This window comes from Tachyglossus aculeatus, chromosome 12, assembly GCF_015852505.1.
Source record: "Tachyglossus aculeatus isolate mTacAcu1 chromosome 12, mTacAcu1.pri, whole genome shotgun sequence".
NCBI lineage: Eukaryota > Metazoa > Chordata > Mammalia > Monotremata > Tachyglossidae > Tachyglossus > Tachyglossus aculeatus.
In genome coordinates, this window is record NC_052077.1 from 2,348,635 (window position 1) to 2,420,384 (window position 71,750).

The 71,750-nt window shown below is 47.6% G+C and overlaps 1 protein-coding gene across 1 annotated transcript; it reads left to right on the plus strand.

Moving 5' to 3' along the window:
• Positions 1-15,388: 15,388 nt before the first annotated feature.
• Positions 15,389-54,652, plus strand: TET2 (tet methylcytosine dioxygenase 2). Its single transcript, XM_038755368.1, has 9 exons — positions 15,389-18,818; positions 20,564-20,654; positions 22,160-22,253; positions 22,945-23,153; positions 31,897-32,047; positions 34,049-34,138; positions 39,887-40,024; positions 44,613-44,973; positions 53,154-54,652. Exons 1-9 carry the CDS (start codon positions 15,428-15,430, stop codon positions 54,590-54,592), a joined length of 5,964 nt encoding a protein of 1,987 aa, XP_038611296.1. The 5' UTR covers positions 15,389-15,427; the 3' UTR covers positions 54,593-54,652.
• Positions 54,653-71,750: the final 17,098 nt, after the last annotated feature.

Genomic DNA, 71,750 nt, shown 5'->3' on the forward strand with positions numbered 1-71,750 from the left:
GAGAGATAGAATACAACTGGGCCCTTTACAGTGGTGTTCTGAAGAAGCCCTCAGAGGAAATTTTCCAATCAGACCATCAGCTAGTTTATCTGTTGGCAGTGAATTGATGTTGAGTAGCCTCTGGCAACCCGACACAATATTTGAGTGTGAGTGGAGGTGTCATCTGACCATCATATGTATGATAATATGTATTCCCTTCATCCTCCGATTCTGGAAAAACGCGGCACCAACATGTCTTTGGACCCAGGAAATAGTATTGGCTCTCAGATCTATTCACGTGGGGAATGGAAGGAATCGAAGCCACGAGCTTGAAGGCAGCACACTGTGTGTTTTGTTTTGTTTTGTTTTTTTTAATGGCATTTGTTAAGTGCTTATTAGATGCCAGGCACTGTTCTAAGCACTGGGGTAGATACAAGGTGATCAGGTTGGACAAAGTCCATGCCCCTCATGGGGCTCACAGTCGTAATCCCCATTTTACAGAAGAGGTAACTGAGGCGCAGAAAAGTGAGGTGACTTTCCCAAAGTCACACAGCCGACAGGTCACGGAGCCGGGATTAGAACCCAGGTCCTTCTGGCTCCCAGGCCTGTGCTCATTCTGTCCATTAGGCCATGCTGCTTCTCTAAAAATAATAATAATGATGGCATTTATTAAGCGCTTACTATGTGCCAAGCACTGTTCTAAGCGCTGGGGAGGTTACGAGGTGATCAGGTGTCCCACGTGGGGCTCACAGTCTTCATCCCCATTTTACAAATGAGGGAACTGAGGCCCAGAGAAGTGAAGTGACTTGCCCAAAGTCACACAGCTGACAGTTGGCGGAGCCGGGATTTGAACCCATGACCTCTGACTCCAAAGCCCGGGCTCTTTTACACTGAGCCACTCTGCTTCTCTATTTTTATGGCCTGGGGTGATTTAAAGCCTAAGTCTTACAGACACACACACATACACCACACCACAACCCCTATCCTCATTCACTATTGTGTGTGTGCCACTATTGTGCCACTCCAGCAGCGGCTACAGGAGGAAGTCGGAGTGTGGGAGAGGCAGGAACTTATCCACAGGGGCGATGGGAAACTTCGGGAAGCACTGTTTGAGTTCCTGGAGTTGGAGGAGGAGGAGAAAAGGGTCCAGACACTTAGAACAAAGTTCTGGCACACCCTTCCCATGCTTTGTCTAAAAATCAGTCACACAACAAAAGAAACTTATATTCCCAGTTATTAATGATGATGATGATAATAATAGTGGTATTTGCTAATGACAATAATGATGGCATTTGCTAAGCGCTTACTATGTGCAAAGCGCTGTTCTTAGCACCGGGGAGGTTACAAGGTGATCAGGTTGACCCACGGGGGGCTCACAGTCTTCAGCCCATTTTCCAGATGAGGCAACTGAGGCCCAGAGAAGTTAAGTGACTTACCCAAAGTCACAGAGCTGACAGTTGGTGGAGCTGAGATTTGAACCCATGACCTCTGACTCCAAATAATAATAATAATGATGATGGCATTTGTTAAGCACTTACTATGTGCAAAGCACTGTTCTAAGCGCTGAGGGGGATACAAGGTGATCAGCTTGTCCCATGTGGGGCTCACCGTCATAATCCCCATTTTACAGAGATAATAATAATGGTATTTGCTAATAACAATAATGATGGCATTTATTAAGCGCTTACTATGTACAAAGCGCTGTTCTAAGTGCTGGGGACTTTACAAGGTGATCAGGTTGCCCCATGTGGGGCTCACAGTCTTAATCCCCGTTTTACAGATGAGGTAACTGAGGCACAGAGAAGCGAAGTGACTTGCCCAAAGTCACACAGCTGACAAGTGGTGAAGCCGGGATTTGAACCAATGACCTCTGACTCCAAAGCCCGGGCTATTTCCACTGAGGTAGGAAGGGGCAAGGTGGTGGAGTGCTTTAAAGCCAATAGTGAGGAGTTTTTGTTTGTTGCGGAGGTGGGTAATAATAATAATAATGGCATTTATTAAGCACTTTCTATGTGCAAAGCACTGTTCTAAGTGCTGAGGGAGGATACCAGGTGATCAGGTTGTCCCATGTGGGGCTCGCAATCTTCATCCCCATTTTACAGATGAGGAAACTGAGGCCCAGAGAAGTGAAGTGACTTCCCCAGAGTCACACAGCTGACAAGTGGTGGAGCCAGGATTTGAACCCATGACCTCTGACTCCAAAGCCCGGGCTCTTTCCACTGAGGTCAGAAGGGGCAAGGTGGTGGAATGCTTTAAAGCCAATAGTGAGGAGTTTTTGTTTGTTGCGGAGGTGGATAATAATAGTAATGCTTTAACTCAATCAATCAATCGTATTTATTGAGCGCTTACTGTGTGCAGAGCACTGTACTAAGCGCTTGGGAAGTCCAAGTTGGCAATATATAGAGACGGTCCCTACCCAACTGGGCTCACAGTCTAGAAGACTTTAAAGCCAATAGTGAGGAGTTTTTCTTTGTTGTGGAGGTGGATGGGCAACCGCTAGAATTTTTTGAGGAGCGGGGTGACAGGTCCGGAAAGTTTTTGTAGAAAAATGATCCGGGCAGCAAGTGTGAAGTATGGACTGGTGTGGAGAGAGACAGGAGGCTGGGAGGTTAGCGAGGAGGCCGATGTGGTAATCCAGGCGGGATCTATTCTATTCTATTCTATTTATTTTATTTTGTTAGTATGTTTGGTTTTGTTCTCTGTCTCCCCCTTTTAGACTGTGAGCCCACTGTTGGGTAGGGACTGTCTCTATATGTTGCCAATTTGTACTTCCCAAGCGCTTAGTACAGTGCTCTGCACATAGTAAGCGCTCAATAAATACAATTGATGATGATGATGATGATGATGATAGGATGAAGATTCAGCATTTATAGACATCAGCAGTAAAATCATCAAAGTCCACAGAAGGGGTGGTCCCTGAATACTTTACTGTTCCCAGTGAACTGAAACTTGGAGGAGATGGGAAGAGCTTTTAGACTGTGAGCCCACTGTTGGGTAGGGACTGTCTCTATATGTTGCCAATTTGTACTTCCCAAGCGCTTAGTACAGTGCTCTGCACACAGTAAGCGCTCAATAAATACGATTGATGATGATGATGAAGAGCGGGGACGTAAGCCATCACAATCGTTCCAACAGCCTGGGCCCGGTGAGAAGAGGGAGGCCACTCCAGCCGTGACCTGGCCTCAACACCCTGTGACAGCGCGACTCTATCCACCTGGCAGCCCTCCACTCCTGTCGGGCCGGGGATTGGCTCCTGTGGGGTTGGATAGGGCAGAATCATGTCTATTGCAAAAAAAGATTCGGTTTGAAGTCAAATTATCAGGAGTCCTCTGGACTTATGGGCAGGGCACGTGTGTAGTAGTAACTCTGTTGTGTTCTCTCCCAAATGCAGAGTACAGTGCTCTGTGGGTGGAAAGCACCCAATACATGCCGCTTATAAAATGATTTAATCTACCCTTCTTTCCTTGCACAAATTGAAAATGTGCTCAGGTGTGTGGGGCGTCTTCTTGCCGATTCAGATTGGTCCCTGAAAGGAAGGAAAGGAAAGCAACTTCCTGTGCCCCTGGTTGTGGAAATTGAAGAACACCTGCGGAGCTCTGAATGTGAAAATTAAAAACTCCTATCGGGGAAAAGGGAGAGTTGCCCTCAAAATATCCACCTACACCCATGGGGCACGTGTTCCACGGAATCTAAAATGCAGGCTGTTTTGTGGGGGTGAGGAAGAGGGTTGGAGAATTGGGCGGTGCGAACCGTCACCACTGATTTGGGTTTTGTGTCGGGGACTTTGCAGCCTGAATGTTGAAAAAGGAATAGCCTCTCACCACTCAGGGTGGACATGGTTTCCGGGAAGCAGCATGGCCCAGAGGAAAGAGCCAGGGCTGGGATCTCAGGACCTGGGTTCTAATTCCGGCACTGCCGTATATCTGCTTGCTGTGTGACCTGGGGCAAGTCATTGGATCCCAGGCCTCGATTCCCTCATCTGTGAAATGGGGATTCAGCCCTTGTTGAGCCCCACATGGGACAGAGATGGTGTCCAACTGGATTATCTTGCCTCTACCGCAGGGTTTGTATGGTAACAAGCACTTAGCAAATTCCACTTTTATTCTAGCACAGTTATAGGACAGTAGCCAGTGTTACCCAGCACTTTTATCTTATGGAGTGGTTTCACAACTATCTTGTGAAGCAGTGTGACTTAGTGGAAAGAGCAGAGGCTTGCGAGTCAGAGGATGTGGTTTCTAATCCACTTCTCTGCTGTGTGACCTTGGGCAAGTCACTTAACTTCTCTGTGCCTCAGTTCCCTCATCTGTAAAATGGGGATTAAAACTGTGACATCGCTGATTACCTTGTATCTACCCCATCGCTTAGAACAGTGCTTGGCACATAGTAAGTGCTTAACAAATATTATTATTATGTTATTATTAATAATAATAATGAAGTGGGTCGTCTTTAGGACTGGCACTTCCCTAAAACAATGTGGATGGCAACGTATCTTAGAGCTCCACAACCCTGGGGTGGTTCTACAGTAGCTCATGGTAGGATGCCCTCTGTGTCTCTTTCTCCCTTTCCCCCCGGGCCCCAACCAGGGCATTCTGCAAACCACAGAGTTGCCTCTGGTTTCTCCTACTCAGTAGTAACCTGCCAAGTGTGAGTCTAGGCAGGATCCTTCACCAGGCAGAGTGGAAATATGGGCATAAAGAGAAATGCTTTTTGCCGTGCGAAGCCACCCCCCCTTCAGCCGAAGCACTCGAAAGAAGTTACAAGGGATTCTAAAGACAATCTGAACGACTTTGAAAGTTGTCTTCCCCGTCTCCTACTCAGTAGTAACCTGCCAAGCGTGAGTCTAGGCAGGATCTTTCACCAGGCAGAGTGGAAATATGGGCATAAAGAGAAACGCTTTTTGCCGTGCAAAACTCCCCTCTCTTCAGCCGAAGCACTCGAAAGAAGTTACAAGTGATTCTAAAGACAATCCGAACAACTTTGAAAGTTGTCTTCCCCATTTTTGAGAGAGAGAGAGAGAGAGGAGCAGGGAGGACATTAGAAGTTTGGGATTATGTCGGGGGCTTTTTAATTTTTCTGGTTTTACACAAAACACTGAAGGTCATTGTTGTAGAAAAAAGGCCTGAGCCTTATTGTTTAGTAACTCTGAAATTCATTCATTCAGTTGTATTTAGTGAGTGCTTACTGTGTGCAGAGCACTGTACTAAGCACTTGGATTGGAACCTAAGTCCTTGTTTCCCCATGAACAATGAAGATTTGACCATCAAGTGCTTAGTACAGTGCTCTGCACACAGTAAGCACTCAATAAATACGATTGAATGAATTTAACAATAATGTTTACGGGTCTTTTGTGAAACACAGAGCTGAACACATGGATTTAAAAAAACCCTGCACATATATATTTTTTTAAAGCACCATCTCCAATTTTATGCCCTTTAAGTGGTGAGAGATTCATTTACCATTTCTGGGTGTTTCGGAAGAAGTTCAGCGGTGTCGAGTTGAATTACAGCCCTCAGTGCATATTGGTGGAATGAAACCCTGATCCATTTATACGGTAAATGCGCTATTTTTAAGTCATGCATCATGGCATCTTCAAAGAGGCCAGTCATAATTATGATGGATTAGACTGCAGAGTCAGTCCTAGATGCAGTAATTGTTTCACAGATGCTGCTGATGCGACGTGAATTTATAATAAATTATTGCTGGAGGAAAAAGATACCCAATTACCAGCGGCTGGAGCTGAAGCCCCATTGGCCCCCGGAAGCCGAAGTGCTCTCCGTTAACAGAAAGTCCACCATGGTGGCTGTGAGCTAAAAAGAAAATGGTGAGAATTGTGAGACGGAAAGTTTTGTTTTTAAAAAAAACAGGATTCAAAATCTGCCCTTCCCGGCTATTTAGTAGCGGTCTCTTTGACAATAACCTGTGGTGGCGGGGCTGGAGCGGTCAGCTGAGTCAAGTGCTAGAGGGAGAGAGCCCTTTTCTTGTTATAAAGGACACCGCACGATAATTACGATGATTTGTAGTTCCCAAATAATTTGCAGCTTGTAGGAGCACGCTTTATGGTGGTACTAGAGATCAGACTGTAGATAGCTCTGAGAACTCACTGTTTCTCAAAATCGTCTCTCCCGCGGTCGACCCGACCCCCTTATTCCCTATCCCCGGCCAGGATCCCCGTCCCCTCCATAGCGGACAAACCGTTTCTCTCCCCCTTCTTCAGTCCCAACTCAAATTGCATCTCATCCATGAAGCCTTCTCTTACTAACCTCTCATTTCCCCACTTTCTTTTTCCTCCCTTCCGTGCCTCCTAGGCCATTGGGTCCATATCCTGAAGCCCTTTATTAGTCAGCCCACCCCTACAACACTCACATATCTGTCCAAATAATAATAATAATAGCATTTATTAAGCGCTTACTATGTGCCAAGCGCTGTTCTAAGCGCTGGGGAGGTTACAAGGTGATCAGGTTGTCCCACGGGGGGTGCTTAACGTCTCAATCCCCATTTTACAGATGAGGTAACTGAGGCGCAGAGAATAATAATAATAATGATGATGATGATGGCATTTGTTAAGCACTTACTATGTGCAAAGCACTGTTCTAAGCGCTGGAAGTTGTGACTTGCCCAAAGTCAAACAGCTGACAAGTGGCGGAGCCGAATACTCTGTGGCTTCTGCTCTCTAATTTGCTTCACTCTCCCTCCACCCTGCTAGATCGCAAACTCCTTGTGGGCAGGGATTTGGGTCTACCATCTCTGCTATATTATTCAGCGTGGCTCAGTAGGAAAGAGCCGGGGCTTTGGAGTCAGAGGTCATGGGTTCAAATCCCGGCTCCGGCAATTGTCAGCTGTGTGACTTTGGGCAAGTCACTTCACTTCTCCGGGCCTCAGGTCCCTCATCTGGAAAATGGGGATTAAGACTGTGAGCCCCATGAGGGACAACCTGATCACCTTGCAACCTCCCCAGTGCTTAGAACAGTTCTTTGCACATAGTAAGCGCTTAATAAATGCCATCATTATTATTATTATTATTATTCATTCATTCATATTTATTGAGTGCTTACTGTGTGTAAAGCACTGTACTAAGCTCTTGGAGAGTGCAATTTAGCTATAAAGAGAGACAGTCCCTGCCCACAAGCGGCATACAGTCTAGAAGGGGGTCTAGAAGACATCAAAACAAGTAAACAGGCATCAATAGCATCAGTATAAATAGAATTATAAATATATACACATCAAAACAAGAAAACAGGCATTAATATAAATAGAATTATAGGTATGTACAAATATTGATGCAGCGTGGCTCAGTGGAAAGAGCCCAGGCTTTGGAGTCTGAGGTCATGGGTTCAAATTCCGGCTCCAGCAATTGTCAGCTGTGTGACTTTGGGTAAGTCACTTAACTTCTCTGGGCCTCAGTTCCCTCATCTGGAAAATGGGGATTAAGACTGTGAGCCCCACGAGGGACAACCTGATCACCTATTAACCTCCCCAGAGCTTAGAACAGTGCTTTGAATATAGTAAGCACTTAATAAATGCCATCATTATTCTTATTATTATTCATTCATTCATATTTATTGAGTGCTTACTGTGTGCAAAGCACTGTACTAAGCGCTTGGAGAGTGCAATTTAGCTTATAAAGAGAGACAATCCCTGCCCACAAGGGGCATACAGTCTAGAAGGGGGGAGACAGACATCAAAACAAGTAAACAGGCATCAATAGCATCAGTATAAATAGAATTATAAATATATACACATCAAAACAAGAAAACAGGCATTAATATAAATAGAATTATAGGTACGTGCAAATATTGAAGCAGCGTGGCTCAGTGGAAAGAGCCCGGGCTTTGGAGTCAGAGGTCATGGGTTCAAATAACGGCTCCAGCAATTGTCCGCTTTGTGACTTTGGGCAAGTCACTTGACTTCTGTGCCTCAGTTCCCTCATCTGGAAAATGGGGATTAAGACTGTGAGCCCCCCTTGGGACAGTATCCCCCCAGTGCTTAGAACAGTTCTTGGCACATAGTAAGTGCTTAATAAAAGCTATCATTATTATTACATACACAAGTACTGTGGGGCAGGGAGAGGGGCTAGAACAAAGGGAGCGAGTCGGGACAATGGGGAGGGGGAAACTGAGGAAAAAGGGGGCTTAGTCTGGGAAGGCCTCTTGGAGGAGGTGAGCCTTCAGTAGGGCTTTGAAGGGGGGAAGTGTGATTATTCTCTCCCAAGTGCTTAGTACAGTGCCCTACCTGCACTAAATGCTAAATGATTAATTGATTGAGTGCTCTCTCCAGTTCTGTTTGTTACTGGGGGTGGGGAGAAGGAGGTGCATTTCTGTAAACAAATTAATTAGAACTTCATTATTATGCAGGCGTATGACCCACTGAACTGTAAACTCTTTGTGGGCAGGAATCATACCTACCAACTCTGTATTGTACTCTCCCAAGTGTTTAATATAGTGTCCAACAATAAGCATGCAGTAAATACCATTCATTGACTGATATTTTCAGACCTGATTTCCAAAGTCTTCTGCCCCTCTTCTGGCTGAACTGAACTGGAATCCGAGGATTGACTGGGTTCATTTGGGTGGGCAGCCTAATAATAATAATAATAATAATTACTATTATTATTATTATTATTATTATTATTATTATTACAGTATTTGTTAAGCACAGCCCTGTTCCACAGGCTGCCCACCCAAATGAACCCAGTCCGTCCTCGGATTCCAGTTCAGTTCAGCCAGAAGAGGAGCAGAAGACTTTAGAAATCAAGTCTTGAAATATCAGTCAATAACAATAATAATAATAATAATAATAATGGCATGTATTAAGCGCTTACGATGTGCAAAGCCCTGTTCTAAGCACTGGATGAGTGGAAAAGGGCTGTGCTTAACAAATACCAAAATTATTATTATTATTACTATTATTAAGTGGCACAAAGCACAACCCTTTTGTGCTGTAGAACAGTGCTTGGCACATAGTAAGCGTTTAATAAATAGTATTATTATTATTTAATTTTTTACTGCTCCCTAATAATAATAATAATAATGACATTTATTAAGCACTATGTGCAAAGCACTGTTCTAAGTGCTGGAGGAGATACAAGGTAATCAGGTTGTCCCACATGGGGCTCACAGTCTTAATCCCCATTTTCCAGATGAGGGAACTGAGACCCAGAGAAGTGAAGTGACTTGCCCACAGTCACACAGCTGACAAGTGGCGGAGCTGGGATTAGAACCCATGACCTCTAACTCCCAAGCCCGGGCTCTTTCCACTGAGCCACGCTGCTTCTCCACTTAAGCACGGGTTTTGGAGTCAGAGGTCATGGGTTCGAATCCTGGCTCTGCCACATGTCTGCTGTGTGACCTTGGGCAAGTCACTTAACTTCTCAGAGCCTCAGTTACCTCATCTGTAAAATGGGGATGATGACTGTGAGCCCCACGTGGGACAACCTGATCACCTTGTATCCTCCCAGCGCTTAGAACAGTGCTTTGCACATAGTAAGCGCTTAACAAATGCCATTATTATTATTATTATTAAACTCGGTGCATGGATATTGAAAGGTGAACGAAGGTAATGTATCCTTCTGGTTATCCAGCATGCCGGCCTGAAGCTTCCACAGAGAAGCAGCATGGCTCAGTGGAAAGAGCCCGGGCTTTGCAGTCAGAGGTCATGGGTTCAAATCCCGGCAATGCCCAATTGTCAGCTGTGTGACTTTGGGCAAGTCACTTCACTTCTCTGTGCCTCAGTGACCTCATCTGGAAAATGGGGATTAAGACTGTGAGCCCCTTGTGGGACAACCTGATCACCTTGTAACCTCCCCAGGGCTTAGAACAGTGCTTTGCACATAGTAAGCGCTTCATAAATGCCATTATTATTATTATTATTATTATTATTATTATTATTATTATTATTATTATTCCACGTACATTTTACGTGAATTCTCCCCCGGAGGTATTTGGCGTGAACATTAGGAAGCACGTCTTGATTCCTAGGGTTGTGAGACCTCACCCTGGGAGGTGGTGGAATTTCATTCTCTGAAAAAGTTCATAAACTACCTCAAAGCAGGAGCGTCATCTAGATGGTCTTTTACAGGTCTTGGCTACCTGTTGTGCTTCAGAATGGTTCTTCGAGTGGGTGTAGAATGCAGTCATGACTAACACCACCCTGCTGCTCATCTGAGGCCCAGATATCTGCAGTTTGGGGAGAAAACAAACCAAAAAAAAGACCTAAATCAACCAGCTAATTGGTGGGCAGATTTTCATGGAAAATGTAGAATCAATCCCAGCTAAGAAGTATCCAGCAAATGTCTGGAGATTCATCGAGTGCACGTTGGAAAGACCGTCCTAAAATCACAACTCTTCTGAGAGGCCTTCCCTGACTAAGCCCTCATTTCGCTCACCGGCCATCCCTTCTGAATCCACTGAGCTCTCATTCATTCATTCATTCAGTCGTATTTATTGAGCGCTTACTGTGTGCTGAGCGCTTGGAAAGAACAAGTTGGCAACATATAGAGACAGTCCCCACCCAACAGCGGGCTCACAGTCTCGACTGAAGCTGCGTGGCTCAGTGGAAAGAGCACAGACTTTGGAGTCAGAGGTCAAGGGTTCATATCCCGGCTCCACCACTTGTCAGCTGTGTGACTTGGGGCAAGTCACTTCACTTCTCTGGGCCTCCGTTCCCTCATCCGTAAAATGGGGATGAAGACTGTGAGCCCCAGAAGGGACAACCTAATCCCCTTGTATCCTCCCCAGTGCTTAGAACAGTGCTTTGCACATAGTAAGCGCTTAACAAATGCCATCATCATCATCACCTTGTATCCTCCAGCTATTAGAACAGTGCTTTGCACATAATAAGCGCTTAATAAATGCTGTTATTATTATTATTACCCTTTAGGAACTTTGATAATCACCCCAGCCCCACAGCACTTCTGTACATACAGTCTACTACAGCCCCTACTTATGATTTATTTTAATGTCCGTCTCCCACGTAGACTGTAAGCTCCTTGCAGAGGGGGATCACGTCTACCAGCCCTGTTGTATTGTAATAATAATAATAATGATGGCATTTATTAAGCGCTTACTTTGTGCAAAGCACTGTTCTAAGCTCTGGGGAGGTTACAAAGCGATTAGGTTGTCCCATGTGGGGCTCACAGTCTTCATCCCCATTTTACAGGTGCGGTGACTGAGGCCTAGAGAAGTTAAGTGACTTGCCCAATGTCACAGCTGACAAGTGGCAGAACCGGGATTTGAACCCATGACCTCTGACTCCAAAACCCGGGCTCTTTTCACTGAGCCAACGCTGCTTCTCTAACTCTCCCAAGCGCTTAATTCACACATAAATACCATTGATTTATTCATCGATGTATCGACGAACATTTTTAAAGGCTGGGATAAGACTTCTAGCTGCACAAGCAAGCGTTTTAGCTTTCTGATTTCTCTAAAGTGGACTGGGTGGGGAACCGGCTTAAAAGTCAGTAAAAAGAGAAGGTGAATTGAAAATGTCAATGTCAGTGCAAATTTCCAAGTGGTGTAAACCCAAGGGTCACAGACTTAAGTTTTGTGATAAAAATGTACTGTTTTAGTCTGAAAGCGAAGTGTTTGCCTAGTGGATAGAGTGTGGGCCTGGGAAGCAGAAGGACATGGGTTCTAATTCTGGCCCTGACACTTGCCTGCTATGTTCTTAGAACATTGCTTTGCACATAGTAAGCGTTTAGTATATGCCATCATCATTATTATTATTATTATTATGTGACCTTGGACAAGTCACGTAACTTCCCTGTGGCTTAGTTACCACATCTGTATAATGGAAGTAAGACTGTGAACCCCACGTTGGACATGGACTGTGTCTGACCTGATTAACTTGTATCTGCCCTAGCGCTTAGTACAGTGCCTGGAACGTAGTAAGCGCTTAACAGATACCATAAAAAAAAATCCGGAGCTGGAAGAAAATTCAACTAAGTGCCTTGTGGGGGAAAAAAAAGCCCAAGGGAACCCGAAAGGGAACATCCATGTTGACCCAGAGTTGGATAGAAGATGAACAAGTGATGTTAGCAGGAAGAGAAATCAAAATTTGGGACTGGGGTCCCATTTTATTAGAGGGCCTTTCAGTGGTGTTTCATTGGTATTAGAGGTATTTCAGTGAAGTTGGGATTTGCGTTGTGCAGTTTTGTTTTGACCGGCTCATGCCTTTTTGGCTGGTCTTTGTCCCCACTCTTGTAAAAATCACACCGTTGTAAAATGTAGAACTCTCCCTGTCTAGAGAAATGTTCCAGTAAAACACTTCTCTGTGCCTCAGTTACCTCATCTGTAAAATGGGGATTAAAACTGTGAGCCCCACATGAGACAACCTGATTACCCTGTATCTACTCCAGTGCTTAGAAGAGTACTTGGCACATAGTAAGTGCTAAGCAAATATCACAGTGATAATAATAATAAAACAAATTGTATTCTCCAGCGCTTAGTACAGTGCCTTGCACATAGTAAGCGCTTAACAAATGCCATAATCATCGTCATCATCATTACAGTAACAATTCTGCATGCGGTGATTTCCCAGGTACCAATCCTCAGAACATTTCTTATTTAGAGTTTCTGAATCTTATTTTGCACTCAGGCAGGGCAAATGGTACTCTGATATAATTTGTGCACTGGCTAAATTAGGTTTTTGGTTGGGGTTTTTTTTTTGTTTTTTAATGGTATTTGTTAAGCACCTACTATGTGCCAAGCACTGTACTAAACACGGGGGTAGATACAAGATCATCGGGTCAGACCCAGTCCCCATCTCACATGGGGCTTGAAGTTTCAGGGCAAGGCTGAACAGGTGTTTCACCCCCATTTTACAGATGGGGAAAACAGGCCCAGAGAAATTGGCTTGCCCAAGCATCAGAGGTGGGATTCGGACCCGGGTCCTCTGATTCCCAGACGCATGCCGTTGGCATTCCGTCAGTGTACCGTCCGCCCGTCTGTCGGCATTTACCCTGGCAAAGCCCATCAGCAGAGGACAAGTTATGGGGAGAGTCAGGCCGTAGTTTATTTACCAGGGTTATGAAATGTCAGAAAGGATGTCACTCAATAGGCTTAAACTTTTTCTTGCACGAAATCTGTTTATTCCTTGCTGTGGGATAATTGTGTAGGGAGAAAAATTATTTTGCGCATACAGGGACTGTTTCACAGTCAGTATATCTACCAGGTGTACCGGGTTTTTACAGTTTTTTAGCTTTGCCAATGTGATCATTAAAATGCAGCGTGCATCTGCGTTGAGAAAAATGATGAAGGTCAAGTTTAAATGCTCCTTTATGCAAATGCCCAACCTGTCTTTTCTCTCCTTTTGTTATTTTAAGCAGTGTTCTAGACTATCAGCATCCCTGTAGTCGTGAGGAATGCTGTAGATGAGCTATAAGGGAAGGGCTTTGTTTTTCCATGTGCTTTCCGGACTTCGCTTAAGGTCTTTGGAGTCTAACCTAAAATGATCTTGTCAAGGAGCTAAGTGTGGTTTCAGAGGGGAAAGGGGAATCCTTTATGCTTCTGATTGGCAAAGTTAGTGGCTGAGATCCTTTGAGTAAAACAGAAGGCGTTCGGCACACTGTAATTTATTAGCTTTCAGTTTTTGTATGGGTTTCCTTACCTTTCCTTAAAAAAAAGAAATCATCCGACCTGTCCAAATAAATAGGTGACGGAGACCAGATGTTTCTCAATAATAATAACTGCAACAAGAAAAATCATAGGGTTTCTAATCCTTTGAGAGAGGTTATCGGCCTGGGCAGTTTCGTTTTATTCTTTGCCTTAAAATGAGTGATATAAAATGGCTACTGGTTTGCAGTCTGTTTTGAAATAAATGGACTTTTGAGCCTCTTTCTGACTAATGATTTCATCTCTTTTATGCCCTGTTAGAGTGGAACTCTTTTTTCCTGCTTAAATGTCAAGGACAATTACGGTTTTCCGAAGCGCCCTTGTAATCCCCCTACTACAGAGTGGGGGAAAGTAGCTGCCAGTCCCGAGCCTGTAGGAAGCTCTGGGGGCCAAGTGGACACCCCAAAATCAGTCAATCAATCAATCAATCATATTTATTGAGCGCTTGCTGTGTACAGAGCACTGTACTAAGCGCTTGGGAAGTACAAGTTGGCAACATATAGAGATGGTCCCTACCCAACAGTGGGCTCACAGTCTAGAAGGGGGACACAGACAACAAAATAAAACACGTGGACAGGTGTCAAGTCAATCATTGTTGAACTGCAATACTGTAAAAGCGGACTGACCTTGATCCAAATGATTTTGAGTGTAGTTCATCTCTTTTTTTAAGTCAGCACTACAGTTTACCGTTTTTCCTGACCTAGATAGTATTTCTTAAATTATTGAAAAGGAATGACTGCACCAGTTTGGGGAGACCCACAGCAGTTGTGTTGGAAGCCACAGAATGAGTATTTTTTCGAACGTAGAGCGAGGAGGTGTATAGAGCGTATTGGGAGATGTTTGGATCTGTAGGGGAGGAATAAGTCTAGTGAATCAGAGCAGTGAATCACCTCTCTACTCTATTGGTCTCTGTTTCTTATAATAATTATAATGATGATGGCATTTATTAAGCGCATACTATGTGCAAAGCACTGTTCTAAGCGCTGGGGAGGTTACAGAGTGATCAGGTGGTCCCATGGGGGGTCACAGTCTTAATCCCCATTTTACAGATGAGGTAACTGAGACACAGAGAAGTTAAGTGACTTGCCCAGAGTCACACAGCTGACAAGTGGCAGAGCCGGGATTTGAACCCATGACCTCTGACCTCTTTCCACTGAGCCACGCTGCTTCTCTTGAGGGATGGCTGCTTTTCCTAAAGCACAGAAGGTGAAAGACACAAGAAGCATAGACTGTGACTATCTCCTTGGGTCTCAGCATCAGATGTACTAAGAAGAACGTGTGGGGAAATGAAGGGCCATGGATTTAGAACCAATTCTTGGCTACACGGGAACTCCCAGTCATAGAGGAACTGATTATCCGGCCTGTGGATTATCCAGCGTGTGGGCCTCTCATTTTCCGCTTAGCGTGCTTGGCTTTTGGCATTTTTATTGCTCGTTAGTATAAGCAGGGGGAAAGAAAGAAGCGGGGACACATCTGGTCATTAATGTTGCTACCCCTTAGCAGTTCTGGTAAAGATAATTGGTGCAGGAGGAAATGGAAAAGGTCTGTGGGTTATCGTTGGATTTCCATCATCCCTGCCCCTCCTTTCCAAGATATTGGTGCGAGTGTAAAGATTTAAGAAGCTCTGCTTGGATGGGCTTTGAGGTCCGGGGGCATCTAGATCGCTCATCTCTCTTAGGGGTGTACTTACGCAAAGTAACGTTGCCACTCTCCTAGATGTGGAAGTGATCACTTTGGCTGAGCAAACGGAGCCTTTGACCATCTTCCCCCCGTCCCACCCACCTTCTGTCTTTCAGATCCGCGCAGAGGGCAACCCCGTGGATGGCCCCCGAGCAAGCCAGATGGAACAGGATAGACCCAACCATGTTGAGGGCAGCAGACTAAGTCCGTTCCTGATCTCGGCGCCTCCTCACGTGTGCCCGACGGAGCCCCTGGCCGTGAAGCTGCAGAACGGAAACCCGCCGCCGCCGGAGAAGCCCCATCACGAAGTGAACGGGGACAGCAATAAGCGGCTGCCCCGCAAGAGCAGTTATGGAGTCCCCCAGGTGAAGGGAAGTCAGGATAACCGCACCAGCCCTGACTTCACCCGAGAAAACAGGGAGCTTTCCAAGTGTGTGCAAAACGGAGGCATAAAACGCACGTTCAGTGAACCCTCTCTCGCTGCGCTTCATCAGAACAAGAAAGTGAAACCGGACCAAGAGGCTAATGGCGAGAGAGGTGTTCTCGTGGGCAGCCAGGAGGAAAGCCAGGGGACGAGTATCAGCCAGCCGAGGGTCTCCGATTCACGCAGGGAGAAGGAGGAGCCCGGGGACGTCCCGGAGCGGGCTGACGCGGTTTCGGCTTTTACCGACCCTTCGAGGTGGAACCGCAACGGATCCGAAAACCCCGATCTCCTGATTCTGAATGAGCAACAGGGAGAAAATGCTACTTACCACAAGAACCTTGTGTTGTTTCTCAAGAACAAGGCCGTGCCAATGCCTAATGGTGCTACCGTTTCTGCCTCTTCCATGGAAAACACGCACGGTGAACTCCTGGAGAAAACACTGTCTCAGTACTATCCCGATCGTGTTTCCATCGCGATGCAGAAAACCACATCTCATACGAATGCCATTAACAGTCAGGCTACTAACGAGTTGCTCTACGAGGCCACTCACTCCTCCCATACCTCAGGGCAGACGGACTCGCCTCAGACCTCAATCTCGGAGCCACCCCAGGTGCCCGCTGCGGGGGGGCCCGAGGCTCGCCAGGCGGAGGATGCAGGGGACGTGGCCCCCCTGCCAGGTAGCCGCCCCCTCCAGAAACCAGAAGAGCAGCTGCAGGCCTCCAACCCGGTCTTTGAGCCGGACCCTTCCCCCATAGAGAACGATGCCCTCCAAGGAGCCCCGGGGCCGGTACCCAGTGAAGGTTTCTGCTTGGCCCCCCGGAGCAACCCCCAAGCTCCTGGGAGCGGCCCGGAGGCCTATTTTGAACCAGAAGAATCGAATGGTGCTTACTACCAGCGGAGCCCAGCGTTCCCTAAGGATTCCTCGTTCGCCGCCCTCACTCCATCATCGTCACCTCCCGCCCCGCCACCTCCAGTCCCTCAACTCCCCTCAGAGGTGCTTCACGCCGGGCTGGTCCCCGAGGGACCCCGCCCCTACCTCAGCCGGGCTGAGGACACTCTTGCGAGGGAAATGAAGGCCGAGGGGCCGCCGGAGGGGTCGGGGGCCCAGAGCCCCAGCGCTGCCCTCGGGCTGCCCGAGGAGCCCCAGAAGAGCCGCGTTGGCGAGACCCCCGTGCCCACCCCGGGGGCGAGTGGGCCTCCCTTGGGCCCTGAGGAAACCAGGTCCACCCCGGAGCCCTTCAGGCACCCTCCCGTGGGTGGGAGTGCCGTCAAGCCGCAGCCCCCTCGCCGGCAGCTAGCAGAAGGGAACGAGCCAGGGGCAGCTGTGGAGGGAGAGAAGGCGGCGTCCGGGGATCCCGCCTTGCAGGCCCAGCCCTACTTGAAGTCAGGCTGGATAGAGCTGACCTCTCCTCTGACCTCTCCTCACTATCACCACCAGGCAGAGTCCTGCCCCAGATCCAGCGAGGCCCTACTGCGGTCCATCCTTCAGTATCCATCCAGTCCACACGCCCAGCCGCGCTTCAGACAGTACCCCGGGAGCCCCGGCCCGGTACAGGGAGTCCCCAGCCCGGCCTACGGCCAGAAGACGACGCAGCGGGACCTGCCGCCTCAGTCGTACCAAATGGAGGCGGCCCAGGGGCCGCCTCGGGCCCCCGGGGACCCGCCGCCCCGCTTGCCCCAGCCCCACCCGCCCCAGCCGGACTCCCAGCCGCAGCCCCTGGCACGGCTGCTCGGGACCCAGAAGTTTCCCGTTCAACCGAGGACGGAGAGGCCCCCCGAGAAGCCCTCGGGGCCGGCGCTCAAAGAGCGGCCCCTGAATCCTCAGGCCTCAGAGACTGAGCCCTTCTTACACACTCACCCGGTGCTACACGAACAGGCGGCCCAGGGGCAAGTCGGCCAGAGCCCCCGTCTTGCCGCCAGCCAGCCTCCGCAGCCGCACATGTTCCAAGTGAAGAGTACAGAACAGATGGCCCAGGCCTTCCCTCATTCCCAAGGCGGTGCTGAACAGCAGAGCGAGGGATCCCCCTTCCCGCAGCTGAAAATGGAGGAATATTTTCATGCGGAAAACTGCTACGTCAAGTCCAGTGAGTTCCAGGCCCGTAACGCCCTGACGGGCCTGGAGCCGGCCCAGGGCGCGAATAATAGAGATCCCCCTTACAGCCAGATCCTGAAGTCCGGCGCGAGCGGCCTCCAGCAGCCCTGCCTGGGCGCCGCGCACCCGGTCTCCGAGAGGAAGGACACCGCCGCCGACCGCTTTGCAGGAGCCAAACACCAGGCCTCGCAGCCCCTGCAGTATTACCCGAGCGGCGGGACCCCGACGCCAGATGGCCACCCCGGGGGTATCCAGGCGCCGGAGCCGAAGCCCCAGCGGGCCCTCGGCCTTCAGCCGCCGTTCCCTCAGAACCAGGGCTATAACCTCAGACTCCCGGTCCTCGCCGGGCAGCAGGCCGCACAGCCGATGCAGCAGCGATACCTCCCGCAGTACCCGCCCTCGGCTCCCCCCGCCCCGGGCCAGAGGGGAAGCCCGCTCCAGGCCGTGCCCCAGAAGGACTTCCAGAAGCACGCCGCTCTCAGGTGGCACCTCTTGCAGAAACAGGAGCAGCAAGCCCAGCTCCCGAAGAACGAGCTGGGCGGCCCGGTGCGCAGGCCCATTAAGGTGGAAACCGGGGCCGGGCCTCCCACCTGCATGCGCCCTGCGGGCGGAGGGCAGGCAGAAGGCAAACCCTGGAAAAAGAGCATTAAGCAGGAGGTTCAGTATTTCGGGTGCGAGAGCCTGCAACAGAGAAGCATCATCGAGACCATGGAACAGCAGCTGAAACAGATTCAGGTCAAGTCACTGTTCGACCACAAGGCCCTGACTATCAAGTCGCCGAAACACGTGAAAGTGGAAACGGCCGGGCCAATCACCATTTTAACCCGCCATACCGGTGCTACAGAACTTGATGGCCACACCCCTGCCTCAGAGCCACAAGCGATTGCGTCGGAAAAGACGCCGACCAAGAGAGCAGCTGGTTCTGTTCTCAATCATTTTTTAGAGTCACCTTCCAAGTTGCTAGATACGCCTATAAAAAATTTAATGGATACGCCAGTCAAAACTCAGTATGATTTCCCATCCTGCAGTTGTGTCGGTAAGTGTCGGGAACGGACTGAGACACCTGGTGTTGATCCAGGATTAACGAGTTTGCCGTCAGATGTGGAACTTTTATTAATATATATTTTTTTTAACCAAGTCTACCAGGAGTCTGGAGTGGATCATAAAAACCCCAAGCTTGCATTTGGTCCCTCACATTACAGAGGCTGTCATACCGAGGCAGGATAGGATAGCAGTTCTGTGCAGAGGTGCGTTTTTTTAGCCGGAGCCTTTAAAAATAGATGCATATCTACCTGGGGTGACTCCGTCTCGTCGGGTTTCCAGTCTCCCCGAGAGGCAGACGGTCTGTGGAAACGGATCGGATCAAATAAGAAGGCGGCTTCTTTTGCAAGCTAATTTAGCAGCATTCATTTTAAAGCAAGTTTGAACAAGTTTAATAACCACAGCAACAAAAAAGGATGAATTTTTGACTCGGGGAGCAGATGTTGACTGCTCTGGTAATGGAAGTGAAACATAACTGCCAGAGCTCTATTGTCTTCGGGACCTGGAGTTCCTTCTGCAGACTTTACACACTCTCCGGGTCTGGGATGACCATGCTATTTCATTTTTCTCTCCTCAGAAGAACCTTTTGACTCTGATTTAGGAGAGTAGAGATGGGTGGGGTGAGAGGAAGGGTAGGTGGAACAACTGTAACATTCAGGAATTAGGAGCCACCCTGGGCCTGAGAAAACGGTGGTGACTTCTGTCTGTTCAGCCCCAGGAATTCTTGGTCGGAGTGGGAAGGGGTCCTAGAGAGGGGGGGCACAAGTGTGAGCGATAATTTCCGATGTCCTCAGAGCTTCCTGTAAGATAGCCCCACTCTTGTTTTCTTCTCGAAAGGGCTAACACCCGGGGAGCGGTCAGGATCGGCTCCTGCTCCCTTCTGATGGGGAAGGGGCGAGTCTCTGGGGCTAGAGGATAACCAAAGCGGTGCCTCCTGCAGTTCCTGCCATCGATTCCCGCCCCGGGGTCTCCATGTGACCCTGTGACCTTCACTGTGTGAAGGTCCTCTAGCTGAGGGAGCTGGACCCATCTCTCAAGGGCCTAATTCAAGAGGGAGAGGTTTTATCGTAATCCTTTCCTCATTTCCCCCCCGGACTCTTAACTGGGGGAAACTGCCCTTCGTTTGTGAGCTTGAGAATTGGGCCAGGCTGACCCGAATGGAAGCAGCAGTGATGGTTTGAGGTGTGTAATTAAGGTCACCCATTGAGTTCAGAGTGTGTTTATTAGTACTAACAATAATAGTGGTATTTGCTAGGGGCTTACTGTGTGCCCAGCACTGTGCGAAACACTGGGGTAGATGCAAGATAATTAGCTTGGGCGCAGGTGTTGAGGGGCCTAGGGCACATTAAGGGCCTTGAAATGAATTGGTTGGGTTTTTTATCACCTTCTGGAGGATGCGAAAATTGGCCGGCTGATCGGCCGGGCACACAAATCGTCCCAAGTTAGCGCATCCCGTACTAGCCGCTCTCCAGGGCCCCTGGGCCAAGGGTCCGCAGATGAGTATCTCAGAAGGGGTGGGGCCCTTGGACGCATCTGAATACAGTCAGACGGTTTGCCTATCCTCTAAAAGATGGTTGGCGGTGGGTTTTTCTTTGGTTTTGGTTTTTTGTTCTTTGTTTTAAATGTAACTAGTCACATTTAAGGCCCTTAATATGCATTTGGGGGATGAGCTTTGTGAATGTAGCCTTTCTATTTAGTATAATTGAGGTCTAAAATAATAATCTTCTATTATTTCAACAGAGCAAATTATTGAAAAAGATGAAGGTCCTTTTTATACCCATCTAGGAGCAGGTCCTAATGTGGCAGCTATTAGAGAAATCATGGAAGAAAGGTAATTAACGCAAAGGCACAGGGCAGATTAACGTTTATCCTTTTGTGTATGTCAGAATTTTTCCAGGCTTCACACACAAAGAAGTAAACAATTGCAAATAGAGTAATTACGGGTAGGCTAAGCTACCCCAGGGTTGCCAACATTACCCACGGCTCCATTCACCAGAGAGTCACAATATTTGACAGGGCTAATGGGCCGCTGGCTGGCCACAGGCTACCCGCTCTGAGGACAGGACAAGGACAGGCCGCGTGCCAGCCGGCCAGGAACCCAGGTCCCAGCGGGGGCGGCCGAGACGGGCCTAGACCCAGCTGCCCCAGCTGAGGTGAGAAAAAGCGAGAGGAGGCAAATGTGGACGGGAAAGGAGTTACCTAGGCCGAAACCACCTCCAATTTAACGCTTCTTATAGAGACAGAGCAGTTCTCTGGCAGAGTCGCCCCCCCTACACATCCCACTTGTAAACTGTCTTTTTAATAAAGGGCAAGGGACGTATGTAGGATAACAGAAGATTCAAGTACTTCTTGATACCCGGCATTTGCTTAGCTCTCAGTCCAACGAACCCCTCGTGGTGTTTCCAGGTTTCCCCCCAAGTCCTCGTAGCTCTGGCCGGCTTTGTAAGGAGCCCCAGTCAGGGCGACGAATCGTCTAGCAGCCTCCCACTCTGGGTGTTGAAGGAGTTCACGGTCCTGGCTGATAGACGGCGTCCCGGATTGCTCCTCGTTGGTTTATGCCCTTAGACGGTCTTCATGAAACGGACGGGGGGGACCTCAAGGAGAGAGAAGCCCACTGTGCCCAGTTCCGAAAACAGAAGCCACTTCCTGGTAGCCCATGGGGCGTGTCTACTTACTCTGTGGCCTCCTCCCAAGCGCTTAGTACAGCACTCTGCGCGGAGAAGCAGCCCGTAAATACTCTCGATTGATTGATTTAGCTCCCTTCTGGCCCAGAAGGGTGAAGGCGGTTCCCCCAGGCCATTTTGTGGACCCAGGCTACAGGAGAACCCAATCTTTGGGATTTCTCAGATAGAGAGGGGCTTGCCGGTGGCCCAAACCAATCCTTGGGGTCCTGAGAAGCCGACGAAATAAAAAAAACTGTAACAGTCCCGACTCTTTACTGCAAACTTTAAAACGACTGAGTTTGGGGTAGGGGGAAAAAAAATCAATTAAGTGCCGGTCTTAGATGACTGACTTCAGCCAATTAACTACAAAAGGAAGCTTTATGGCTTGTGAAATTTTGGAGGGGAAAACCAGGTTTCCCATTGTTATCTCCGAATGAATTTAATTCACAAATGGCCCGTTAAAAGCTTATCAATGCAAAGGCGTCGTGAGCTAAACAGAATTGAAATCCAGCATTATCCAGCCCAATTGGCTCCAGTCCGATACAAAGCATTAATTTCTCAAGATATGCTGGACACATTAGAGAACGTGCTCAGATTGTAGCGTCCCTCGTTACCACATTCACATCAACCAGCCGATGGTATACATATTTGTTGTGTTTGTTGTTTTTTAAAGGTTCGGACAGAAGGGTAAAGCCATCCGGATCGAAAGAGTTATTTATACTGGTAAAGAAGGCAAAAGCTCCCAGGGATGCCCTATAGCTAAGTGGGTAAGTGTAATAATAAGCAAGAAATTTGAATTTCAGATCCTGGCTACTTCAGGGACTATTAACCCTACCATGTAAATAGCCACTCTCCAGCCTGAGAAACAATCGCGGTTGAAAAGAATGCTGTTTTCATTGATTTCACTGCTTGTGTTCCTCCTCGTGGTGAAGGAGACCATCCAGGGAAAGGAGAAAAAAAAAGGGGATAGGGCACATTGAAAGAAAAAGTGTGATATTTATTAAATGCTTACAATGTACCAAACCCTGCTCTGAGTGCTGGGTTAGAGAGAAGAAGCTGGGCAATTAGTGAATACTCTTAATTGCTAAAAAAAAAACCCTTATTCCTAGATTTGTTGGATTGTTTTGTGAAATTATAATAAATGGTTGCACTGAGCTTAAAATTAGGAAACAGGAGTTATAATGCATCCAGGAGTTCAGCATTCCAGCCTGATCCCAGCCTGAATCTCAGTTCAGTGCAAAGCGTCTGGCAGTGTTTCTGCATGGCAAAATTGCCCCTCCTCTGAGGCATCCAGAAAATCCCTTCCCTGTCAGACCATTGGAAAAGGGAAAATGAGAAGGCCATGTGAGTCATAGTGTTCATAGTTGCACTGTACAGATAGGATGTTTTCTAAACTAACCAGAGTTTTTTGTTTGCGGGGTGTGTGTGTGTGTCTGGGTGGGACTGATGTCCATGTAGGTGGTTCGTAGAAGCAGCGACGAAGAAAAACTGCTGTGTTTGGTGCGCGAACGAGCTGGCCATACTTGTGAAACCGCAGTGGTCGTGATCCTCATCCTCGTGTGGGAGGGAATTCCACTGTCCCTCGCAGACAGACTCTACTCTGAACTCACTGAAACCCTAAGGAAGTATGGCACTCTCACCAATCGACGCTGTGCACTGAACGAAGAGTGAGTGTCACCCCTGCGTTGTTTTTTTCCTGAGGCCGGTACCCCCCTGAAGAGCATTCTTTTCCTTTCTTTCCACTCCCTTTCTTCCTCCCCACTCCCAGCAGTTCCTTCCTTTTCCTTCCTTCCCAATCTCAGCAGCTCCCTTTCTTCTTTCCATCCCACCCCGAGCAGCTCCTTCCCTTCCTTGCAACTCTCAGCAGCTCCCTTGCTTCCTTCCTTCCTTCCTCCCTCCCTTCCTTTCTCCCTCCCTCCCTTCCTTCCTTCCTTCCTTCCTTCCTTCCTTCCTTCCTTCCTTCCTTCCTTCCTTCCTTCCTTCTTTCCTTCCTTCCTTCCTTCCTTCCTTCCTTCCTTCCTTCCTTCCTTCCTTCCTTCCTTCCTTCCCTCCCTCCCTCCCTCCCTCCCTCCCTCCTTCCTTCCTTCCTTCCTTCCTTCCTTCCTCCCTCCCTCCTCATTCCCAGCTTCTTTCCTTTCTTCCTTCTGACTCCCAGCTGCTGCTTCCCTTTCCTTCCTTCCCACTCTCAGCAACTCCCTTTATTTCTTCTTTGCCACTCCTAGCACCTCCCTCCCTCCTTCCCATTTGTAACATGTCTTCTTCCTTCCTTCCCTCCTTCCTCCCTCCCTCCCTCCTCATTCCCAGCTTCTTTCCTTTCTTCCTTCTGACTCCCAGCTGCTGCTTCCCTTTCCTTCCTTCCCACTCTCAGCAACTCCCTTTATTTCTTCTTTGCCACTCCTAGCACCTCCCTCCCTCCTTCCCATTCGTAACATGTCTTCTTCATTCCTTCCTTCCCACTTATCATGTATGTGAGGCGCCATGTAGGGTTGCCAGCCCCTGAAAAAGTTGTGGGTTTGGTGTTTTTTTCTAAACAGCTTGAATTGAAATTTCTGACTGTAAAAGTTTTTTGCTGACCATATTGTACTTCAAGCGGCAGTGAGCAGCTGTGAATGGGAGGGAGAGTGGCGGGGTGGCGGGGGTGTCAACCTGGGGGGTGGGGGGGTGTCAACCTGATGCTTTCATTCATTCAATCGTATTCATTAAGTGCTTACTGTTTGCAGAGCACTGTACTAAGCGCTTGGAAAGTACAGTACAACAATAAAAAGTGACAATCCCTGCCCACAATGAGCGAATGTGGACTTGGTGGGGGGAGCAGGGGTGGTGAGGATACCCCACGATTCCTGCTGTTCTCTCTCAGTGAGAGCATTTACTGACACCAAAACATCTGTGTGGGCTTTTCTGCTCATATTTTTGGTCATTTCTGCTCGTGTTCATTTTTGTACGATTGGCAGCCCTGGTTCCATTCGCCATTATGCACACGGTGGAACCGGGCTTGGTGTTATCTGTTGATCAGCCAAAGGAAGAAAGCAAATTGTGGTTTGGTAATACATTTTAGAAAGAACAAAAAAGACCATGCTTTTTATGGCATTGAGATGGTTCGTGGGATGTAATTCATTCAATCGTATTTATTGAGCTCTTACTGTGTGCAGAGCATTTTACTAAGCGCTTGGGAAGTACAAGTTGGCGACATATAATGGGTGGCAACATGTAATGGGTGGTAGATTGTCCCCACTTCGTGACTGGGGCAAAATTGTGACGATCCAACAGCTACCTGTTAGGGATTGCCATTGTGGGGCCGTGTCTTTGTGTCACGGATTTTATTCCTAAGGAATGGAACACCATCCCTAAAATTTATATCAAAATGTCCCCCATCCCCGTAACGCCTTTCTTCTCTGCCTGATCCTCTTCGAAAAAATTATGCCATTTTTCAATAGAGGAAGACAACCCCATCCATCCCAATCTGCACTGTCAGCAGGGGTCACTTCTGTTACATTGCCAGGAAATTAGCCAAGCTTTTCCTATTAAAGCTTGTTAAAGAGAATCTAGGTGGCACACTGATGGTTTGCCTCAAAGTATCTGTCATACTCTGTCTCCGAATATTTGCCTTTCATCTTTTTACCCATCTTCCTTTCCCTTCCTCTTTCTCCTCCTGTTCCCCAAGAATAATAGGAGGCAGAGAGGTGACCTTAGATCCTCCCTCTTCCCTTTGTGTTCACCACAGTTTTACCCCCCAGGACGTAAAGGCACATAGCTAACCAGTGTGCTCTTTTTTGTGGTCGACAATCAAAATGTCACTAGCTTAGTCCTGTCAGAGAAGGTTTGGCTCTATAGCTTTCATGTCCGATAGAGACAGCATCTCTTTCATTTTCTCTGGGTTTTGTGTGTGTATTTTTTTTAAAGTTACCCAACCAGCAGGGTTACTTAGACCCTCACTCTTACTGTCTCAAATCCCTGGTTTGGTTTTAAAGGTGGTTATAACCTGCAGGATCATTGTTTTTTGGACAGTTGTAATACAGGTTGGATAATAATAGTAATGATGGCATTTATTAAGCGCTTACGATATGCAAAGCACCGTTCTAAGTGCTGGGAGGTTACAAGGTGATCAGATTGTCCCATGGGGGGGCTCACAGTCTTCATCCCCATTTTCCAGATGAGGTAACTGAGGCCCAGAGAAGTGAAGTGACTTGCCCAAAGTCACACAGCTGACTGTCGGCGGAGCCGGGATTTGAACCCATGACCTCTGACCCCAAAGTCCGGGCTCTTCCCACTGAGCCACACTGGATTTAACCACTGCAAAACCCCTTCAAGCACATTGCAAGTTTTCAGAGCAGTTTTTCATGTCGACTATCAAGATACGTTGGAAAAGCGTTTTTGGTCCAGTGAATTCATTAATTCTCTCTCTCCTCCCGTTGAGTTTGCACATTTAAAAAATCCCTGTTCGTATCAGAATTGAGATGTGGTGGCTTCACTGTGCATACTCACCCCCTTATTTTAGATCCCACTGTGGTAACAACAGTAATTCCACTCCTTCTCTGAGCAAACCCGGCTTAGGTTCAGCTTTTGGAATCCCTGATGAACTGCTGGCCACAACTGCGGTTGTTTGTTTTATTTAATCTTCTCGTAGTTGCATGCAAATTGCACCTCCCATTAATTGTAACTGATTTAATTTTCTGAAATCGGTGGTGTCTTCCCCTGCAGGCTTCCCCCTCATTTCCAACAAATGACATTCTCTGAATCTAGAGATGAATCTCCATGGCTTATGTTTTTATGGAGAACTTTCCTGAAGCTCTCGAATTTGTATTTAGAGACAGACCTATCTTACTCAGTCCTGGGTCTCCCCATCTGAGATTTCCTTCGGCATTTGATTTTCTTTTGTATTTGAGAGAGAAGAGGGGACGTAGTCATGGATCAGAATGATATTCCAATAGGGCCCAACCCCCCCTCAACGCTCCCCAACGTCCTATCTAATATCCACGAGCTTCTAAGATTTAAAGGACCTTTCAAGCCTCAGAACCTCATGGCAGAAATGGAAGCTCTCCGGAGACTTCTAAATTCAACCCAGGGTCTGTGTTCACGCGCAAAACTGGAGCATTCACACAGCACCAAGTGTTTCACTCTGGAACTCTTCCAGTTTGGAGAAGTTAGATGTCGGTGACATCAAAGTCGTCAAACTAGTCACCCTGTTCGCCCCAATTATTCTGTAGAGATGAGACTCTCTAGTCTCTGGAATAAGAACTGAGGACTGTCCCCACATTTTAATGTACATAGCTGGGTGGGAAGTATCCACCCCAGTATCCACCTTGTATCCATCCCAGTCGATTTGCTTGTATCTGCCCCGGCGCTTAGTATAGTGCCTGGTGCATAGTAAGCACTTAAATATTATTATTATTATCCCTGAGCATGTAAAGACCACTTTAAGTACTGTAATTGTAAACATTTATAGGAAGGTCTCTTTGTTCGATTGTAAGATCTTCATGGTTAGGGAATGTGTCACTTCTTGGTGACACATAATTATTATAATGATAATAATTATGGTATTTGTTAAGCACCTACTATGAGCCAGAAACTGTACTAAGTGCTGGGGTGGATGCAAGGTAATCGCATTGGACATAGTCCTTGTACCACATTTGGCTCACGGTCTTAATCCCCATTTTACAGGTGAGGTAACTGAGGCACAGAGAAGTAAAGTGACTTGCCCACAGCTGACATGTGGCACAGTGGGGGGATTAGAACCCGGGTCCTTCGGACTCCCAGGCTCATGCTGTATTCCCAGTTTGGGCGGAAGGCTTATTGGGATAGGATTTTAGGTGGGCCTTGGATGTGGGGAGGGCTGTGGTCCGTTAAATTTGGGGAGGATAGGGGAAGCGGCGTGGCATAATAATAATAGTAGTGATGGTATTTGCTAAGCGCTTACTAGGTGCAAAGCACTGTTCTAAGCATTGGGGAGGTTACAAGGTAATCAGGTTGTCCCGGGGGGGCTCACAGTTTTAAACCCCATTTTCCAGATGGGGTAACTGAGGCACAGAGAAGTGAAGTGACTTGCCCAGAGTCACACAACTGACAGTTGGCGGAGCAGGGATTTGAACCCATGACCTCTGGCTCCATAGCCCGGGCTCTTTCCACTGAGCCACGCTGCTTCTCAGCATGGGCCCTAGTGAATAGAGCAGGGGCCTGAGTTCTAATCCCAGCTCCGACACTTGTCTGCCGTGTGGCCTTGGGTAAATCACTTACCCCATCTCAGTTACCCCATCTGTAAAATGGGGGTTAAGACTGTGAGCCTTAAGAGGGACAGGGACAAATCAGCAAACCTGATTTGCTTGTATCCACCCCAGCACTTATTACAGCATTACACATAGTAAGCACATATTACAGCGTGGCACATAGTAAGCACATAACAGATATCACAATTATTATTATTATAGGAGTTCATGGTCAGGGGAGCAGCACAGACAAAGAGTTGAAGGCAGGAGAGGCGAGAGCAAGATATTAGGTAGAAGGTTAACTGGAGAGGATCAAAGGGAGCGAGCTGGGGATTTGCAGGTAAGGATAGTCCAAGTGTGTCAGGAGACTTGAAGCTGGGTGTGTTGAGGTTTTGTTTGAGGGACAACAAGCCGAGTCACTGGAGGGTTTTGAGGAATGAAGAAGTATGTGCAGAGTTACACCCCCAAAAGGTAACCATGCAGTATGGAGTGTGGAGTTGTTCCCTTGTAGGCATTTTGATCTTGAGATTTCAGGGGAAATTCAGGTAGAGATGTCGGGAGCAAATGGATATGCGAGATTGGAGGTTGAGTAAGAAGTTTGGGCTAGAGAGGTAGATTTGTCAATCTTTCTCATAATAATAACAGTGATGATGGCATTTGCTCAATTCAGTTCAATTCAATCGTATTTATTGAGCGCTTACTGTGTGCAGAGCACTGTACTAAGCGCAGGGGAAGTAAAAGTTGACAACATATAGAGACAGTCCCTACCCAATTACGGGCTCACAGTCTAGAAGGGGGAGACAGCAAAACAAAACATATTAACAAAATAAAATAAATAGAATAGTAAATATGTACAATATGTTGTTAAGCACTTACTATGTGCAAAGCACTGTTCTAAGCGCTGGGGAGGTTACAAGGAGATCAGGTTGTCCCACGGGGGGCTCAAAGTCTTAATCCCCATTTTACAGATGAGGGAATTGAGGCCCAGAGAAGTGAAGTGACTTGCCCAAAGTCACCCAGCTGACAATTGGCAGAGCCGGGATTCGAACCCATGACCCCTGACTCCAAAGCCCGGGCTCTTTCCACTGAGCCACGCTGCTTCTCTTAGCACGCTGCTTATCATAGGCACGATAACGGGTAACCAAAGTCCTGGGAGTGGGTGAACTCCCCAAGAGAGAGTGAGAGAATAGGGAGAAGAGTTGGGAGCGTAGAACAGGGCCTCGACGAATGTTGTCATGACAAGATTGAGGCAGAAGAGGAGCCAACAAATGAGACGGAGAAGAAATGGTTAGCCAGTTGGGAGGAGGACCAAGTTAGTGACGCATTGACACAACCTGTCCCTGTTTTAGGAAATCGGTGTGGTCCACAGTGGCAAAGACGGTTTAAAGGGTAAGGAGGATTAAGACAAAGTAGAGACCGTTGGAGTTGGCTACAAGCAGTTCATTGGAGACATTTAGTGAGCGCCGTACCCGGGGAGCGAAGTGGTTGACAGCGGAAAGAGGAAGCTGGTGGAGAGGAAATGGAGACGGCGGAAGTTTTTGATCCTTTCCAAGAGTTTTGTACGGGAATGGGAGCGGGGAGATTGAGGCGATAACCGGCAGTGATGAGGGAGCCGTCAAAGTGCGAGAGGTTGAAAATAGCACCGAGGTGTGGGAGGAGAGTGAGAGCAAATGATTTTAGGAGGTGAGACAGGTTAGAATCAGAGGCACAGGTAGATGGGGTGGGTTTGAAAAGCAGGAAGGAGAGAGGTGAGGTGGTCCTGAGGAGACTTTTGAGGAGTTCATTCTCGATCGTTTCACTTTTAACAACCCAAGTAGTTGGTTGGTGAGGTCGGCAGAGGGGGAGTTGAAAGTCTGAACGGGCTGGAGTTGGTTGTGGGCATAAGGGAGGGAGTACTGTAATAACGATAGATACGAGTACAAAATTGTGTTCATTCAATCGTATTTATTAATAATAATAATAATAATGGCATTTATTAAGCGCTTACTATGTGCAAAGCCGTGTTCTAACCGCTGGGGAGGTTATAAGGTGATCAGGTTGTCCCACGGGGGGCTCACAGTCTTCATCCCCATTTTACAGATGAGGTAATTGAGGCACAGAGAAGTGAAGTGACTTGCCCAAAGTCACACAGCTGACAGTTGACGGAGCTGGGATTTGAACGCGTGACCTCTGACTCCAAAGCCCGGGCTGTTTCCACTGAGCCACACTGCTTCTCTGAGCGCTTACTGTGTGCAGAGCACTGTACTAAGCCCTTGGGAAGTACAAATCAGCAATATATAGAGACGGTCCCTACTCAACAACATGTTCACAGTCTTGAAGGGGGAGACAGACAACAAAACAAGTAGACAGGTGTCGTTACCATCAGGATAAATAGGGGAGACAGACAACAAAACAAGTAGACAGGTGTCGATACCATCAGGATAAATAGGGGAGACAGACAACAAAACAAGTAGACAGGTGTCGATACCATCAGGATAAATAGAATTATAGCTATATACACATCATTTATAAAATAAATAGAATAATAAATATATACAGCTATACACAAGTGCTGTGGGGAGGGGAAGGGTGTAGGGCAGAGGGGAGGGAGTCGGGGTGATGGGGAGGGGAGGAGTAGCAGAAAATAAGGGGGGGCTGAGTCTGGGAAGGCCTCCTGGAGGAGGTGAGCTCTCAATAGGGCTTTGAAGGGGGGAAGAGAGCGAGTTTGGCGGATGTGCGGAAGGAGGGCATTCCGGGCCAGAGGAAGGACGTGGGCCGGGGGTCGACGGCGGGACGGGCAAGAACAAGGCCCAGTGAGGAGGTTAGCGGCGGCAGAGGAGTGGAGGGTGCGGGCTGGGCTGGAGAAGGAGAACAGGGAGGGGAGGTAGGAAGGGGCCTGTGGTGAGGGCTGAGGCCTAGTGAGGCGACCACGTTCTCCGGCAGCCCCCGTGCGCGAGCGCTCTGGCTACCCAGCTCCCGCTGACTCCGTCACGAGCTCCCCTCTGACCTCCCGAAAAGCTTTGCAGGTGTTACTGTCGTAGAAGTGGGGGATTATGACCTGGGAAGAAGAAAAATTGATTGGGAGAAAAATCCTGCAGTAGATTCAGAAGGGTTTTTGAATGATAAAGCATGGTAAAGTAAACCTCAGCAATCTATTATATACTCCAAAGAACAGAATACATGCAGAACAATGAACTGATGGATTGTATAGCAAGCCCTGGACTGGAAAACAGGAATAGAACTAAATAGAACTGATTTTTGCAGATTAGGATGGGCAGAAATCAGAAGCAACCAATTTTTACTAAGGAATATGTGGTAAGCTAGTTGTTACTAAAAAAAATAGTAAATCCTAGAGGGAACACCATAAAATTTTATTATTACCAAAAGTTGCCATGATTTCTAATTGGTCACAAAGAAGACTACTTTTAATAATGATAATAATAATAATGATGGCATTTATTAAGCGCTTACTATGTGCAAAGCACTGTTCTAAGCGCTGGGGAGTTTACAAGGTGATCAGGTTGTCCCAAGTGGGGCTCACAGTCTTCACCCCCATTTTCCAGATGAGGTCACTGAGGCACAGAGAAGTGAAGTGACTTGCCCAAAGTCACACAGCTGACAAGTGGCGGAGCTGGGATTTGAACCCGTGACCTCTGACTCCAAAGCCTGGGCTCTTTCCACTGAGCCTCGCTGCTTGGGCTTCTGGTTTTAACTGATAGTAATAGAGTTAGACTTCTTATTGTAACAGACAACTCGCAGTTGCAGTTTAGAAATTATGTTGCCTTTAGTCTTCCAGTAAGTTCTATCCCAGTCACAAATACAGACATGCATTGTGCATTGTTAGGTTTTTTCTCCAAAAGTAAAAACAAGCAATTGCCCTCACAGACATTTTATTTTATTCCTGGACAGTCGTTTTTTTCTGTCATAACTTCCAGCGTGACTGGAGTAAAATCCAAACATTCAACAATGCGCATTTTAGAAGCTGCTGAAGAGCAGGGATAATATTTTTCTATTCTTTGTTAGTTTGTCTAAGCACCAGAATAATCAGCACTGGTGGTGGTCATAACGATGAAGATGATGATGACCCTGTGACCTTGAAATCATAGCCTTTAAAGTCTTTAATTTTAGCCCAGAAGGCAGGATGCCTTAACGTGCCTATGGCCCTCTCCTCACGCTATTTATTGTCTTTGTGCCGTCTTTTTGTTTTGTTTTGTTTTGTTTTTCCCCTCAGACGAACCTGTGCATGTCAGGGGCTGGATCCAGACACCTGTGGGGCTTCCTTTTCGTTCGGTTGCTCCTGGAGCATGTACTACAACGGATGCAAGTTTGCCAGAAGCAAAATCCCAAGGAAATTTAAGCTGCTCGGGGATGACCCAAAAGAGGTAGCTTCCTCACTGGGAGGCTGATTTGTTTACCTGTATGTCGCACACCAGCAGGGCTAGGCAAGTGGGTGACTCTTCTAGAGCCACATTAAAAAATGGTTTTTAGGCAGGAGTGAAATGGCAAAACTGTCCTTGAACAACAGAGAATGTTGTATTCTTTATTTATACACCATTTCATTCAAAGTAGAGAATCGATCAAAATATTATGAATCCGCGTATACATTCTTTGCAAGTGAAACTGGAAAGTTTTCTGAGAATTGTCATGCTTAGTGCAGTTTGGCAGTACTGGACACTGGTGCTTGGCATATAGTAAACGCTTAACAAATACCACCATTATTATTATTATTACTTGGCGAGGCTGTGAAGGGCTGTTCAGTTTTAGTTGAAAGGAGATCCAGTATTCTGTCCCCTAGCTTACTGGCCGCATCCACCTTTAAGGAATTGAGGTGATGAAAATATGGTTCTCATACTAGAAATTTAATACACATGTGACATTACCATTTACCATATTTATCAAAAGAAGTCTTTTTATATCATGAAATATACAGGAAAACTAAAAACCTTGGGTCAGGCTTTAATTGCCTGGGAATTTAACCCAAAGCATGTGAACAACCCCCTTGAGGGTCAGAGACTGGGTCCAACCTGATTGTTGTATCTACCCCAGCACTTAGAACAGTGCTTCAGTGCGTAATAAATGCTATTATTATTATTGTTGTTGTTGTTGTTGTTATTATTGTCTTGGAACAGCCCTGTCCAGAGAAACGTATTATTATTATTATTGTTGTTATTGTCTTGGAACAGCCCTGCCCAGAGAAACTGATGAAAAACTGATTAATGGCCTTATTATACCAGTGACATATTTTGCATTTCCTCTGTGCCAGTTTTTAATGCGAAGTTTACGCTGCATGATTTAGGGTATCTCTGTTGATTATGGTCCTAGATTTTATAACCTTTTAACAATTTTAATCCCTTTTGGCAAAATTGTCTATTCTTAATCATATTTTGTCCATTACTCTAAGAGCCTGTATGTCACAAAGATAAAGGGCCACCGTGTGATTTTTGTCTCCAATTTCATTTGTTGTTCAAGGATTTAATGTGCTTAAACACTTAAAATGCCCCATTGGCAGAATGAGAACCATTGGAGATTTACTTGAATAAATAAATGGTGGCAGATTTGGGCAGCTTCACAGTCTTTAATGCACCTACCAGAAAGGCATCATTTCCCAGCCATGAAGTGAATTCCAATCTCCCTAAAGTGAGATTCACATACTGAGAGACCAAATAGTGACCCAAGGTCTCTCTTTATGGAGTTAGATGGAAGGGACAATCTGAACTGTAGTTTCTCAGTGAAACTCAGAGAATGTACCTGACTAAGGGGGATCGAGAGGTTTTGGTTCGGTCCCTGCTCTCATTGTTCACATAAGAAAGAAAAATATGCAATTAGGATCCTGAGTTTAAGGGAAGAATGCAGCCTTGACAGTGGATTAGATTAATATGAGGTGTTTCACTCAAAGATCACAGCTCTCCTTGACAGAAATGTCAGTCAATATTCAAAATGTCAGGTGGCACCAAACATCTGGTGCACAGTGACACTTGTGCTTCAAGGACTGTGTTCAGATTTGAATTTTTAAGTTGCCACATAGAGAAAAAGACCGTTATTTTTTACAGGCAACGTATCATTTCCAGATGAATTTCAATATCAAATTCAATTTCAATTTCCAATTTCAAAAATTTCAATTTCAATATCGCTGACTAGCTGATAGGAGGGGAATATATCTTTGGATACTAATAAGAAAGAAACAGTTTCAGATATGGAATGTGTCTCTTTCAATATAACAGTGCCTTCATTTTGCCAGGCGTGAGGTCTGGATTTCAAGTAACTTCGTTATGGAGTCAGTGTACGGTGTTACCTCAGACATGCTGAAGTGTTGCTTAATTAAGGGTGTATTTTGCGTTGCCATGAATTGAGAATGTGTCCAAAAATGATTTCACCTTCTGCAGGAAGAGAAACTGGAGTCCCATTTACAAAACCTGTCCACTCTGATGGCCCCCATATACAAGAAGCTTGCGCCCGATGCATACAATAACCAGGTAAGCTACAGCTCGTATACCGAGTTTTCATACAAGTATGTGTTTTTACACTGATTTAATTCGACTAACATTGTTTTAACAAAAGAGTGTTATTTAATGTCATTTTCTAGACGCCGTCGCAAGTGTCGTTCCGAACCTTCGTCCTTTTCCTTACACTTAATAATAATAATAATAATATAATAATAATAATAATAATGTTGGTATTTGTTAAGCTCTTACTATGTGCCAAGCACTGTTCTAAGCGCTGGGGGGATACAAGGTAATCAGGTTGTCCCGTGTGGTGTTCACAGTCTTCATCCCCATTTTACAGATGAGGGAACTGAGGCCCAGAGAAGTTAAGTGACTTGCCAAAGGCCACACAGCTGCCAAGTGGCGGAGGCGGGATTAGAATCCATGACCCCTGGCTCCCCAGCCCGTGCTGTTTCCACTGAGCCACGCTGCTTCTCCCATCAGTCATATCACAATTCTCAATTTGCAAAGGCCCTAGGAATTTGTTGTCTTTGGCAGAATGTAAAAGATTGGGGAAGGTGATGTGTGGTTGTAAAAATAACTATTCATTCCACCTCAAAATGCAGCTTTTAAGGTTTACATTAGTGACAGATTATATCCAGGACAGCTGAATTGTTTTGCCACTCTCTGCTTAGGATTTTGGGGAAACAAACGGTTTATTTGCCCTAGAAATGGATCGTAGCCTGTGACCTAAGTGCATGGTTGCTTCCAGCTGCAGAAAATGATGTCCAACTTCGAAGCTTCAGTAGAGCTCTGGACCTCTACCTATTTCTCCCTTAGCTAACATTTTAGAAGGTTATTAAGGAGCAATTGTGTTGTACATTGTGGCCTCCTTACCTCTCCCTCAAAAATCCTGACAGAGAACCGTATTGAACCTTTCATCTCATAATGTTCTCATTTCCTCAAAGTGGCCAGATTTGGGGAGGGATCAAATTTGTTTTTCAGCACTCGATTCCTAAGCTTTATTCATTCGATTGTATTTATTGAGCGCTTACTGTGTGCAGAGCACTGTACTAGAGAAGCAGCGTGGCTCAGTGGAAAGAGCCCGGGCTTTGGAGTCAGAGGGCATGGGTTCAAATCCCGGCTCTGCCAATTGTCAGCTGTGTGACTTTGGGCAAGTCACTTCACTTCTCTGGGCCTCAGTTCCCTCATCTGTAAAATGGGGATGAAGACTGTGAGCCTCCCGTGGGACACCCTGATCACCTTTTGACCTCCCCAACGCTTAGACCGGTGCTTTGCACATAGTAAGCACTTAATAAATGCCATCATTATTATTATTATTATTATTACTAAGTGCTTGATGCTTTATGCAGTCTGATGCCCAATGAAATCGTTTGCATTTGCTCCACTCTGCCTTCTGTTGCATGTAGATGATCTATCACGAAAAGTGATCTATACAAGGTGTATTTTGAGGTAGGATAAATTGGAGAAATCTTCCAAAAATTGAGAAGACCGTTTCAAAGATTCAGGTGACCTTTTAAGTATTTTGGATTTTGAAGTGTTCCCCAAGTTTAACCAGCGTGTAGCAAAATCCAAACAAAGATTGCTCCTGCAGTATTAAAGCCTGCTCAAGTTATTAGGCTATAACAGAAAGAGCAACCAACCGATTATTCAGTGGAATAAGAACGCTCACATGTGCAAAGCACCGTACGAAGCGCTTGGGAGAGTACCGTACAACAGAGTTCGTAGACATGATCCCTGCCCTTCCTCACCTTCCTTCTCTCCTTCTCCATGCCCACTCTGATCCTCGGAGACTTCAACATCCACATGGATATCCCTAACGACTCCTCTGCCACCCGCCTTCTATCTCTCCTTGACGCTGCCAACCTCTTCCTCCACCCCACCTCGCCCACTCACCAACTTGGTCATACCCTCGACCTCATCATCTCCTGCCGCTGCACTGTGTCCACCCTCACCAACTCTGTAATCCCTCTCCCTGATCATAATCTTCTCACCTGCCTCCTCACTCACACTCCTTTCCCCTGTAAATCCGTATTATTCCCTCACAGAGATCTCCGCTCTCTGGACCCCACCCATCTTTCGGAGCGCCTCACACCCCACCTCGCCGCCCTCTCCTCTCTACCCAGTCTTGATGATCAGATTACTGCTCTCAACTCTACCCTTTCTACTCAGCTAGACTCACTCGCTCCCCTTTCCCTTCGCCGCTCTCGCACCACTAACCCACAACCCTGGATCACTGCCACTGTCCGCCTCCTTCGCTCTTATGCTCGAGCTGCCGAACGCTGCTGGCGAAAGTCTAAACACCATGCCAACCTCGTTCACTTCAAGTTTATCCTTTCCTGTCTTAACTCAGCCCTCTCTTCTGCCAGACAAAACTATTTCTCCTCCCTTATTGACACCCATGCCCATCACCCCCGCCAGCTCTTCCGTACATTCAACTCCCTTCTCAGGCCCCCGGTTCCTCCCCCTCCTCCTTCCCTCACCCCCAACGATCTGGCCTCCTACTTCATTAACAAAATTAAATCCATCAGGTCCGACCTCCCCAAAGTCTCTTCCCCCCTTTCTCCAACCCCCCGGCTCTCAACACTCTCTGCTACTCTCCCATCCTTCCCAGCGGTATCCTCAGAGGAACTCTCCTCCCTCCTCTCAAGTGCTACTCCGGCCACCTGTGCTTCTGACCCCATTCCCTCTCATCTTATGAAATCTCTCGCTCCATCCCTTCTCCCCTCCTTAACTTCCATCTTCAACCACTCACTCTCCACTGGTTCCTTCCCCTCTGCCTTCAAACATGCCCATGTCTCTCCCATCCTAAAAAAACCCTCTCTTGACCCCACCTCACCTTCTAGTTATCGTCCCATATCCCTCCTACCATTCCTTTCCAAACTCGTTGAATGAGTTGTCTACACGCGCTGCCTAGAATTCCTCAACGACAACTCTCTCCTCGACCCCCTCCAGTCTGGCTTCCATCCCCTTCATTCCACGGAAACTGCCCTCTCAAAGGTCACCAGTGACCTCCTGCTTGCCAAATCCAACGGCTCATATTCTGTCCTAATCCTCCTCGACCTCTCAGCTGCCTTTGACACTGTGGACCACCCCCTTCTCCTCAACACGCTATCTGACCTTGGCTTCACAGACTCCGTCCTCTCCTGGTTCTCCTCTTATCTCTCCGGTCGTTCTTTCTCAGTCTCTTTTGCAGGCTCCTCCTCCCCCTCCCATCCTCTTACTGTGGGGGTTCCCCAAGGTTCAGTGCTTGGTCCCCTTCTGTTCTCGATCTACACTCACTCCCTTGGTGACCTCATTCGCTCCCACGGCTTCAACTATCATCTCTACGCTGATGACACCCAGATCTCCATCTCTGCCCCTGCTCTCTCCCCCTCCCTCCAGGCTCGCATCTCCTCCTGCCTTCAGGACATCTCCATCTGGATGTCCGCCCGCCACCTAAAGCTCAACATGTCGAAGACTGAGCTCCTTGTCTTCCCTCCCAAACCTTGTCCTCTCCCTGACTTTCCCATCTCTGTTGACGGCACTACCATCCTTCCCGTCTCACAAGCCCGCAACCTTGGTGTTATCCTCGACTCCGCTCTCTCATTCACCCCTCACATCCAAGCCGTCACCAAAACCTGCCGGTCTCAGCTCCGCAACATTGCCAAGATCCGCCCTTTCCTCTCCATCCAAACTGCTACCCTGCTTATTCAAGCTCTCATCCTATCCCGTCTGGACTACTGCATCAGCCTTCTCTCTGATCTCCCATCCTCGTGTCTCTCTCCACTTCAATCCATACTTCATGCTGCTGCCCGGATTATCTTTGTCCAGAAACGCTCTGGGCATATCACTCCCCTCCTCAAAAATCTCCAGTGGCTACCAATCAATCTGCGCATCAGGCAGAAACTCCTCACCCTGGGCTTCAAGGCTGTCCATCACCTCGCCCCCTCCTACCTCACCTCCCTTCTCTCCTTCTACTGCCCAGCCCGCAACCTCCACTCCTCCACCGCTAATCTGCTCACTGTACCTCGTTCTCGCCTGTCCCGCCGTCGACCCCCGGCCCACGTCATCCCCCGGGCCTGGAATGCCCTCCCTCTGCCCCTCCGCCAAGCTAGCTCTCTTCCTCCCTTCAAGGCCCTGCTGAGAGCTCACCTCCTCCAGGAGGGCTTCCCAGACTGAGCCCCTTCCTTCCTCTCCCCCTCGTCCCCCTCTCCATCCCCCCATCTTACCTCCTTCCCTTCCCCATAGCACCTGTATATATGTATATATGGTTGTACACATTTATTACTCTATTTATTTATTTATTTATTTTACTTGTACATTTCTATCCTATTTTATTTTGTTGGTATGTTTGGTTCTGTTCTCTGTCTCCCCCTTTTAGACTGTGAGCCCACTGTTGGGTAGGGACTGTCTCTATGTGTTGCCAATTTGTACTTCCCAAGCGCTTAGTACAGTGCTCTGCACATAGTAAGCGCTCAATAAATACGATTGATTGATTGATTGATTGATTGCCCTCAAAAAGCGTACAGTTTAGATTGGCAACATCTTTATGAGCTGCTCTGGGGGTGTACGTTAGTTATTTTTCTTATATGAGCATGGCACCTGAGTAGGATGTTTTCCCTATGAGATATGACTGAAATAAATCAATCTCTGCTTTGTTTGTGCAGAGACTTCCATTTGGTTGACTGTTGTAGCTATTGTTCGAAGAGCCCGGTTTGGGAACCCTTCCTCTTCACTGTAATTGGGGGTTGTTCGTTAAGGTATTTATTAAGCACCCAAGTGCTGGTTTGGATCGAGACATAAAGGAACAGGCACAGTTCCCTGTCTCCCATGGTGAACGAAATCCATTCTTCCATCCTGCCCAGCAAAGATGATTTGCCGGGATGAGTTTTTCAGTGCCGATGGGCTGGCAAGTGTCACCTGGAAAGCGTAATGGCCTAGCAGAAAGAATACAGGCCTGGGAGACGAGGACCCAGGCTCTAATCCTGGGTGTGCCAGTTGCCTTCCGTATGATCTGGGGCACGTACCTCAGTTTCCTCAACTGTAAAGTGGAGATTCGGTACCTGTTCTCCCTCCTGCTTAGACTGTGAGCCCCATGAAGGACAGGGCTTGTGTCTGACCTGATTAAGCCTGGAGCTTAGAACTTAGAACCCATAGAAAGCACATAATAAATGTCACAGTAAAGAAAAAAATGAATAACCAGGCTTTCAACTGATGAGCCTGTGTTGCCATTTTAATGGCAAGAACAGCTCAAAGGCAGCTTGAGGCTCCAAAAAACCGATGCGCTGTCCGTGGCCTGTCCACGTTTTTGCCACTTTAACGAAGGTAAGTCAGTATCCATTCTCTGGGAATCTTTAGCTTGGGTAGGGATCTGATGCTGCCTTGATGATAGTCTTTGCCATTCAAGTTCTGAGAATCAGACCATGGCTGTCTGAAGTACCATCAAGTTAAATTAATGAACATGTTGGACTGTGGAAATATTGGAGCAGTTTCCCCCTTCTAGAGTGTGAACCCGTTGTTGGGTAGGGACCGTCTCTTTGTGTTGCCAACGTGTACTTCCCAAGTACAGTGCTCTGCACACACAGTAAACGCTCAATAAATACGATTGAATGAATGAATGATAAAAAATCATTTGCCTGGGACCCTTTGATTTTGATGAAGTGCTGGCTTTGAAATGTTAAACTCCTCTAGTAACTCTACCACGGAACCCAGAGCACTCTCTGACGGGTCTGCCGAGTAAATAAATCATCGCACTAGGGACGAGGCCTACAAAGAATGCCCCTTTCATTTTTCCAGATTGAATACGAACACAGAGCGCCGGAGTGTCGTCTGGGTTTGAAGGAAGGTCGGCCATTCTCAGGAGTCACTGCTTGCCTGGATTTTTGTGCTCATGCTCATCGGGATTTGCACAACATGCAGAATGGCAGTACATTGGTAAGTGACCGTAGCTCCGTGGCATTGTGGTCCAGGCCCTTTATCCACTGACTCCTGGGTTTGTGTTTCTGCAGTGTTGGGTCTCAGGGCTCTAAACTGAACAGTCCTGAAACCTTGAAATGTGACACTGAAATGGATGCAGAGCGTTTGGGTCTTGGGAAATATCCAGTTCCTTTCTTCTTAGGGTGGAACCTTCAAAAATAATAATAATAATAATAATAATAGTATTTGTTAAGCTCTTACTATGGACCAGGCACTATACCAAGCGCTGGGGTGGATACAAGAAAACACGTTGGACACAGTCCATGTCCCACGTGGGATTCGCAGTTGTAATCCCCATTTTACAGATGAGGCAACTGAGGCCCAGAGAAGTTAAGTGACTTGTCCAAAGTCACACAGCTGACAATTGGCGGAGCCGGGATTTGAACCCATGACCTCTGACTCCAAAGCCCGGGCTCTTTCCACTATTCCACGCTCATTGGTTTTCCTTATTTAGCAGTGCTGGATTGGAAGTTGGTTCTTTTTTATTGGAAACTAGTTGCTGGGCTGTGAAAATGGTGTTTTAGCTCAATAAATGGGCCTTATTGAACACTTCCTATGTGCAGAGCACTGTACTAAGGATTTGAGACATTACATCAGAGTTGGTGGATATGATCCCTGCCCTCAAGGAGCTTACAATCTAGTTAGGGAGACAGACATTAAAAGAAATTTCAGTGAGGGGCAGCAACGAAGTTTAAGGATGCGTGACTGTGTCCAGCAGAACTGGACTTCAAACTAAGAACAAAACTGGAAATGTGTTTGTTAAAAAAGAAATCATTTAAGAACAAAAAAAAGGAATTCATCTCTCATTTTTATGCACCTAAAAATCACTATGAAATTTGTTGTGGGGGAGGTGAGTGTCAAAGTCGACCCAAAAACATCAGGGATAAAGATAGGAGGGAGAATAGGATGGAGAATCTGGAAAGCAGCCCGTTGGTGCGTGGATTGCTTTCATATTGGCATGCTTTTGGGGTTCAGAACCCCCCAACTCCGTTCCGATGTTTTCGTTGAGAATTTTGTGGACAATTTTAGCGTTAGTCTAAAGCCTTGGAAGTATATTGTCGAGTCTGAATCGGAAGTCAAAGGATGTGGATTTCTGGCCTCGGAAGCTTCAGAATTCACCACTGGCGTAGCCTCTTAAGGAACGTGCCCATATAGGACGAGAAGCATCTGCTTCATTTGGCCTTCCTTTGATTAAAGTGCCACACTCTGACCCTGGTGCCCATACCTGGGCTTTCTTATTTTATTTCATTTTATGGTATTAAGCATTTACTGGGTTTTCTTATCTTATTTTATTTCGTTTTACGGTACTAAGCACTTAGTATGTGTCAAGCACTGTTCGAAGCACAGGGGTAGGTTTATTCATTTACACTTCAGCAAAGTGAAGTATGGACTAGAATTGGGAGAGAGAGGGGACAGAGAGGTCAACAAGGGAGCCAACTCGAGTAGTCAAGGCAGATAGGGTAAGTGCAGCAGTATGGATGGAGAGGAGAGGGTGGATTTTGGTGATTTGCGAAGGTAGAACTGACAGGATATGCTAATAGATTCAATATGTGGGATGGATGAGAGCGATGAGTCCGAGATAAATGCCAAAGTTACCTGTGGGGTTACAGAGAGGATCGTAGTGCTATCTACGATAATGAGAAAGTCAAGGGAGGACAGGTTTTGTGGGGGGAAAGAGGACGAGTCTCGGTTGGACGTGTTAAATTTGAGGTGTCCAAGTAGAGATGTCCCGGAGACAGGAGGAAATGTGAGATTTTAGAGAAGGAACAAGGTTGAGCCTGAAAAGGTCAATTTGGGAAATATCCATGTAGAGTTGATAGTTGAAACCGTGGGAGCCAATGAGTTCTCCAAGGGAATGAGTATAGATGGGGACCCAGAACTGAGCCTTGAGGGACTCCCACATTTGGAGGGAGGGAGGCAGAGGAGGACCCAGTGAAAGACACCGAGAAGGAGTGGCCAGAGAGTAGGAGGAGAACCAGGAAAAGATGGTGTCAGGGAAGCCAAGGTTAGGTAGTAATTCCAAGAGAAGGGACTGGTCCACAGTTTTGAAGGCAGCTGGAAGATCAAGGAGGATAAGGTTGGAGTAGAGGCATTGTTGGATTTGGCCAGAAAGAGGTCATTAGTAACCCTAAAAATGGCAGTTTCTGTGGAGTGGAGGGGGCAGAATCAGATTGCAAGGGGTCAGGGAGAGAGTTGGAGGAGAGGAAGTGTAAACAGACTGCTCGAAGAGTTTGGAAAGGAGTGGTAGGAGGGAGTTGAGCAATAACTGAATGGAGCCGAGGAGTCGAGGGAGGGTTTTTTAGGATGGGGATTAATGAGCGTGATTGAAAGCTGTGGGGAAGGAACCACTGGAAAACAAGCAGTTGAAGAGTGTGGTCAAAGCAGGTGAGAAAGTTGTGATGGGATAGAGGTGACGTTGGACTGGACAGTGAGTGGAGAGTGAGGTCAAGCGTACGTCCAAGTGGGTGAGTGGATGAGGCGGGATGGAGCAGGAGGTCTGTGGAGTTGAAGATTGAGAGGACGCGGGCTGAGGAAAGGTCCTCAGGAACCTCCATAAGGATATTGGAGTCCCCGAGGACCAGCGTAGGGACAGGGAGGGAGGGGAGCAGGGGGTGGGACCACAAGGAATGTGAGAAATGTTATTACCGTAGAAAGAAAAATCAGCATTACCATATTAGAAGGTCTCTTTTCCTAGAATTTATCACCCAGAAAAACAACTTGCCGTTTAAATCCTGACTTGGCTCTGAGAAATATGAAAATGGGAGTCTCAATTTTCCAATTCCTCTGTCGAAGCGGCAACTTTTCAAAGCAGCCATAAGAGTTAGTGGTTGCCGGAGGAAACAGGCAAGTCTTAGAAACTTAGATACCGTCCAGATAGTTCACTTCTTTGGGCTGCTCTCAAAGGGGCTAGTAAAGTGGCCACTCACTACTGTGGACAGTGATGGCGTGGTGATGGCTGGCGATGATGATAACAATTTGAGAGGAGTCGGGGGTTGAGGGAAGGCTGTTGGGCGTTCTTTGTTTATGTGGGGGGAGACAGGCTCTGAGGAGGGATTGATGTGATAATTTGGTAGCAGAGACTGTGAGCCCGTTGTAGGGTAGGGACCGTCTCTATATGTTGCCAACTTGTACTTCCCAAGCACTCAGTACAGTGCTCTGCACACAGTAAGCGCTCCATAAGTACGAGTGATTGAAGTGCATGTCTGGAAGAGTTTTATTTTGGGACTGCAACAGAGCCAAGGAAGGGAAGGTGTTTAATTTTCTACCTCTCTTCTGGCGGGGGCCGGTAGGGCTGTGGCAAAGACAACATTGAATCTGGACCCTGCGTAGGTGTGGCATTGTCCGCTCACCTCACTTCCTCGCTCCGTTCAGTTCGTCCTCAGTTGGACCAACGGTCTGTACGCACAACTGGGACGGAGTGTCACGTCCACCGCTGGTGATGAGAGAGGCCACCAGCGTCCGCTAGATAATAATGATAATGATGGTGGTATTTGTTAAGCGCTTACTATGTGCCAAGCACTGGGGTGGATACAAGGTAATCAGGTTGTCCCACATGGGGCTCACAGTCTTCATCCCGATTTTACAGATGAGGGAGCTGAGGCCCAGAGAAGTTAGGTGACTTCCCCAAAGTCTCACAGCTGACAAGCGGCGGAGCTGGGATTAGAACCCACGACCTCTGACTTTCAAGCCACTAAGCCATGCTGCTTCTCAATAATAATAATTATGGTATTTGTTAATAATAACAATAATAATAATAATGGTATTTGGTAAGCACTTACTATATACCAAACACCGTTCTAAGCCCTGGGGTGGGTACAGTGTGATCAGGTTGTCCCACGTGGGGCTCACAGTCTTAATCCCGTTTACAGATGAGGTAACTGAGGCACAGAGAAGTTAAGCGACTGACCCAAAATCACACAGCTGGAAAGAGGCGGAGCCGGGATTAGAACCCACGACCTCTGGCTTCCGAGCCCGGGCTTACTGTGTGCCAGGCACCGTACTAAGCGCTCGAATGGTTACAAGCAAATCGAGTTGGACACAGTCCCTGTCCCACGTGGGGCCCACCGACTCGATCCCCATTTTACAGATGAGGGAACTGAGGCCCAGAGAAGTAAAGTGATTTGTCCCAGGTCACACAGCAGACTGGTGGAGGAGCCAGGATTAGAACGCATGACGTCCCAGGCACAGGTTCGATCCGCTATGCCATATATATATATATGTTTGTGCATATTTATTATTCTATTTATTTATTTTACTTGTACATATCTATTCTATTTATTTTATTTTGTTAATACGTTTGGTTTTGTTCTCTGTCTCCCCCTTCTAGACTGTGAGCCCACCGTTGGGTAGGGACTGTCTCTCTATGTTGCCAACTTGTACTTCCCAAGCGCTTAGTACAGTGCTCTGCACACAGTAAGCGCTCAATAAATACAATTGATTGATGAGGAGAGAGTCCAGCAGCGCTGTTTAAGGAGGGGAGCGGGAACGAGCGGCTTGGCCTTTCCTTCGGAGCCCGGAACGTTGTTTCCTTTTCTGCCCCCGTTAGGTCTGCACCCTCACCCGGGAAGACAATCGCCAATTGCGCGGGTCCCCTGAGGACGAGCAGCTCCACGTGCTGCCGTTGTACAAGGTGTCCAGCGTGGATGAATTCGGAAGCGCCGAGGCTCAGGAGGAGAAGAAGAGGAGCGGGGCCATCCAGGTGCTCAGCTCCTTTCGGCGGAAAGTGCGCATGCTGGCCGAGCCGGTCAAGACGTGCCGTCAGAGGAAACTGGAAGCCAAGAAAGCAGCGGCCGAGAAGCTCTCCTCCCTGGAGAACGGCGCGAATAAGAACGAGAAGGAGAAGTCGGCCGCCGCCCGCCACAAGCAGGCCGGTTCGGAGGCCGCAAACCACGCTAAGCAGTTGGCAGGTAATACCCGAGGATCCCCGAGGGATGGGGCCGCTGTCCAGTCGCACCCAAGATGGTTCCCCTGCTGAATTCTCCTGGGCATGTGTGTCAGAGGTCCCTTTTTTAAACAAAATAGTATTTGTTAAGCGCTTACTATGTGTCAAATACTGTCATTTAGCGCCTTCCTGCAGGGGGCTCGTGGTGAGAGTAGGAGGGAAGACAGGTATCTCCGCTTTACAGTTGAGGAAACTGAGGCACAGAGAATAATAAATAAAGAATAATGGCATTTGTTAAGCGCTTACTATGTGCAGAGCACTGTTCTAAGCGCTGGGGGTGGATACAAGTTGTCGCACATGGGGCTCACAGTCTTAATCCCCATTTTACAGATGAGGTAACTGAGGCTCAGAGAAGTGAAGTGGCTTGCCCAAGGTCACACAGCAGACGTGGCGGAGCCGGGATTCGAACCCATGACCTCTGACTCCAAAGCCCGGGCTCTTCTTCCACTGAGCCACGCTGCTTCTCTGAAGTGAAGTGACACGGCCAAGGTCACACAGCAAGCAGTCGGATGAGCCGGGATTAGAACCCTGGTCCTTCTGACTCGCAGGCCGTCTCCACTAGACCATGCTGGCTCTCAGAGATGTGCACACTCATTCATTCAGTCATATTTATTGAGGGCTTACTGGGTGCAGGGCACTGTACTAAGCGCTTAACTCATGGATAGTAATAACAATGATGGCATTTATTAAGTGCCTGCTATGTGCCAAGCACTGTTCTAAGCACTGGGGAGGTCACAAGGTGATCAGGTTGTCCCACGGGGGGCTCACAGTCTTCATCCCCATTTTACAGATGAGGGAACTGAGGCACAGAGAAGTGAAGTGACTTGCCCAAAGTCACCCAGCTGACAGTTGGCATAGCTGGGATTTGAACCCCTGACCTCTGACTCCAAAGCCTGGGCTCTTTCCACTGAGCCACACTGCTTACTTGGTAGCCTGAAGATTGAGTTCATTGAGTGCTTACTGTGTGCAGAGCACTGTAGTAAGCGCTGGCCTAGTAATAATAATGATGATGGCATTTATTAAGCACTTACTATGTGCAAAGAACTGTTCTAAGCACTGGGAAGGTTACAAGGTGATCAGGTTGTCCCACAGGGGGCTCACAGTCTTCACCCCCATTTTGCAGATGAGGGAACTGAGGCTCAGAGAAGTGAAGTGACTTGCCCAAAGTCACACAGCTGACAACTGGCGGAGCCGGGATTTGAACCCATGCCCTCTGACTCCAAAGCCCGGCCTCTTTCCACTGAGCCACGCTGCTTCTCGCTGTACAAAGTGAGAGGCAGCATGGCCTAGGGGTTAGGACACTGGCCTAGAAGTAAGAAGAACCTGGGTTCCGCTTGTCTGCTGTGTGACCTTGGGCGAGTCACTTCACTTCTCTGGGCCTCAGTTACCTCATCTGCAAAATGGGGACTGAGACTACGAGCCCCAGGCGGGACAGGGATTGTGTCCAACCCGATTTGCTTGTACCCACCCCAGCACTTAGTACAGTACCTGTCACATAGTAAGCGCTTAACAAATACCACAATTATTGTTATAATTATTCTCTGTACCTCAGTTACCTCAACTGTAAAATGGGGATGAAGACTGTGAACCCAGTATGGGACATGAACTGTGTCCAGTCTGATTTACCTGTATCTACCCCAGTGCTTAGTACAGTTCCTGGTACATATTAAGTGCTTCACAAATGCCATTAAAAGAAAACGTATTTCATTATCCAGGTTCAAGGAGACAATGTGTAAAATGCCAAAAAAGGAACTGAGGTCAGCTAGAGGATGGGCACTGAACTGGTCTATCAAAACCTAATTATCTGACCAACTTGTAGGACTCCTGGTTGAATCCATGTGTAAGTTGAAGGTTGATGAAGAAAAGCCCCGTGGGAGCGCTTTGATGCCAGGGTTCAAATCCCAGTCCCCCTCTTCCTTCCCAACTCTAATCCCCTACTCGAGTCTTCCCTGCCATTTGCCAATTAACCTGTTTCTGTCTCTAACCGCTTCTCTCCTTCTTTCTTCCTTCCTCTCTTCCCCAGTGCAGAAGCCCCTGACAGTTGAGGAGAGCAGAAAAGGTTTTAGAAGGAAAGGGGAAAGGGGGAAGAGAAAAGGAAAGGGGAAACAGTGGATGCGAGAGACAATAGGATGGGAGAGAAGAAAGGAGATGGGTTGTCCTTTTTCTGGTTGGAAAACATAAGGGGTTTAAACTAGTGGAAGAAGCGAAAACAAGAGGTTAACTGGGCAGGGCTCAGACAGTGAGTTTCGGGGCTGAGCCCAAGTGGGTCGAGGGAGAGGAGATGGAAAACAAACACGCAAGAGAAGCTGGGAAGTGAACTCCAGCCTCGGAAAAGGACTCCATATAAACCTGAAAACAGTTCTAATCTAAGTGGGAGCTGCCAAGAAAGTAGCGACGGCAACCCATCGGGGTCTTCAGCAGTTGGTTGGCTTTAGCAAACGAACATTGAACCACCGTCTTCAAAAGCTCACTCTTTCCTTCTCCACTGCCTTCAAACATGCTCTAACTCTTCGCCCAGTCCTACCCAAACTTCTCGAACATAATATATAAGCTTGCTGCCCTCATTTCATCTCCTGACTCCTTTCATGACCCTCTACAATCCACCCTTTACCTTCTTCACTCTACCGAGGCTGCCGTCTCCCAGGTCACCGATGACCTCTTCTTAGCCACGTCTAGCGGACTCTCTCCTAACCCTACTGGACCTCTCAGTTGCCGTTGACGCTGGGGACCGCCTCATTCTTCCGGTTACACAGTGTGACCTTGGTTTTCCTAAGCACAATTCCTCTCTGGTTCCCCTCTTCCCTCTCTGTTGTGTGTCCTCTTCACTTCTCAATTTACACTCCCTCTGTCGGGAAGCTCATTTGTGTCCATGGCTTCAACAACCATAGATGTGTCCAGCTGACTTCCAAAGCTACCTTGCTAGTATTTTTAAGCTTTCTGTGGCCAGGGAACACGTTCACCAACTCTTTTGTAGTGTACATTTGCAACCTCTTAATACAGTGCTCTGCTTCCAATGCACCCATTGATTGATAGCTCTGACCTCTCTGTCTCTCTCTCTTTCTCCCTCTGTGAAATCTCACATTTCCTCTTCCCTTCCCGCTGGCTCTAACTGCGTGCTAAACCTGCATCTCAATTTCATTATGTCCAAAACCGAACTACTCACCTGCCCTTCCAAGCCCTCTCCTCCACTTAGCTTTCCCATCATAGTTGTTAATGCCGACATCCTCCTTATCCGTAGTCTTGGATTTTTCCCTTGAAAGAGCCCCCATATTTAGTAATAGTAATAATAATGGCATTTATTAAGTGCTTACCATGTGCAAAGCACTGTTCTAAGCACTGGGGAGGTTACAAGGTGATAGGTTGTCTCAAGGGGGGCTCACAGTCTTAATCCCCATTTTGCAGTTGAGGTAACTGAGGCCCAGAGACGTTAAGTGACTTGCCCAAAGTCACACAGCTGACAGTTGACGGAGCTGGGATTTGAACCCATGGCCTCCGACTCCAAAGCCTGTGCTCTTTCCACTGAGCCACACTGCTTCCCAGGGAATCTATTATCAAATCCTGTCAATTTTTCCACTGCAACATCTCCAGGATCTCCCCCTTCCTCTTCGTCTAATTAGCCACCATCCTGATCCAGGCACCTGTCGAATCCTGGCTGGACCACGGCCTCAGCCTCCTGGAATCATATCCCGCTTCCAAACTCGCCCTTCTCTTGTCCATGTTTCACTCTGCTGCCCAGATTATTGTTCTAAAATGTTGTTCTTCACACACTTACCCCTCCTCATAAACCTCCAGTCATTACCGTTTTCTCTTCTCATCGAGCAGAAATTCTTAACTACTACATTTAATCAGTCAGTCAATCAGTGGCATTTATTGAGTGCTTACGGTGTGCAGAGCACTGTACTAGGCGCTTGGGAGAGTATAATATAATAAAATTAGCAGATGTGTTCCCTGCCCTTAATCAATCAATCAATCGATCGTATTTATTAAGTGCTTACTGTGTGCAGAGCACTGTACTAAGCGCTTGGGAAGTACAAGTTGGCAACATATAGAGACGGTCCCTACCCAACAGTGGGCTCACAGTCTAGAAGGGGGAGACAGAGAACAGAACATATTATCAAAATAAAATAAATAGAATAGATAGGTACAAGTAATATAAATAGAGTAACTTGTTTATGCCTCAATTACTCCATCTGTAAAATGGAGATTAAGAGGGTGAGCCCCATGTGGGACAATCTGATTACCTTGTATCTCCCCCCGTGCTTAGAACAGTACTTGGCACATAGTAAGTGCTTAACAAATGCCATCATTATTATTAGAAGGGGGGGAGACTGATAGCAATACAAGTAAACAGACACCAATATAACTAAATAAAATGACAGATATATAGATAAATGCTGTGGGGAGGGGGGCGGGAAGAGCAAAGGGGGAGAGAGCGATGCAAAAGGGAATGGGAGAGGAGGAAAAATGAGGTTTTGTCTGGGAGGGTCCGATACTTAACAAGCTTACAGTCTAGAAGGGGAATCAAACAGGCTCTTGACGAACTCTTTCATGGCTCAGTGGAAAGAGCCTGGGCTTTGTAGTCAGAGGTCATGGGTTCAAATCCCAGCTCCGCCACTTGTCAGCTGTGTGACTTTGGGCAAGTCACTTAACTTCTCTGGGCCTCAGTTACCTTATCTGTAAAATGGGGATTAAGACTGTGAGCCCCCCATGGGACAACCTGATCACCTTGTAAACTCCCCAGCGCTTAGAACAGTGTTTGCACATAGTAAGTGCTTAATAAATGCCATTATTATTATTATTATTTCTTTCTTCTGTATCTCATCCTCTTCTCCTGCTACACTCCAGCTCACAGTCTTTGCTCCTCCAAAGCTAACCTACTCACTGTGCCTTCTTCTCAGCTCTCCCACGACCTTCCCCCTACCTGAGACTCCACCTCTCTTCAAATCTGACAGACTAAAGCCCCCCCTGAAACCATGGTTCCTCTAAGAAGCCTTTCCCAATTAATTTCTACTCTCCCACTATCCCACTAACTTCTACCTCAGGACTTCTCATAATGTACATACTTACGTACCCTGTTCCTTCTGCACTAAATGGGGTAAATAGCCTCTTTTCCTCTTTCTTCCCAACTGTAAATCAGTTTGGCGCCTGGCTCCCCCTCTAGAATGGGAGCTCCTTGAGGCCAGGGATTCTCGTTACCGACTCCCTCATGCTCCCATTGCTTTATAGAGTGTCCTGCAGTCAATCAGTTCTGTTTATTGAGAGCTTACCGTGTGCAGAACATGGTACTAAGTGCTTGGGAGAGTGCAGAATAACACCATAACGGACATGCTCCCTGCGCACAGCGAGCTTGCAGTCTAGAGGGGGAGAGAGCTATTAATATAAATAAATTACAGATACGAACATAGCTGCTGATGAGTAAAGGGTGCCAATCAGAGCGATACAGAAGGGAGTTGAAGAAAAGGAACAAAGGGCTTAGGGAAGCCTTCTTGGAAGAGCTGTGCCTTCAGTAAGGCTCTGATGTTGGGGAGAGTAATTGTCTGTCGGATTTGAGGAGGGATGGTGTTCTAGGACAGAGGCAGGATGTGGATCAGGTGCTGGCAACAAGATAGATGAGATCGAAGCACAGTGAGAAGGTTGGATTTAGGGGAGCGAAGTCTGTGGGCTGGGTTGGGCTGGACTAGGGAGGTGAGGTAGGAGGGAGCAAGGTGATCGAGTGCTTTAAAGCCAATGGTGAGGAGTTTCTGTTTGATACAGTGCTCTACACACAGTAAGTGCTCAATAAATACGATCAAATGAATGGATGGGCAACCACTGGAGTTTCTTGAGGAGTGGGGACATATGGCCTGAACATTTTTGTAGAAAATGATCCGGGCAGCAGTGAAGTGTGGACTAGAGTGGGGAGAGATAGGAGGCAAGGATGTCAGCAAGGAGGCTGATACAGTAATCAGGGTGGGGTAGGGACCATCTCTATATGTTGCCAACTTGTACTTCCCAAGTGCTTAGTACAGTGCTCTGCACACAGTAAGCGCTCAATAAATACGATTGATTGATTGATTGGTGAGTGATTGGATTACCATGGTAACAGTTTGGACGGAGAGGAAAGGGTGGGTTTTAGCGACGTTACGAAGGTTGAACCTCCAAGGTTGTGGTGGATTGAATATGTGGTTTGAATGAGAGAGAGGAGTCAATAAGCCAAGGTTACGGGCTTGTGAGACAGGAAGGGTGGGGAGGTCAGGGTTTTGGTGGGAAGATAAGGTGTCTGTTTTAAACATGTTTGAGATGACGGGAGGACATCCAAGTAGGGATGACTTGAGGCAGAAGGAAAGGCGAGCCTGCAGAGAAGGAGAGAGATCAGGGCTGGAGATGGAGATTTGAGTATCATCCGCATAGAGGTGGTAGTTGAAGCCTTGGGAGCTTCAAGTTCTCCAGTGAGTTCAGGGGTGAGTTCAAAGTCCCTCACCAATGAGTTCTCCAAGGGAGTGAGTGTAGACGGAGAATAGAAAGTGACCCAGAACTGAACCTTGAGGGACCCCCACAGTTAAGGGGTGGGAGGCGGAGGAGGAGCCCACGAAAGAGACTGAGAACGAGCGGCCAGAGAGATGAGGAGAACCAGCAGAGGAGAGTGTCAGTGAAGCCGAGGTAGGAGAGTGTTTCCAGGAGAGGGGGTGGTCAGTGTCGAAGGCAGCTGAGAGATCGAGGAGGACTAAGGTGGAGTCGAGGCCGTTGGCTTTAGCAAGAAGGAGATCATTGGTGACCTTTGAGAGGGCAGTTTGTGTGGAGTGAAGAGAGTAGCCCTCAGTAAATGCTGTTGACTGTTTTTAGTAGTTACAGTATTTATTATCATCATCAATCGTATTTATTGAGCGCTTACTATGTGCAGAGCACTGTACTAAGCTCTTGTATTGAGCACTTTACTTTGTGCAGTTTATTGTTCTAAGCGCGGGAAAGTATTCAGAGGTGAGATTAGGCTTCTCGGGGGCTCAAAAACAAAGAGGCTCACTCAATTTACTTGGTTCTAATTGTTGAATTCATTCATTCAGCCATATTTATTGAGTGCTTACTGTGTGCAGAGCACTGTACTAAGCCCTTGGAAAGTACAAACCAGCGACAAACCGAGACAATCCCTATCCAACAACGGGCTCACAGTTTAGAGGGGGGGTAGCAGACAACAAAACAAAACAGGACGGTATAAGTAAACAGGCATCATTAGCAACTGTATATATATATAGAGAGAGAGAGAGAGAGAGAGAGAATTATAGATATACACGTCATTAATTAGACTAATACATATGTACATATACACACAAGTGCTGTGGGGCGGGGAAGGGGGTACAGCAGAGGGGAGGGAATCGGGGCGATGGGGAGGGGAGGAGGAGCAGAGGAAAAGGGGGGCTCAGTCTAGGCAGACCTCCAGGAAGAGGTGAGCTCTCAATAGGGCTTTGAAAGGGGGAAGTGTGCTAACGTGGCAGATGTGAGGAGGGAGGGCATTCCGGGCCAGAGGTAGGACGTGGGCCGGGGGTTGACGACGGGACGGGCGAGAACGAGGCCCAGTGAGGAGGTTAGTGGTGGCAGAGGAGCGGAGGGTGCGGGCTGGGCTGGAGAAGGACAGAAGGGAGGTGTGAGGTAGGAGGGGGCGAGGTGATGGAGAGCTTTGAAGCCAATAGTGAGGAGCTTTAGCTTGATACGAAGGTTGATAGGCGACCGCTAGAGATTTTTGAGGAGGGGAGTGATATGCCCAGAACGTTTCTGCTAAATCTGTCGTAGTGCCTCATGCCTTCCCTTGAATGAGTTGTCACGAAATGTAGTTGTCATCCTTATGTCTCATTCCCTGGGCATTGACCGTTAATTAACACAGCATCACGAAAAGGCCCTGCGCACATAGGCTGGTACATCACAAAACGTCTCCAGGTACAGGGCTGGTCCATCACGACAGATCATCGCGCACCGGGCTGGTCTCTCCTGAGAAACCCCCTCATGCAGGTGTATTACGTGCGAAGCCCCTGCGTACTGGCCTGATCCATCACGAGAAATCCCCATGTACAAGAAGGGAATAGGGTGCAGGACGGAGCATAGACACACCCATTTAGGATTTTCTCTGGATTCACCATCCAATACTCGTGTTTATCTCTGTGTTTCTTTCCACAGACCTCTTGCGATTGTCAGGACCAGCAATGCAACAACAACAACAGCAGCAGCAGCAGCAGCAGCAGCAGCAGCCTCCGCGTCCTCTGACTACTAACTCTCAGTCCAATCCTATCAGCTCGTTCCCGGGCCCGAATAATCTGTACGTGAGACTGCCTAATCCGGTTAGCCCTTACTCCGGCTCTCCGCACCCTTCGGATCCTTACAGAGGGTCAAGCCCCATGAACCTCTACCCGCCTTCTTCCCAGCCCGCGGCATCTTATTTGAATTCTTCCAATCCCATGAATCCTTATCCCGGGCCTCTGAATCAGAGTAACCAGTATCCCTCCTACCAATGCAACGGAAACGTGCCGGTGGACAGTTGCCCCCCATACTTGGGATCCTTCCCTTCGCAGCCTCAGCCCCTGGATTTATACAGGTATCAGAGCCAAGATCCTCTGTCTAAGCTCAGTCTCCCCCCCATCCACACACTATACCAGCAGAGGTTTGGGAATAGCCAGGGTTTTGGCCCCAAGTACTTGAATTACGGAACCCCAAATATGCAGGTAGATGCTTTCAGCAGCTGTACCATCAGACCAAATGTTCGTCACATCGGGTCGTTTCCCCCGTACTCCGCCCACGAGGCGGACGGCCGCTTCGTGGAAGCCGCCTCCCGGCTGCCGTCATCCAACCCGAGCAACCCGAGCCTAGAGTACCCCTCCGTCCACAAGAACGGCGACCACCTCCCGTCGCCCCGTTTAACTCACGACTACCCCCCGGGCCCCGGCGTGTTCAGTACCCCTCCTCACCCCCTACACCTCCAGAACAAAGGGAACGAGATGATGGCGCCCGCCGCCAACGGCTTGTCTAAGGTGCTTCCGGGCCGTCCCCCCGAGGGGCTTCCTGCTCAAGCCCAGGGGGGCTTGCCCACGCTGAGCGAGGCTCCCCACCAGGAGAGGCCGGCCCCGGTCCCGGAGGACAACGACGACGTCTGGTCGGACAGCGAGCACAGCTTTCTGGATCCCGACATCGGCGGGGTGGCGGTGGCCCCGACCCACGGCTCCATTCTCATCGAGTGTGCCAAGCGCGAGCTCCACGCCACCACCCCCTTGAAGGACCCCAACCGCAACCACCCCACCAGGATCTCGCTCGTCTTCTACCAGCACAAGAGCATGAACGAGCCAAAGCACGGCCTGGCTCTGTGGGAGGCCAAGGTGGCGGAGAAGGCCCGCGAGAAAGAGGAGGAGTGCGAGAAGTACGGGCCGGACTACGTGCCTCAGAAAACCCACGGCAAAAAAGCCAAGCGGGAACCCGTGGAGCCCCATGAACCTTCGGAGCCTACTTACCTGAGGTTCATAAAGTCCCTCGCGCAAAGGACGATGTCCGGCACCACCACCTCCCACGTAACCACGTCTCCGTATGCCTTCACGCGGGTCACGGGGCCTTACAACAGATACATATGACGTCGCGCCGCCGCTTGCCGGTTACCTCATTCTAGACCACCGCAACCAACTCGTTCACCGGGGGAGTCCTTGTTCGGGTGGGAGGCGGGGGGGCGGGGGCGGGTACAGTATTTTTGTTAAACGTGGAGGGGGATGCCTCAGCACACCAACAAGAGAGGTCATCTTCCCAGCGCACTTAATTTTCACTGACTTGTAAGCGGTCACAGATAGAAGGCGTGCAGGGAATCAGACCAAAACACTCTATGCAAAAAGGGGGTGGGGGGGCGGGGGGGGAGAGGAAATGGCGGGGGACGCCGGGGAAGGTCAGCGGTGGGGAGCTCTCTCTCCGCCGTCTACGTTTGTGAAACACTGGTTCTATTCTTGGCCGAGAGAATCCGTCCGTGTGAGTTTTTCCCTTACGGCTCTGCCCATCTGTGACCACTTTGAACGAGAGCGAGTTTGCCTAGTCATGGAACAAGAGTCAAAACTAGTACTGTAGTATTACAACAGCAGGAATCTTAAAATACCATCTGGTGCTGACTTATACGATGTACTGAAATACTGGAATTATGGCTTTTTACCATGCAGTTTTTACTGTAATCTTAATCTTTTATTTATCAAAATAGATACACGTAGAAAATGAATAGACAGCAAAACACTGAATTTGTTTGGATATTCTAAAACCTGGTGCTAAAGAATGGTGTCTTTAACAGTTGAGCATTTAATGCCTTTATTACAGTTGAAACGTCGAATCGTGTACTCAGAACCCCTTGAATTACCGGGGCACCCCTTTTCCTTCGAGTTTTTCGTCCTCATTTCGTAGAAAGACACACTTACTTTTTAAAACGTTGCCGTTTTACAGAATGGCAGATTCTGACCATCCAGCCAAGTCCTCCGTTGGGACAGTACCGGTATCGGTTTGTCGAGAAAAATCTCGATACCACCCCTCCTCCCCAGAGACACACATCACCCACACATTTGTCCACTTTTAAACATTTCCAGTGGTGTTTCAGAAGCACTTGGTCTACCTAAGCTTTGACCATTTGAACGACGCCAAGGTCCTCAGACGTTTTTTTTTTTAAAAAAAGGCGCGTTTGATTTGAAAATGCGGAGTGACTTTTTTTTTTTTTTTTTCCAAAGTCTTTAAGTCTCTTTGGTTTGAGCCATACATCTGCTTGATGGGCAGCGTGTCGATTTTGAACCTAGCTGGTTGAAACGAAATGGGGCTTACTGGATTCAAGGGAATACTTCAGTACACAAACACATGTCTTCTGGTGCTCATCTCACACTTCTATACTGTAAAACAGTTTTTATATAATTAATCTACCAAGTTCATTGCTCAAAGGTGTACAGTTTTACAGCGAGGGTTTTCTATGTATCACCCAGGTAACAATTAGCTGCATGCTCTCCTGCCTCTAAAGCTCTCGTTAGCCTAGACCTATGCTATTTTATGGATCTGTGGACTCTTCGGAGAATCGAATGGCTGACTGCTTTTGTGTTGAGAATTCTGTGCATCGTGATGTATGTCATTCCTCGGTCGGTGTAAGTGTCCCCCTGTTCCGTGGTGGACGATTGAGCAGACTGATGCCTCTACAAAACGAATAAAACAGGGTTAGTTCTGTGTGGTTCTGTTGACGAAATAGAAAAGACAGGCAGCTGGTTTGCTGTGGTGGTTTTAAATCATTAATTTGTATAAAAAAGAAGCGGACGAGTTGTATAGTAAATTAAATTGTAAAGAAGACCTTCTTTTTTAATGCTATGCTTTAGTATTTTAGTACTGTAAAAAAATTAAATATAGATATATATATATATAGATATATATATATATTTGGGTTTGGAGCTGAATTTCACATCATGATGGTGCTACTCAGCCTGCTTCAAATATATCATAATGTGTGAGCTAAAAAGTCCATTACAGGTTTGAGTGATGTTCCTACTTGTCATATACCTCAACACTAGCTTGGCAATAGGATATTGAACTGAGAGTGAAAGTTTATAACATGGTTAACCATCATCTTTGTCCAAACGTCTTTAAAAAAAAAAAAGAATAAAAACATACCTTTTTCTCAATACTTGATATCGCTAGCAAGTATAACTTGAACTTCAGTCTTTTTGTTCTAAAAATTCAGGGATATTTCAGCTCATGTTCTTACGCCAACACGTCCCCCTGTGTTCATGTAATGCTGTCGTAGGGTAATAAATAAATGTACTCTTTTTTTTATTTTCAGGGATTTAACTCTTTTTTCCCCCCCCTTGTGAATCCCTCCTCTAATGCTACTTGTTTATGTACTGAGGTAACTTAAAACTAATTCTGTAAATTCGGTAGCTCTTTTTAGGGAACGAGAAAGTATTTAAAGCATTTAGAGAATGTTTTGACCGTTTCAAGCCGGGTGGGTGGGGGAGAGAGAATATATGAAAGTAGAATGCACTGAGCTCATTAAAGGGAAAATTGTAAGGCAAGGGTTTGGCGAGTGGCCGTTTCCTTAGAGTTTCTGAACTCTCTAAAGCAGGCGTTTGGGATACTGTCCAAAAAACGAGGGTACAGACGGTTTGAGGGGCTTCTTCCCTAAAGACACAAACCTCCACCCCTAGAGTGTATGTTGTGCAATATACTGTAGAACTGAGTTCGGTCAGATCACTTTTGGTCCACTAAGGTTCCAGGTGAATTTTCAGTCGAAGGAAGCCTCCGAGTCCAACTGGTCCCGTACGTCTATCCCGGCCCTTTTTCTTTGAAAAATTCTTAAGCCCGGCAACATTTCAGAAATGTTCGGCTTGGGCCTCGTGTGTCCATTGGAATATTTCCACGGTTAAAAACCATCATGGGAGTGACCTAACGGTTACTAGGTGAGCACTGTCATTTGAAAGCGAGATTTGTTTCTGTTAGAATCTGTCGCATCGTCACGCCCTCCATAGTGAATGCGGACCGACATCGTCCACTGCTTGCCAGGTTGCCGGCAAGCAGCCGCAAGGAAAGCTTAGGTGGAGGAACCAGTTTTGTAAATATCGGATCTGTAATTTGGGTGTACAGAATCTTGCCTCAGAAAGCAGACCTAAAATTGCTTGTATAGGATTATCGGGTTGACTATAGCCATACTTGAAAATGCTTCTGAGTGGTGTCTACTTGAATGAATCTTTCATCTTGATTGACGCGCAGTGGTGTACAGTTCACTTCTCAAGCTAGTGGTTAACTTGTGTAGGAAATTTTTGCAGTTTGACACTAAGGTAATGAACTTCCGTGTGCATTTTCTATCCTTATGTTCTACTTTTTTTTTTTTTTTACTTTGGTTTCATTCATTTTCAGGAGATATTTGGTATGTCTATAAAATCTGAGGGTGGTTATAAATACTGTAAGTATTGTAATGTAATGAATGCAGGTTATTTGAAAGCTGTTTATTATTATATCATTCCTGATAACGCTATGTGGGTGTTTTTAATAAAATTTATATTTATTTAATGCACTCGAAGGATGTCGTGCAGAAACTTGTTTCCCGGTCGGTGGAGGCCCTTGCCTCTTGGGGAGCGGGGAAGAGGAAAGGAGAGAGAATGCTTTTTTTCAAAGAAATTCAAGGGGCGTTTGCTAAGCACTTAACTACGTGCCAGGCGATACAAGGTACTCAGGTTGGACGTTGCCCCTCTCCTACATGGAGCTCACCGTCTTAATTCCCACTTTACGGGGGAGGAAACTGAGGCGCAGAGAAGTTAAGTGACTCTCCCAGGGTCACCCAGCAGACAGGTGATGGAGCTGGGATTAGAATCCCGGTCCTTCCGACTTCCTGCCCTTGCTTTATTCACTAGCCTCAACTGCTTCTCAAATTGCCTTTTGATCTTGAATTACAGGTGGCCAGGGCTGACAGACTACTTGCTTAACTGTGAACTGCCTCCCACCTGCCAACTGCGGGAGTCCCTCAGGGCTCCGTTCTGTGTCCCCTTCTATTCTCCATCTACAACCCATTCCCCTGGAGAATTTTTTCACTCCCACGGCTTCAACAACCACCTCTACATTGATGATTCCCAAGTCCGCATCTCCAGCCCTGATCTCGCTCGTCCTCTGCAGTCTCAGCCATCCTCCTGCCTTTAGGACGGCTCTACTTGCACGTTCTTCCCACACCTCAAACGGAGGTGTCCAAAAGAGAACTCCTCATCTTCCCACCCAAACTCTGTCCTCTCCACGACTCTCCCATCGCCGTAGGCAGCACCACCAGCCTTCCTGTCTCACAAGCCCGTAACCTTGGCAATATCCTCAACTCATCTCTCTCATTCAACCCGTGTATTCAGTGTCGCCAAATCCTGTCAGTTCTATACCTTCACTACATCGCTGAAATCTGCCCTTTCCTCTTCATTCAAAATCCTACCACGCTGATCCAGGCCTTTACCCTATCCTACCTTGATTGCCGTATCAGCCTCCTTGCTGATTTCCCTGCCTCCTGACTCTTCCCACCGCCTGACTCTTCCCACTCCAGTCGTTATTTCACACTGCTGCCCAGATCACTTTTCTAAAAGAAAGCTTCGTCCATATTTCCCCACTCCTCAAGAACTTCCAGTCGTTGCCCATTCACATCTGGATGATAATAATAATAATAATGATGGTATTTGTTAAGCACTTACTATGTGCAAAGCACTGTTCTAAGCACTGGGGAGGTTACAAGGTGATCAGGTTGTCCCACGGGGGGCTCACAGTTTTAATCCCCATTTTTACAGGTGAGGTAACTGAGGCACAGAGAAGTGAAGTGATTTGCCCAAAGTCACACAGCTGACAAGTGGCAGAGCCGGGATTTGAACCCACGACCTCTGACTCCAAAGCCCAGGCTCTTTCCACTGAGCCACGCTGCTTCAGAAGCTCCTTACCACTGGCTTTAAAGCACTCGGTCACCTTCCCCCCTCCTTTATTATTATTAATAATAATAATACTAATGGTATTTAAGAACTTTATGTGCCAAGCGCTGTTCTAAGCACTGGAGTAGATAATAATAATAACAATGGTATCTGTTAAGCGCTTACTATGTGCCAAGCACTGTTCTAAGCGCTGGGGTAGATACAAGATTAGTTTCCCACGTGGGGCTCACGGTCTTAATCCTCATTTTACAGATGACGTAGCTGAGGCACAGAGAAGTTAAGTGACTTGCCCAAAGTCACACAGCTGACAAGTGTGTGGAGAAGCAGCGTGGCTTAGTGGAAACAGCCTGGGCTTGGGAGTCAGAGGTCATGGGTTCTAATCCTGGCTCCACCACTTATCAGCTGTGTGACTTTGGGAAGTCACTTCTTTGTGCCTCAGTTACCTCATCTGTAAAATGGGAATTAAGACTGAGCCCCACGTGGGACAACCTGATTACTGTGTATCTACCCCAGCGCTTAGAACAGTGCTTGGCACATAAGTAACTGCTTAACAGATACCATCATTATTAAGTGGCAGAGCCGGGATTAGAACCCATTAACTCTGACTTCCAAGCCTGTGCTCTTTCCACTAAGTCACGCTGCTTGCCTTTCTTACCTCACTGATTCCTTAGCCTGTCGCCGGCCTACTCACTTTGACCTCATTTCCCTCGCCACTGACCTCTTTCCCAAGTCCGGCCTCCGGCCTGGAACTCCCTTCCGCTTCATATTTCGCAGACCATCCCCATCTTCAAAGCCTTATTAAAATCGCATCTCTTCCCAGAGGCCTTCCCTGACTGAGACCTCATTTCTCCTCCTCCATCCCTGTCGTGTCATCCAAGGGCTTAGTACAGTGCTCTGCACAAAGTAAGCGCTCAATAAATACGATTGAATCCATGCACTTGGATTTACACCATTCAATCCATCCTCAGCCCCACAGCACACAGTACATATTGGTAATTTCATGTCTTCCTCTCTAGACGGTAAACTCATTATAGACAGGGAACGTATCTACCAAATGTTAGATTGTAATAATAATGATGGTAATGATGGTATTTGTTAAGTGCTTACTACGTGCCAAGCACTGGTAGATATAAGCTAACCAGGTTGTCCCACGTGGGGCTCACAATCTTAATCCCCATTTTGCCGATGAGGTAACAGGCACAGAGAAGTGAAGGGACTTGCCCAAGGTCACATGGCAGACAAGTGGTGGAGCAGAGATTAGAACCCACATCCTCTGGCTCCCACTAGGCCATGCTGCTTCACAGGCACCCTCCCATTCCCCCAGTGCAGTGCTCTGCACACAAAGTGCTCAATAACTATGATTGATGGCTGGATTGATTTCCGTCCGCTGGGCCTAATTCAGCCACTTGTTTCACTGCTTGTCCCCCGGAGCCATTTGCCTCTCTGAGTCTCAATTAAAAGCAAGTTGGCCCCAGAGCGGTGAGGCAGCTGAGTGAGATCATATTGGCCAGGCAGATGGAACTGCTCAAAAGAAAAGTATTAACCCCAAAGTTGTAATAGGATATGTGCTGGGTCAGTAATATAGAATCTGGAAGAAAAAGCATTCGGGTTTCAGCTTGAAAATAATCGTAATCGTACATATTAAGCAATTTGTGCACAGCACTGGGGAAGAGTACAAAGGTGTGAATTGGACAACATCTCTGGTCCCCAAAGGGCTCCCAATTGCTGAAGATAAGTGGGTGGGAGGGGACTGGAAACAGACACATCAGGAGTGATGAAACACTAAAACGTTAAAGCAACATAAAAGACGAGGACAAATGCACAAAATAAAAATGAAAATCAGTAGGGGCCTCTGGCTAGAGGGGCAGTAGGGGCTGCTTGTGGCTCGGAGTCCAAGTTGCAACAGCAATGGTTTTATGGAGGCTTCGTGCTGCAGGTGCTTTCTCTTCCCTGCCGGAGTAGAGTAGGGCAGTACGGAATGGGGTCTCCTCAGTTTCATGGAGGAGAATCAGTGTGGGTTTCCAAGGAAGCAGTGTGGGTCTTCAATAGGTAAGATGGGCCCGAAATGGGGGTGCAATTTGTATAAGGGCTGTTTGGTTGGTTGATGAATTTCTCTGCGCGTCTTCTCAATTCCACCAATCCTTTGAAGAAGGGACTGAAGTATGACAAAATAGGGAACCACCTCCCCCTGCCAATCACGTGATGCAATCTAACAGCCTAGTTGCCCATCCTTTGTGTTTGGCCCAGGCAGGGGGCTCACCCTTGCCTCAGATAACTGCTCAAGAATCTCCACTCCCCAGCCCTTAAGAACCTCCAATGGCTGCCCATCCACCTCCGCATCAAACTGAAACTTAATACCCAAATCTCCATCTCCTCCCCTGATCCCTCTTCGGGCTCACATCTCCATCTGCCTCCAAGACCTCTCTACTTGGATGCCCTCCTGTCACTTCAAATTTAACATTTCCAAAACAGAACTCCTTATCTTCCAACCTGTCCTCTCCCTGATTTTCCCATCACTGTAAACGGCACCACCATCCTTCCTGTCCTACAAGCCCGTAACCGTAGCGTTATCTTTGACACCACTCTCTCGTTCAACCCACGTATTCAATTCATCACCAAATCCTGCCGGTCCCCACTTCACAACATCTCTAAAATCTGCTTTTTCCTCTCCATCCAAACTGCTACCACATTAATAGTCACTCATCCTATCCCACCTAGATTACTGCATCAGCCTCCTTTCTGACCTCCTGTCTCTCCCCACTCCAGTCCATACTTTAACACTGCCGCCCGGATCATCTTTCTACAGAAGCATTCAGGGCATGTCAACCCCTTCCTCAAAAATCTCCAGGGATTGCCTATCCACCTCCATATCAAACAAAAACTCCTCACCATTGGCTTTAAGGCACTCCATGTCCCCTCCTTCCTCACCTCACCTCACTTCTCTCCTTCTACAACCCAGCCTGCGTACTTTGCTCGTCTGGTGCTAACCTTCTCACTACACCTGTCTTGCCAACGACAACGCCTGGCCCACATCTTGCCTCGGGCCCGAAATGTCCTCCCTCCTCAAATCCGTTCCCTCTTTCAAGCTTTACTGAAGGCCCGTCTCCTCCAAGAGGCCTTCCCAGACTAAGCCACACTTTTCCTTATTTCCCACTTCCCCTTGTGTTGCTCTTTCTCCCTTTGTTCTTCCCCCTCCTCCCAGACCCACACACTTATATATCTATAATTTTATTTATTTGTATTGATGTCTGTCTCCCCACCCCAGCTCTAGACTATGAGCTCATTGAGGGCGGGGAATGTCACTGTTTCTTGTTGTATTGTACTTTCCCAAGAGCTTAGCACAGTGCTCTGCACACAGTAACCACGTAATAAATTCGGTGGAATGTATGAGTGAATGAAACTCCTTACATTGGCTTTAAAGCACTTAATCAGCGCTCCCCATCCTTCCTCACCTCACTGATTTAGTACTATAGCCCAGCCCGCACTCTCTGCTCTTCCAATACCAGCTTACTCACTGGGCCCCAAAGTTGTCTATCTCACCGCTGACCCCTTTCCCACATCCTTAGCCTGAAACTCCCTTCCTGTCCATATGCAGCAGATCACCACTCTTTCCGCTTTCAAGGCATTATTAAGCTCACATCCAGCGCTTAGAACAGTGCTTGGTACATAGTAAGCGCTTAACATACCATCATCATCATCTCCAAGAGGCCTTCCCCAGTTAATCCTTCCCAGTTCACTTTTAAGAATAATAATAATAATAATGACATTTGTTAAGGGCTTACTATATGCAAAGCACTGTTCTAAGTGCTGGGGGGGATACAAGGTGATCAGGTTGTCCCACGGGGGGCTCACAGTCTTAATCCCTATTTTACAGATGAGGTAACTGAGGCTCAGAGAAGTTAAGTGACTTGTCTAATGTCACACAGCAGACGTGGCGGAGTTGGGATTCGAACCCATGACCTCAGACTCCAAAGCCCATGCTCTTTCCACTGAGCCACGCTGCTTTTCCTTCTACGTCATCTGTGCACTTGGATCTGTGACCTTTGGACATTTGATATTCGCCCCAACCCCACAGCACTTAGGTATATATCTTTGAATTATATATTATTAATTGTTTGTTCGTATTAGTATCCGGCGCCCCCTCTAGACTGTAAGCTCCTTACGGGCAGGGAACGTGGCTACTAATTCTACTGTGTCATACTCTCCCCAGTGCTTAGCACATGGCTCCACACATAGTAACTGTTCAATAAACTCCCAGGGAGCAGCGTGGCTCAGTGGAAAGAGCCCGGGCTTTGGAGTCAGAGGTCATGGGTTCAAATCCCAGCTCCACCAATTAGCTGTGTGACTTTGGGCAAGTCACTTAACTTCTCTGTGCCTCAGTTATCTCACCTGTAAAATGGGGATTAAGACTGTGAGCCCCCCCCCCCGTGGGACAACCTGATCACCTTGTTACCTCCCCAGCACTTAGAACAGTGCTTTGCACATAGTAAGTGCTTAGTAAATGCCATTATTATTATTATTATTAATAAATACGATTGATTGATTGCAGGTCCTGGGGGATTTTTTTTGTCACTTTTCTATTAAATGAAAAGGAAACCAGCACCGGTCTTTTTGTTTCATCTTTCCACCAGCCCTGGGGCCAAGGCCAGAAGGCCCAGAGTTGGCAAGGAGCCACAAGTGCTTTCCCCACTCCAGGATGACAAATTGGGGGCGACGGACCTTGGGCAACACGAATCCCTCCGAGAGCTGAGGCAGAGATGCTTCAGGTTGCACTGCTTTTCTGCTCTGAGGGGAGGGAAAAGGGTCTCCCCCTTCACACACACAGTCTAGTGGCAGAAGCAGCAGTTCTCTGCACCCTTCCTGGAGACCCCCATCTGCTCTGCCCAGACTGGGGTCCCTCCTATAATAATAATAATAATAATAATAATGGCATTTATTAAGTGCTTACTATGTGCAAAGCACTGTTCTGAGCGCAGGGGAGGTTACAAGGTGATCAGGTTGTCCCACTTGGAGCACACAGTCTTCATCCCCATTTTCCGGATGAGGCACAAAGAAGTTAAGTGACATGCCCAAAGTCACACAGCGGACAAGTGGCGGAGACAGCATTTGAACCCATGACCTCTGACTCCAAAGCCCGGGCTCTTTCCACTAAGCCACACCGCTTCCCCATTATTATTAGGCCATTATTATTATTATTATTAATAAATACGATTGATTGATTGCAGGTCCTGGGGGATTTTCTTTTGTCACTTTTAAATAAAAAGGAAACCAACACCGGTCTTGTTGTTCCATCTTTCCACCAGCCCTGGGCCCAAGGCCAGAGGGCCCAGGCCGCCATCCCGGGGCATCAGCTCCCGGTTCACAGAAACACATTCCTCAGTTGGAGACGAAACTACAGAGGCTCTCGTCCACACTCTTCTCCCCAGGAGCGAGCCCCTATCTCCTACCGAGCTTCACAGAAAATCCCTCCTCCTTGGCGCTGCCCCTTTCTCCAAAGATCGGATGATCCGGTAACTTCAAATATGATCCGATCAATCAGTAGCCATTATGAACTGTCCATTTTACCTTATCAGCTTGAAGGATTTCTCCCGAATAAGAGAAGCAGCGTGGTTTGGTGGATAGCGCGTAGCCCCGGGAATCAGATGTAGCTGGGTTCTAATCCCAGCTCTGCCACCTGTCTGCTGTGACCCTGGGCAAATCACTTCACTGTGCCTCAGTTACCTCATCTGTAAAACGGGGGTGAAGACTGTGAGTACTGTGTCCAACCTGATTAACTTGCAGGTACCCCAGCACTTAGAACAGTGCTTGGTACATAGTAAGCACTTAACAATTACTATTATTATAATAATAATGATGATGGCATTTATTAAGTGCTTACTATGTGCAAAGCACTGTTCTAAGCGCTGGGGAGGTTACAAGGTGATCAGGTTGTCCCACGGGCGGCTCGCAGTCAGTCCCCGTTTTACAGATGAGGTGACTGAGGCTCAGAGAAGTGAAGCGACTTGCCCAAAGTCACACAGCTGACAATTGGCAGAGCCGGGATTTGAACCCATGACCACTGACTCCAAAGTCGGGGCTCTTTCCACTGAGCCACGCTGCTATTATTCATTCATTCTTTCAATCGTACTTATTGAGCACTTACTCTGTGCAAAGCACTGTACTAAGTGCCTGGGAGATTGCAATACAACAGTAATCAGACACATTCCCTGCCCACAAAAAGTTTATAATGTATAGGCGGGGAGACAGACATCAATGCAAATGAATAAATTACAGATATGTATATAAGTGCTGAGGGGCTGGGAGGGGGGAAGAGTGTTGGGAGCAAGTCAGGGTGACGCAGAAGGGAGTGGGAGATGAAGAAAAGTGGGGCTTAGTCCGGGAAAGCCTCTTGGAGGAGGTGGGCCTTCAATAAGCCTTGGTTGATTGGCACCCTAATAATACTTGTGGTATTTAATAAGCACTTACTATGTGTCAAGCACTGTATTAAGTGCTGGGATAGACACAGCCCCTGTTTTCCTCTGGCTCTCAATTGACATTGAGAGGGATGGAAAGCCCTGGTTTTACAGATGAGGAAACGGAGGCCCAGAGAAGTGAAGTGACTTGCCCAAGGTCACAGAGCAGCCCAACACAGGGCACTCCATAGGACTGTTTACCGTACGACATCAGTTACCTGTGACTAGTCCACGAATGACAGCCCAGAGACATCTCGGCCACAAAGATCAGAGGGAGGGGAGGATCGTTTGCAGACAGAGAGGAAATGCATTGAGTTCTGACTGCTTCAAAGGATACTTATAATTATTAATAATAGTAATATGAGACTTCAGTGGCACAGAGGGGAGGCGATGGGGGCTGGTGGATTTTCTCAGCCACAGGGGAGAAAAGACCAGTTTTAACTGGCCACCCACCTCCATTTTCTGGCAATGTCAACCTGGTCTGAAATCCATCCATATTATATCTAGTGAGTGTTTCCACTGGCAGGCCACTGTAGTAAGTGCTTGGGAAGTTAGCAGACACGATCCCTGCCTCAGAGAGTTTACTGTCTAATGGATGAGAGACGGTAGGAAGCAACAGATTATAAAGCTATGTACGGGGGGGAGAGAGAGTGGGTAGCAAGGAGTTCAGCTGGCAATGCAGTAGTGGGGGAAATAGGGTGGGGAGATGAGGGATTACCCAGGGAAGGCTTCCTGGAGAGAGATGCGATTTCAATAATAATATAATAATAATGATGGCATTTGTTAAGCGCTTACTATGTGCAAAGCACTGTTCTAAGTAGGGCTTTGAAGATGGGGAGACCAGCGTTCGGGCTGAGGTAGCCAACTGTAGCTCAACATAAATTCCTCCCCCATCCCACCCGAGGGCCAGAGGTAAGAGAATTCTCATCGGGGTCACGTCGCAACTTGGTTGGAGTTGGGAAGGAACATGCCTCTTTTCCTGTTCTTACTGACCAGGAACCGAATTGGAAGGCCCAAATGAGAGCAAATGTTGGCCAACCGATCCCGCTGTCAGAGGGAGACGTTCGAGATCCCAGACCAGGCCGACGGGCTGGGCCTGGTGAAGCTGAGGTTCTCAGCAGCTTTGTTCTTCTTCTCCCTTCCCTGCCTCTTTCCCATCTTGGCTTCTAGCCTTCTGTCACTTGAGCAGTTGGTAATCCAGAGCTAGAAGTCAGGCTTCCCCTTTCTAGACCGTAAACTCAATAAGGGCCGGGGATGTATCCACTAATTAATAATAATAATAATGGCATTTATTAAGCACTTACTATGTGCAAAGCACTGTTCTAAGCACTGGGAAGGTTACAAGGTGATCAGGTTGTCCCACGGGGGGCTCACAGTCTTCATCCCCATTTTCCAGATGAGGGAACTGAGGCCCAGAGAAGTGAAGTGACTTGCCCAAAGTCACCCAGCTGACAATTGGCGGAGCCGGGATTTGAACCCATGACCTCTGACTCCAAAGCCCGGGCTCTTTCCACTGAGCCATTCTGTTGTATGGTGCTCTCCCAAGCCCTGAGTACAATGCTCTTCACATAGTAAGTGCTCAATAAATACCATTGATTGACTGATTCCAATACCTTCCTTTTCCCCCCCCCACACCCCATCCCCAGTGGGGAGAGGAGAGCGTCCAGCCTCCCCCGGTGATTGCCTCGTGTTTTGCTGCTTTTTAACCTCCTCCTTTCACGCCTCCCCTGTACCTCCACCCTGCTTTCATTCAGTCAGTTGTATTTATTGAGCGCTTACTGTGCGCAGAGCACTGTGCTAAATTCTTGGAAGAGCAGCAGCATGGATTAATGGACGGAGCACGGGGCTGGGCTTCTAATCCCAGCTCTTCCACGTGTCTGCTGTGTGACTTTGGGCAAGTCACCTCACTTCTCTGGTCTTCCGTTACCTCATCTGTAACATGGGGACTCAGAGAAAGAGCCCTAGGTGGGTTATTAATTTAGATCTACCCCGGTGCTTAAGACAGTGCTTGGCACACAGTAAGCACTAAACAAGTACCGCCGTTATTATTTCAATCTCACAATAAAACAGGCACATTCCCTGCCCACAAGGAAGCTTCTACATCCACCCACAAAAAGAGCATCACTCAACCCCAGCCAACAGGACCACTGACCGCGGAGAAAATGTTGATGGATGTTGAAATAACCGGGGGCTCTGCCAGTTTTCCTACCCCATAACTCCTTTTTTGCGTCCAGCTGCTATTTCAATGACTTCAGCCTCCACCCTGACAGTTACCAAGTTCCAGGTGCTATGATGACATCACTGTTTCCATAGTATCGAGGGCCTTTCGGAGAGAGAGAAAAACAGGGGGAAATTTGAGGGCTAAAAACCAAAAGGGAACCAAAACTAACCCCAAGTACCGAAGAAACAGCAACGCTTTTGTGGCCCAAAACTTGGATCCTACCCCATAGACTTCCATATAGCTCTCAGGGGTTTGAATTATGGGATATTTGAGGTGTCTTTCCCTTCCCACCTAAATGCTCACATGTGGAAAACTATTTTGGAAATATATCTACAGGAAGGTGTCAGATCCCCTTTGTCATCCACGGGCTTAATAAGGGTTGACTTAGCTCGTCATCCATTATACAAAACTCAGTGCTTCCTAGAGGCTTCGGAATGTATCCTTTTACCGAATGGTAATTCCTCGTCACATACAGGTTTGCTGTGGTGGTCTGACCCCCAAAACCCCAGCCTTGGGGGAGGTCAACAGCATGGGTTCCCGCTGCGTCCTGGCTCAGGTGGGGAAGGGACCTGGGCTTTTCAGAAGAAGGGTCACAGACACTGGAGCCAAGAGAACGCACGCAAGCTTACCCCAATTTTCCACCCGGAGACGACTCAGTGACCCTGAGTCATGGACCAAAATACTTATCACACCTCAAGGCACCGCAAATAAAGGTGGTGTTTGTGAAGCAATTACTATGTGCTAAACGCTGGGGTAGATACAAAATGATCAGGTCCCACATGGGGGTCGCAGGCAAAGTAGGAGGGAGAACAAGCAATGAATCCCCATTTTGCAGATAGTAATAATAATGATGGCATTAAGCGCTTACTATGTGCAAAGCACTGTTCTAAGCGCTGGGGAGGTTACAAGGTGATCAGGTTGTCCCACGGGGAGCTCACAGCTTTAATCCCCATTTTACAGATGAGGTAACTGAGGCACAGAGAAGTTAAGTGACTTGCCCAAAGTCACACAGCTGACGGTTGGCGGAGCCGGGATTTGAACCCATGACCTCTGACTCCAAAGCCCGGGCTCTTTCCACTGAGCCACGCCGCTTCTCGGTGATGAGAAAGATGCGAAAATTGAGGCACAGTTACGTGACTTGCCTAAGGTCACACTGCAGATACAGGGGAGAGCTAGGATTAGAACCCAGGTCCTCTGATTCCCAGGCCCAGGCTCTTTCCACTCGACCACACTGCTTCTCAAGTCAGTGAAATCCATCAACACTAAGGCCGCAAATTGCCATGTCTCCTGAATTAGGCTTGGTGGTAAGAGCCCGGGATCGGGAGTCTGAGATCATGGGTTCTAATCCCGGCTCTGCCGCTAGTCAGCTGTGTGACTTTGGGCAAGTCACTTCACTTCTCTGGGCCTCAGTTCCCTCATCTGGAAAATGGGGATGAAGACTGTGAGCCCTACATGGGACAACCTGATTACCTTGTGTCTCCCGCAGTGCTTGGAACAGTGCTTGGCAAATAGTAAGCACTTAAGCAATACCACCATTATTATTATTATCACTCACTGGACCTCAATCTCACTTCTCTCGCCGCCGACCTCTCTACCCATGTGCTGCCTCTGGCCTGAAGTGCTCTTCCTCTTCCTATTCGGCAGACAATCGCTCTTTCCACTTTCAAAGCCTTTTTGAAGGCCCATCTCCTCAAGAAGCCTTCCCTCACTAAGCCCTCATTTCCTCTTTTCCCACTCCCTTCTGCCTCGCCCCTGCACTAAAGTTGTCTCCCTTTTTATTTACCCTTCCCTCAGCCCTGCAGCACTTATCTGTAATTATTGATGTTAATGTCTGTCTCCCACTCTAGACTGTAAGCTCAATGTAGTCAGGGAATGTGTCCACCAACTCTGGACACTACCAAGCACTTAGTACGGTGTTCTGCACACAGCAAGTGCTCAATAAATACAATCGATTGATTGATCAATTGTTTCCTTCAAGAATCCTTAAATTCAGTCAGTCATGGGAGTGGTTATTAGGCAAGAAAAGGCCCCACCCGAACCAAACCATTAGAGAAGCAGCGTTGCTCAGTGGAAAGAGCCCGGGCTTTGGAGTCAGAGGTCATGGGTTCAAATCCTGGCTCTGCCAACTGTCAGCTGTGTGACTTTGGGCAAGTCACTTCATTTCTCTGTGCCTCAGTTACCTCATCTGGGAAATGAGGATTAAGACTGTGAGCCCCCAGTGAGACAACCTGATCCCCTTGTAACCTCTCCAGTGCTTAAAACAGTGTTTTGCACATAGTAAACACTTAATAAATGTCATTATTATTATTATTACTTCCTTAGATCTTTCTACTTTCGAAGAGGGTAATTAGTACTAGGAAACTGTCTATTATATCAGCAGAAGGAGCCTGGGTCTTAGTGCCTGCATGTGTGCGTGTGGAAAAGACGAGAGGTTTTGTTGGGTTTTCTTGTTCTTTTCATCTCTCATTTCCTCATTTTAAGGTAGGGGGAAATCTTTTCTGGGGTATTAGAAGACCGATGTGGTTGTTGGGAGTGAGGGAGGGCAGGAAGCCTACCGGGGCTCCAGAAGAGGAGTCACAGGAGCAGGCTGAGCTGGGACTTTGTGGGGATAGGGATGTTTTACTATGCAGTACGTTTTGGGGGTAACTTGGTACCTTGGTGGGGTCACTTTCTGGGCCTCTTTCACACAGCTTCTCTACGAGAGGTAGCCAGGGTCAGCAGCAGCCTTAGTCCCGCTACCCAGACTTGGAAATCAGCCCAATGTCCTAAATCTCCAACCTATCACACAAGTTCACGGCTCAGTCCAAGTGAAATTGGAGATGGAAAGTATTTTGTTTGCTTTTGGACTACCAAAATTCAGCCCCCCAAAGACCCCATATGGTTCTCCATTCTCTTGCCCGTGGCCACTCTCTCTCTCCCTCTCTTGAATGTCGTTGAGTCGTGTCCGATTCATAGCGACTCCATGGCTACATCTTCTCCAGAACGTCCCGTAAACCGCAGCCCCTCCCTCCAACGCCTCGTCCGCCATCGTTGCCATGGTCTCCATCCATTTGGAGAGGAGATGGCATAAGCAACCAAAGGAACCCTAAAATCACTCCGGCTGGTCTGGTTTCATTTTCTCTGGGGATTATTCCGCTCCTTTTACAGATTGGAAAACTGAGACATAGAGGAGCGAGGTGACCGACCCCAGACCCTCAGTGTAGAAGGGGCAGAGCAGAGGCCAAAACAGGGCTGGCTTCACTTGGTACATCAGATAGACATCAGATGGGAGTAACATCAAAGAGGGCAGGTCAAAATTTGAAAGTGTCCAGCCAGAGGGAAAGGCAATGACTGTGGAGCGATGAAGCGGGTGGGGCCTCCTCCCTCCAACCCCCCGCTCTTTCTTACCAGCGTGGCTCAGTGGAAAGAGCCCGGGCTTTGGAGTCAGAGTTCATGGGTTCAAATCCCGCTCCGCCAATTGTCAGCTGGGTGACTTTGGGCAAGTCACTTCACTTCTCTGGGCTATCAGTGACCTCATCTGTAAAATGGGGATTAAGACTGTGAGCCCCCCGTGGGACAACCTGATCACCTTGTAACCTCCCTAGCGCTTAGAACAGTGCTTTGCATGTAGTAAGCGCTTAATAAATGCCATAAAAAAAAGACTGTGAGCCCCCCGTGGGACAACCTGATCACC

Bases quoted from the DNA above. Each gene is read 5' to 3' on its own strand.
- TET2 (XM_038755368.1), top strand. From the start codon at position 15,428: ATGGAACAGGATAGACCCAACCATGTTGAGGGCAGCAGACTAAGTCCG. The intron at 18,819-20,563 runs GTAAGTGTCGGG...TTATTTCAACAG, and splicing joins CCCATCCTGCAGTTGTGTCG to AGCAAATTATTGAAAAAGAT. The intron at 44,974-53,153 runs GTAATACCCGAG...TTCTTTCCACAG, and splicing joins CCACGCTAAGCAGTTGGCAG to ACCTCTTGCGATTGTCAGGA.